At 40.8% G+C, this 72,089-nt stretch overlaps 4 protein-coding genes across 12 annotated transcripts in view; 2 read left to right on the forward strand and 2 right to left on the reverse strand.

Annotated features, from left to right (window-relative positions):
- The first annotated feature begins 6,584 nt into the window (after positions 1-6,584).
- LOC106569856 (frizzled-1) lies at positions 6,585-10,198 on the forward strand. Its single transcript, XM_014141538.2, has one exon. The coding sequence runs from the start codon at positions 6,722-6,724 to the stop codon at positions 8,501-8,503; it is 1,782 nt and encodes a 593-aa protein (XP_013997013.1). The 5' UTR covers positions 6,585-6,721; the 3' UTR covers positions 8,504-10,198.
- Positions 10,199-16,294: 6,096 nt separating this feature from the next.
- On the reverse strand, positions 16,295-23,880 carry LOC123723668 (interferon-induced protein 44-like). 2 transcript variants are annotated; one of them, XM_045694731.1, is made up of 8 exons: positions 23,641-23,880; positions 22,153-22,666; positions 20,924-20,975; positions 20,548-20,743; positions 19,150-19,302; positions 18,870-19,041; positions 17,965-18,065; positions 16,295-17,812 (listed from the first exon to the last, which is right to left on the reverse strand). In XM_045694731.1, exons 2-8 carry the CDS (start codon positions 22,631-22,633, stop codon positions 17,627-17,629), a joined length of 1,341 nt encoding a protein of 446 aa, XP_045550687.1. In that variant the 5' UTR covers positions 22,634-22,666; positions 23,641-23,880; the 3' UTR covers positions 16,295-17,626. The 2 variants fall into 2 exon arrangements, with proteins under 2 accessions (XP_045550687.1, XP_045550688.1); XM_045694732.1 differs by lacking the exons at positions 22,153-22,666; positions 23,641-23,880 and adding an exon at positions 22,976-22,987.
- A 2,423-nt stretch (positions 23,881-26,303) lies between these two features.
- Positions 26,304-33,572, reverse strand: ifi44 (Interferon-induced protein 44). 2 transcript variants are annotated; one of them, NM_001140400.1, is given in 8 exon segments: positions 26,307-27,716; positions 27,869-27,969; positions 28,777-28,948; positions 29,057-29,209; positions 30,457-30,652; positions 30,819-30,870; positions 32,045-32,558; positions 33,532-33,572. In NM_001140400.1, coding segments are annotated over 7 exon segments (1,341 nt in total). In that variant the 5' UTR covers positions 32,526-32,558; positions 33,532-33,572; the 3' UTR covers positions 26,307-27,530.
- A 16,626-nt stretch (positions 33,573-50,198) lies between these two features.
- The window catches only part of LOC106569851 (A-kinase anchor protein 9), a 157,416-nt gene continuing 135,525 nt past the window's right edge, over positions 50,199-72,089 (forward strand). For all 7 annotated transcript variants that reach the window (XM_045694733.1, XM_045694734.1, XM_045694738.1 and 4 more), the window contains exons 1-2: positions 50,199-50,308; positions 50,395-50,459. In XM_045694733.1, coding sequence (XP_045550689.1) covers positions 50,266-50,308; positions 50,395-50,459 — 108 coding nt within the window. In that variant the 5' untranslated portion in view covers positions 50,199-50,265. The remainder of the gene's footprint in view (positions 50,309-50,394; positions 50,460-72,089) is intronic.

Here is a 72,089-nt window from a genome sequence, read left to right on the forward strand (position 1 = left end):
ACACAGGCTTCTAGCGAGGGCAATTTTGAGGCTTAACCATGTTTCATTGAAATGTACAGCTGTGTGTCATCCGCATAGCAGTGAAAGTTAACATTATGTTTTCGAATGACATCCCCAAGAGGTAAAATATATAGTGAAAACAATAGTGGTCCTAAAACGGAACCTTGGGGAACACCGAAATTTACAGTTGATTTGTCAGAGGACAAACCATTCACAGAGACAAACTGATATCTTTCCGACAGATAAGATCTAAACCAGGCCAGAACTTGTGCGTGTAGACCAATTTGGGTTTCCAATCTCTCCAAAAGAATGTGGTGATCGATGGTATCAAAAGCAGCACTAAGGTCTAGGAGCACGAGGACAAATGATTGATTCATGATGATTACTGCTAGCTAAGATTGTGAAAGTAAGATGTTGACATGATCAGTCCAATCAAAGCTACTGTACCAATGACCTTGAGCCTTCATGGAAGGGCACTTCTAATGTAACTCTATGGCAGCACCCAAAGGGCTGACATTCTTGATGTCTACCCTTACTAAAGGCAGGTGACATAGTGTCCTCATGAATGACAGAACACTGAGCCAATCATGGTGCAATGCTGAGCCTATCACAGAGCAATGCTCCTATTTTCTGCTGACCTGCCCCACCACCACAGAAAGCACTGAGCTAGGCTGAAACACCTGCATTTTGGAGCTGCCTGTTTGTACGGGGCTTTATTAACTCAATGATATATGTTTTTTTTTTACATTGTTTGCAAACTGATATGTGACACGTATTAATGCCAAAATAACATGCAAAACAGGCAAGCCTACCCCCCCCCCCAAAAAAAAATATACATACATGTTTTTTTTGGTATATATATTTTTTTGCGAAACATGTGGGGCTCAAAACAGGTGGGACCACACCTGCCCTGAATGACAGGTCGCCACTGGTCACTGCAACCTTGAAGGTCCTAAATGATGTCATCATTGCCCTTGATTCTAAGCAATGTTATGCAGATATGTTTAATGACTTGGCCAAATCTTTTGATACGGTAAATCATTCCATTCTTGTGGGCCGGCTAAGGATTATTGGTGCCTCAGCCACTGCATGTCACCAAGGGAGTACCCCAAGGCTTGATCCTAGGCCCCAGACTCTTCTCAATTTACATCAACAACATAGCTCAGGCAGTAGCAAGCTCTCTCATCCATTTATATGCAGATGATACAGCCTTATACTCAGCTGGCCCCTCCCCAGATTTTGTGTTAAACGCACTACAACAAAGCTTTCTTAGTGTCCAACAAGCTTTCTCCAAAACAAAGGTCATGTGGTTTGGTAAGAAGAATGCCCCTCTCCCCACCGGTGTGATTACTACCTTTGAGGGTTTAGAGCTTGAGGTAGTCACCTCATACAAGTACTTGGGAGTATGGTTAGATGGTACACTGTCCATCTCTCAGCACATATCAAAGCTGCAGGCTAAAGTTAAATTTAGACTTGGTTTCCTCTATCATAATCGCTCCTCTTTCACCCCAGCTGCCAAACTAACCCTGATTCAGAGGACCATCCTACCCATGCTAGATTACGGACACGTAATTTATAGATCGGCAGGTAAGGGTTCTCTCGAGAGGCTAGATGTTCTTTACCATTAGGCCATCAGATTTGCCACCATTGCTCTTTAAAGGACACATCCTCTGTAAACTCCTCTGTAAACTGGTCATCTCTGTATCGCAAGTCCCGCTAGTTGATGCTTATTTATAAAACCCTCTTAGGCCTCACTCCCCCCTACCTGTGATACCTACTTCAGCCCTTAACCTCCACATACAACACCTGTTCTGCCAGTCACATTCTGGTCCCCAAAGCACACACATCCCTGGGTCGCTCCTCTTTTCGGTTCACTGCAGCTAGCGACTGGAACAAGCTGCAACAAACACTCAAACTGGACAGTTTTATCTCAATCTCTTCATTCAAATACTCAATCATGGACACTCTTACTGACAGTTGTGGCTGCTTCGCATGATGTATTGTTGTTTTGACCTTCTTGCCCTTTGTTCTGTTGTCTGTGCCCAATAATGTTTGTACCATGTTTTGTGCTGCTACCATGTTTTGCTGCTGCCATGTTGTGTTGCTACCATGATGGGTAGTCATGTGTTGCTGCCATGCTATGTTGTTGTCTTAGGTCTCTCTTTATGTTGTGTTGTGGTGTCTCTCTTGTCATGATGTGTGTTTTGTCCTATATTTATTTAAAATTTAAAATTCCAGCCCCCGTCCTTGCAGGAGGCCATTTGCCTTCTGCTAGGCCGTCATTGTAAATAATAATTTGTTCTTAACTGACTTGCTTAGTTAAATTAAATGTAAAAAATATTTCAAAAAGCTTGAAACCTTGTTTGCAATACACTGATGAAAACTACTATGCTTTTCTTCACACTCATCAACTCATCAACTTTAGAACAGCAACCCCATGATTCTCCTGTACCGCAGCTCTCCTAAACCAGTGTACTCAGAGACCCCGAGGCGATTCAACCTGATACGCTGTGTTCTTTGGAGCTCTATTGTTTGTTGATAATATCTGCAGTGGGGGAGGAAAGGAGGAGGGAGGGGAGAGTTTTCATTCTTGTCTGTCAGCTTGTTGCTCCGAGGCATGAATGAGCTAAAACAACTTTCCCATGCAGCGGTATTGGAAGTGGTGCTCACTGGTGGAGTACACTCAGCACACAGACTGCAGACTACATTGTTGTATTCAGTAGGCAGCAAAGAGAAGAAAACCGAGTAAAATGGGGAATTACCTGGACTTGTCCAATGAAACATTCAAATCTTCGTATTGTGTTGTATGTGCGCTAATGAACACGCCCCTGAATTACCCCTGACCTTTAACCCCTACATATGGGCAATGACCCAACAGGTTCAATTGCATAGATGCTATAGAGTTGATTGCAATTGGGGGGGGGGTCAACGGAGGAATAGGGTGTTGTTTACTAATGGATGTTCTGTGTTCTCCTTTAAGACAGGGGCGGGCCTTATACAGGCGCTCACACACCTACACACCCCTTGCAGCAACTTAAAATTGTGCGGATGGGAACATGTCAACCCCATTCAGAGTAACTGTTATAATTTTACATTTAACTTGGTACCACCACCAGCGTAGCTATGACAATGTATTCAAACATTCCCTACAGGCACCCAAATAATGATTCTCAACATTTTACCATCTTTCATGTACCCTCTTATTTTGAAATAACATTCTCCCTGTATTTTAACTCAAATTGAATTAAGAACTAATCCTTTCACAGCAGAAAATGCTGGGAGCTTAACCTGTGTGAATTTCCTTTGTTTGTGGCTTTTGTTTTGCTTGGCGGGTCATGCCGAGAGCCGGGAAAAGCTGTGTTTGCACACTGGCACTGTCTGTGTAATTGGAACACACTGTAGCTTATTGTGGAGACCAAGTAAAATGTGTCCATTTCAGAGTGAGTTCAAGACACACAATATGCAAGTCTAGTTTTTACTCCTCTTTCACGAGGAGTGAGCCTTTCAATGGTCACCCATGAGGAACATTGTGGATAAACAATTTCCGTCAAAAGTGGTGTTAATAGGACATGAAGTAGGCTTACTGGGCATTGATTAATGTACTACAGTAGCAATGACGCAATCATAATTAAGACAGTTGTTTTCATAAACATTATGATACCCTGTGAATTCTTATTTGAGTAATATGCTAGTGGTAATAGTGAACAGTATGACATGATGGCACAATGAAGTTGTGAGGTTTGAAAATGGTTGATTAAAAGATAACCTTTAGCAATATTTTCTCCTATAGCTCCACTTTGAATAACCTGTAATAAGTAAGAACACATCGATCTCAAACACTATACAATTAACAATATTTTTTTAACCTGTTGTTCATGAAAATACTGTAAGTATCATTATCTGGGATGCAAAAAGCATCATTTGAAGTACTGCGTGTATATTATCAGACAGTTCTACAGTGCTGCCCATTACAAAACAAAATATGTTTTCTAATCTGTGATGCAGAAAAGGAGACATTCTTCCAAAAGTGCAGATTTCAGGCATTTTGAGACCCACATCTGCTGGGAAGTGCTGACTTCCAAGGACTGGGAGGGGGGATTGGGGAAGCATGCATAATTCAGTAGGGGGAGCCGCGAGGTCAGCCTATTAAGGCGAGATAATGTGGTCAGATCCGGACTGCTGCTGGGACTGTAGTGACAAACATAGAAGGATAGGGTTTTTGCTAATATTCATTAGTGGGCTCTTGATGTGTGTGTGTGTGTAGAAGGATAGAGTTTTTGCTAATATTCATTAGTGGGCTCTTGATGTGTGTGTCTGTGTGCCTGTGTGTGCGTACGTGTACATGTATGTGCACGTGTATGTGCACGTGTATGTGCACGTGTATGGGAATATGTGCTGCAAAACGTCGCTCTTGTGGTTGTCTCTGTATTCTCCTCCTCTGCCTGGCTGCCATAGCTACACCCCCCCCCCCCAGGCCACAGCAGCCTGCAGGGTCACTGGGGCCAGCTGTGAGTCTGTCACTCCACAATCGGCTTAAATTTCACACCTCCTCTCCATCAGGCGTTAATCCGACCAGGGACAGCAGACCCCTACAGGCCCAGCTGCGTGAGTAAGAGCTGGGCCTCTGGCTTGGACCACAGCAGCCTTCTCTCCCAGCCTCCAAGGAAGAGGGAGGGTGCAACTTTCAATACCCATATGATATGATATGGTGGTGGTAGAGTAGATAAGGTTTATATTAGTGGTCTGCCTAATAGAGACAATTAAGATGATTAGGGAAGTTGTTTGATTCCAAGGTGATTATGAAATTATAACGTAGGTGTGGCTATTATAAATGCATTGGTCGGCCCAAATCATTTGCAATGTCAAAATCGGTGTGAATTTTTGTCTGTCTTTTAATGGAAACTATATCAGTCAAAATGTATCAGATTAAGCAAGTTTTCTCTCGAAAATGTGATGAAAACACATACCAAGTCATTAATGTTTGTAAGGAAATAATACTAACAGCATATCAGTGGCGTGTATTCATGGATGCCAAGGGAAGTCAGGCTTCCCCAAAAAATGATCAAGAAATTATTACTTTAAAAAAAATCTTTCCTCTCTCTGTGTTTCATAAATGTCTTCCAGTTCACCAAAGGCTGAATGTATCTCACGGAGAAAGCATCCAAGCAAATGAAACAGTGCCCTCTGTATGTGTAGCCCATCTATCTGATGCTGTCTGGTCAAAAAGAGGATGACATTGTTGCCGCCAGTAGCATTGAATGCAAGGGAAGCCAGCGAGCATTTGGCCTCAATTGACAAAAAATATATAAAATAATAGCCAATCAGCATTGAGCTAAACTGAGTGAGCTCAGCTTCGAATGGTCCTGGCACACCAAAAAAAGTGTCAAGGGAAGCCAGTTTGGATTTGCCGTCACATCAATCAGATCACATTAGAATGAAAACGTAATTGACAGAAAACTTGAATTGTTGCATCTTCTTGTGTTGTTGCCCTGTCCTAAATTAGTCATGGATGGAGATAAGGATTTGGACTGGCGATTCTGATCCAACCATAAATGTATACATTGTGGCCCTGGCCTGAGAGGATGGAAGTTCAACATGTAGCTAGATGTAGTAACGTTAGGCAAATGTTAACTATCTGGCCTGGCGCATCGTTGCCCATGAAAGGAAGTTAGGCTAGTGAGCAAGCATTTTAGCCAGGTTGCCTAGGACAGCAAAAACTAAAAGCATGTATGACAGAGTCGTAGACCATTTAGGCAACATGAAAGAGAAGGATGGCATTGGCGTCTCTCTACAAGTAGGGTGAGTCAAAATGTTTTTTCTACTTGCATGAACACACAGACACACACACACACACACACACACACACACACACACACACACACACACACACACACACACACACACACACACACACACAGTCATAAATCAGTACCATGGACAGCTGCATCATATTTAGCTTACTTTGATTGGACTAAATAATTGTTGGTATCTTTTGTCACTGTAGACTAAGCAAAGGTGATTAGATGATTTTGAAATGATGCTGGAATAGTGGAGGCAGTGCCTGTTTCTTTGTGAATTGTGATAACTCTACATGGTTCTAGTTGTTCAGTAGTCTGAAGATGTCAGAAACATTAACTTGCTTGACCATGCTCTAAGTCATGTAACTGTTTGTTTGATATAATATGTTTTGTGGTTGCTGCTCTCCAGTTTTGTGATGAAACAAATGTGTGGTTTAATTTATTCTGCTGCTGTGTCTTCTTATTGTCTTGGCTTTAGGCATATATATCACAGTGTCAAGGCATATAAACGAACAGGTTCCCCGGTGATTTTTACCAAGCACCTCTACTGCAACATATACAAATTGGATACAGTTTTTATTACACATGTAGCAACTTTCAGTCAAAAATAGGAAGATTGCATGATGTTTTAAAATTCATGGTTTAGTAGGATAAAAAATAGAATAGACAAAAAATATATATCTAATTTTGGGGACCAAATATGAACAATCTTGCAAGATTGAGATGATCCCTAAAAAGTAACCTATCATCTGTTTCAAGGCTCCTCCCTCTGTGAATAGAGGGAGACTAGAAACCGAACAGTCACACAGACAGTTGGAGACAGATAATGGCTACACACTGACAACAGACGGATTTAAAATCTCTTGTGAGTAGCCGAGCTAAATTCTGGAAGCAACCACCTCTGCAAAGATATAAAGTAACGTATGTTGCCTGTCATAGGAAATAGTACAGTCGTGTATGCTTTTGTTTTATCCTGGAAAATAATCCAGTGGTCTCTAGTCTGCGTGTTTACTCGCGGTTGGAAAGTGGCGTGTTGGAATTTATTTGGAATGGGGAACGACAAAGTTTGTAGGATGTTTTCCCATTTGCTGGTTCTGAATATTTTTGCACTTTTACCGCAAGCAGATGGTCAGTATGGTGAGCGTGGAATGTCTGTTCCTGAACATGGCTTTTGCCAACCTATTTCCATTCCTCTCTGTACGGATATTGCCTATAACGAGACAATCATGCCAAATTTATTAGGGCACACCAACCAAGAGGACGCGGGGCTTGAAGTGCACCAGTTTTATCCGCTTGTGAAAGTTCAATGCTCTCCTGACCTGAAGTTTTTCCTCTGTTCCATGTATGCTCCCGTTTGTACGGTGCTGGAACAAGCACTGCCTCCGTGCCGCTCACTCTGCGAGAGAGCGAGGCAGGGCTGCGAGGCTCTGATGAATAAATTCGGCTTCCAATGGCCTGACAGCCTCGCCTGTGAATCTTTCCCTGTTCACGGAGCGGGTGAGTTGTGCGTCGGGCAAAACGTGTCTGATAGAAGTGCTCCTATTAATCCTACAGCGGATGAAACAGAATCACCTTATGGGCAGCATAGGACTGTAAAGGGACAGTTTAGATGCCCAGTTGCATTGAAAGTACCCCCCTATTTGAACTACCATTTTCTTGGGGAGGAGTATTGTGGTGCACCTTGTGAGCCCTCAAAACCCCATGGCATGATGTACTTCAATGAGGACGAGTTGAAATTCGCCAAGATATGGATTGGAATATGGTCTGTGTTATGCTGTGCGTCCACTCTGTTCACGGTTTTGACCTACTTGGTGGACATGCAGAGGTTCAGCTACCCAGAGCGACCCATAATTTTCCTATCAGGCTGCTACACTATGGTGTCAATAGTCTACATCGCTGGCTTCTTGTTGGGGGACAAGGTGGTATGCAACGACCGCTTTGACAGCGACGTCAAAACTGTCGTACAAGGCACCAAAAAGGAGGGCTGCACCATTTTGTTCATGATACTTTACTTTTTCAGCATGGCCAGCTCCATCTGGTGGGTTATCCTAGCCTTGACGTGGTTCTTGTCAGCCGGGATGAAGTGGGGTCACGAGGCCATCGAAGCCAACTCGCAGTACTTCCACCTGGCGGCATGGGCGGTACCTGCCATCAAGACCATCACCATCCTGGCGGTGGGGCAGGTGGACGGCGACGTTCTGAGTGGCGTGTGCTACGTGGGCATTAACAGCGTGGACGCTCTCAGAGGCTTCGTTCTGGCGCCGCTCTTCATCTACCTCTCCCTGGGCACCTCGTTCCTTCTGGCAGGCTTCGTGTCACTCTTCCGCATCCGGACCATCATGAAGCACGACGGCACCAAGACGGAGAAACTGGAGAAGCTCATGGTGCGCATTGGCATCTTCAGCGTGCTCTACACGGTGCCCGCCACCATTGTCATCGCATGCTACTTCTATGAGCAGGCGTTCAGGGAACAGTGGGAGAAGAGTTGGGTGAGTCGGACGTGTAAAAACTATGCCGTGCCATGCCCCGGGCACAATCACCTGCAGATGTCGCCAGACTTTACCGTCTTCATGATCAAGTACCTGATGACATTGATCGTGGGCATCACCTCTGGCTTTTGGATTTGGTCGAGTAAGACGCTGAATTCGTGGAGGAGATTTTATACAAGACTGGCGAGCAATAAACAGGGTGAGACGACAGTGTGAGACCTTATACTGTTTGTTATCCCCTGAACATATTATCACAGATACATGAATTGAAGAAAAGGCTACTGTGACACACTCAAACGAAAATAATGTAAATACACTTTTCTGGAAATTTTTGTACGTATATTTGTATTTAAAATAGACCACACATTTGATTCTCATCAATCACACTTTGATCTAAAAGGAAGAAAAGCTCTTATCTAGTTCAATGAGGAGAATTGGACTGTATGAACATTTTCCTTCATTCTATTGGTGCTCCATTGAACTTTTTCATGTCATCCCTTTAGTAGTGTTTCATGTGAACTATGGGAATATCTCAATTGCATAGTCCTTGTGTCCTCTCATCTTCTCGAAACCCATTGGATGAGAAAGCCAGTGGTCCCTCCCCCCTCCCCTATGCAATTGAGATCTTCCCTATATTTGAGAAAAAGTCAACAAGGTTCTGTTGGACTTTTACTGTATTTTATGGGTCATAATGACCTTGTTCAAAATCAGTCCGTAGTCTGTCTGCTATTTCAAACCTGGAAATTGGCCACTTTATAGTTTATTCTCAATTCTATTGACATCTTTGTTTTACCATGTGTTTTCAGGGGGTGTTTGAGCGTTCATTTGTCTTTCCCCATGTGTATTTTGTGTTTTGCTGATATTTTACCATTACAGTGAATGCAGACTGCTCCAAAGAAATATTGGATTAGGGGTTGAGATCTGTCGCTATTGAACTATTTTGAACATAGCACTCATTCAAAAGCCTTTTACTTATGGGGAAAGCTCCAAAATGATTACTTTCTCTATTCACAAGCTACACAACTGGAATAGACTTTGACAATAATGGAATGCTCAGTCCCGTGCCTTTGTTTTAATGAAGAGTGTATGGGTGGAGTTATTGTGATTGAAGTCCAATAATCCAGCTGTCCACACAATTATCCAACAGCTGTTGCTTTCTAGTCACCAAGGGATTGTTCTCTGGTGGCTTCAAGTACATTATTCTGCTTAAATGGGTGAAAATGTACTAATGCCTCACCCCACATGGCATCCTTGAATAAAACATTCTCAACTTTAATGAGTCCTCCTCCTTAGAAAGCGGTCACATGCATGCATGCATGTTGCGCATATGTCATATTCGTTATTTTATAATGCAAAGCTCGTATCCAATTGTAAGTCACAGCTCTGTAATGGATGGTGTTTAGACAAGGGTCATTTTATAGATCCTTTCTCAAAGGTAATTCATTGAGCTCTTGCTTCCCTAACGCACAGAGGGTCGTGTTCATTAGGTACCAAGCAGTAGAAAACAGACACAGGGAGGGAATATATGGACTTGTCCAATAAGTTTTCCATTGCAAAATATTTTCTGTTGCATGCCCTAATGAACACAGCCATGTTGTTCGCTTGTTCTCAATGATTCTTCATCTCCAGTGACTTGTTTTAGTCAAAGGCATCAACGCTGATATTGATTTTTCTGTTTTAGCGCTGTGGTATATTTTCTTACCCAGGTATTACATTTTCTTCATCAAAGCCATTCTTATGGCGCTACGTTTGTAGGTCAATCTTGTTTGTATGCTGACCAATGTTTATAAATTGCATATAATGTTCTACTAGCAGCCTTTTTCATTCTACCCATGTGTATATTGAACAGATAATCCTAGCATACCATCATTTTATATGAAAATAAAAGTTCCCTCCATTTTTATACACTAATCCTGGTTTGGAATTCATCTTTCTTTGTGGTGAAAGTTTTGAATTGCAAGAGTTTCAGCTAAAATCTTGCCAATTGGGAAGTGTATACTGCCCTACCAAGCAAAAAGGCAGTAACTGCTCATAGTGTGGAATTGAGAAGAATGGCTTTTATTTACCTTGGTTTCACAGTAAGTTTATGCAGTTATTGCTAACATGACCCCCATGACCCACACAATACAATAGAGGCAGGATTCTTGTCCGCATGATTAAGCATATATTTAATGTATCAAAAATAACTAACTCATTTTTGACCAAATGAACAGTTACTCCCTTTTTGCTTGGTAGGGCAGTATAGTGCGTTCTGCTTCCCTGTAGCTCCTGGTTGTCTTTATGTACAGTAGATAGTGTTACACTGTGTCAAAAATGTAGGCCAACAAAGGTAACTTGAAGCTTTTAGACGAAGAGCTTTGTGACACTATTTGAAACCGCTGACAGTCGAGTTGATTTACTACTGGGCAGTGTACGTTAGACACCAAATGGGGGAAAAAAACAGGGAAGCACTACCAAGACTTCATTTTCTGATACATAACATTAAATCATTTCCCCAATTGTTTTCTCTAATAAACACAACCCTGGTGTTACTGAACAGAAAAGTATACTTTGAAAGAAGGTAATAAAGTATAGTGCCTATACCAGTGGTTCCCAAACTTGGGGTGAAATTGAAATGGTGTCCCCTGAGAAATAACTTTCTTCTCTTCAAATGGATATAAAATACAACTATGTAGTGTCAACCTAAGAGGCCTTTTACACTATTAGATGTTTTCATGTCATTATGTGTTGGGACAGCCTGCTGGACCTAACACTGAATAGATATGAAACACCCAGCATTAACTAGTGTCAATTTCAGAACAGCCTCAATTTGTCGGGGCATGGACTCTACAAGGTGTCCAAAGTGTTCCACAGGGATGCTGGCCCATGTGACTACAGTGTTTTCCACAGTTGTGTCAAGTTGGCTGGATGTCCTTTGGGTGGTGGACCATTTTTGATACACACAGGAAACTGTTGAGAGAGAAACCCAGCAGCTTTGCAGTTCTTGACACAAACCGCTGTGCCTGGAACTTACTACCATTCAAAGGCACTGAAATCTTTTGTCTTGGCCATTCACCCTCTGAATAGCACACATATACACGATCCTGTGTCCTCCCCTTCATCTACACTGATTTGAAGTGGATTTAACAAGTGACATCAATACGGGATCATTGCTTTCACCTGGATTCACCTGGTCAGTCTGTCATGGAAAGAGCAGGTGTTCTAAATGTTTTGTATACTTAGTGTATATCATCAGTACTTTGACCTTCCAATGGCAGACATTTTTAAGAAATGTTAACTTTACACATATTTTGATACTTTTCGGTCAGAGAATGAACTTGCTAATGGTGTTGCAAATAATGTAGGTTTTAGTCATTCATTTCTTTCACATAGTAGAATCAAGTCGGCTAATATTAGCAAATCAGACAAAAAGCTCTGACATTACTCTATATTTCATAGTTCACAAAGACGAAGTTGAATGGAGCTCGATTTTTATTCTATATTCATCATTATTCAGGACCTAGAAACTCATGTTTATCAAAGTTGTCTGGCTAGCCCACTTGTCTTACATCATGAAATTCCATTGGGTCTTGTACTGCAGAAATGCTGCTTAAGGCACTGTGATATTTACAGCTGTGGTTACATTTCTCCATCCCTCAGCTTTATGGCAAAAAAGTGGCTGCAGTTTTGCTGAAAAATGAATTAATGATTGTGGCATTAATGTTCTCACACATAAAGCGCACTTGTGCGATCACATCCATGATGAACATATATTTCCTGATAGCACTCTGAAATGGAGTCAGTCAGTCAGACAGCCATGTTGGCAAGGCCGCCAAGGACAAGTGAGTCACTGGAAGGCTATGAAAAGAAGCCAGATACGTGAAATTCCATGGAACACACGGCACTGCCAAACATCTGTTTCCAGAAAAGATGTTGGTTTGGAAACAATATGATAAATCAAGCAGAGATAGGAACCGATGGCACACGACACACACTGAATGAAACAGTGGACAATCACCACATAGTACACCGCATAACTACATAGAATTGATTGTGTTTGGTTTATATGACAAGGTCTTTCTTAAAGTTTAGCCCCATCATTCTCCCCAAGCATTGACAAGGGAGACCTACAACTTCTCATCTATTTTTTTTAAAGAAATTCAACATTTTAAATGTTGACGTGAGGCGGCGGGTGGGTTCAGCCTCAATGCTTCCCCCAAACGAGCACCAGCCCTCATTAGTGTTCTCCCGAGTCCCTGAGCCACTGCTTACAGATGCAGGCTACCCAGCTTCCTACTCCCTGCAATTCATAGACAGCCCAACTATTGCTTCTGGTTGGAAGCTGAGGGGAATTGAGCCAAATGGCAGTGGACCAAGGCCTCCTCAGCAGACTAAACTCAGTCTTTGTGGGGGGGAAAACTTGATTAAAAATAGTTCATGCGCTACTTCCAACCCTATAGATGCTATTACACTGAGCAAACATATAAACGCAACATGTAAAGGGTTGGTCATGGAGACCCGGGCGCCTTTTACGTTTTGTTGTTTTAATGCATTGTAAATCCGATGCACAACCCTATACCCAGCACACCAATAACATTCCCAGGACATTCACTGACATTTCTGATTTGGTTTTGACTTAACATTAGGATTATAACGCCCCAAAAACAGCCATAGATCGTCTGTAAGCAGTCTATCAGTGGAGACAAGAAGCTGAGAAAAGGAAACTACTGTATTTCCTAGTACCTAATATCTTTCTGTAAAGGGGAGGGGGAAGCTGATGGGTTAAGATGAGATAAGATGGTCAGGCTGAGTGTTTTACAGGCAGGGGCAGACCAACGCCCTGGGGCAGGAAACAAGTAATGACTGGAGTCAGTCATGTGTTTGTTCAGTCTGTCTGCGGTACTAGCATGCTCTCTCATCTCTCTATTTTTCTATCTTCTCTCGCTCCTATCTCTCCACCTGTTTTTTTTCTCACAGATTATTTGTTCCACGCAAATATAACCCAAAGGATATCTGTTACAATTGTTCTAAATTAGTATTATTGCACTTTTATGTAACTTGAATATGTTGTCTCTATTTAAAACTACCCCATTGACTAAACTAAGAGAGGAAATAGTTTGAAGAAATAGTTATCTTTTTTCAGAGAAACAAATCAGTGCAGAGCCATGAAATGCGTATTCAGGTTTTGTTTATTGCATGTTAGGAAACTCTGAAAGTAAAAAATTCAAAAGGCACTCGCACATCTGCGCTATCTTTGTTGCAAGTGCATGGTAACAATTGAATAACATTTAGAATAAAGAAGAAACCCGCACACCGCTCTTGCTAGTATCACTGCTCTTTATTAAGCTTTACGTATTGGCCTCAAGGCCTTCGTCAGAGCCTTCGTCAGAAACTCTGAAAGTTGAAAGCATTTTTGTTAACTCTTTAGTGGGGCCCATGTGTTCTGAACAAGTAAATATATCAGTTTATGTTTCATATAGATTATAATTGTTTTAACATGTTGGGGGAGGGGAATTGTGGAAAATTGGGCTTGGATCCCAGAGTTCCACCTACATGTTCATACTTAGAAATGTTAAAGGTTGCTTCATATAGGCCACAGGTGTTAAACTAATTCCATGGAGTGCCGAGTGTCTGCGGGTTTTCGCTCCTCCCTTGTACTTGATTGACGAATTAAGGTCACTAATTTGTAAGGAACTCCTCATACCTGGTTGTCTAGGACTTAATTGAAGGGGAAAAAACAAAAACCTACAGACACTAGGCCCTCCATGGAATGAATTTGACACCCCTGCTATAGGCCTACTACTACACACCAAGCCTCTGCATATTAGCCACAACTGTTATTGTAACCATGACCTGAGGAGAACCAGGAAACAGATAGTTCCTGATCAGATGTGACCTTTTTTGACAGCAGAGCAAAACATACATTTTACATGACATGCTGTGAGTAGGCTAAGGTTGTTACAGTACTGTAGCTTATGGATTTCATTGTGTGTGTGTGTGTACAATTCCGTAGAGGTTGTTTCCCATTCACTTACTACTGTGCTATTGATGAATTAGTGGAGCGTGTTAGGGGTGTTTGTGTTGCTATGGTGGGCCATAACTCTATAGTTTAACTTCAAACCTGGTATTTTCCCTGCCACCATACATGTAACACTGTAACACCAATCGGCTCTGTTTGTTTTTGTAACATACCACATGGCATCAATCATCCCAGTTCATGTCGCCTTATGACATGTGACTTAGTATAATTACTTTTTGTCTGAAGATAATAATGTGCATTTTTGCAAAAACTGTTTTGTACTTTCTTCTGTCAAATTCAGTTATCGGTTTTAATAGCATAGGGAAAATGAGATAAACAGCACCGCGAATGATAACGCTGAATCATTTATTCACCATGAATACCGAACAATCTCCTTTTTTCCCTTAACTCAAATGAGCCATGGCCTTCTTCAGCGTCATATCTGAGGCATTCTCTCTCTTTCTCTAGACTAGACTAGTGTCACGTCCTGACCATAGAAAGCTGTTATTTTCTATGGTAGAGTAGGTCAGGGCGTGACGGGGGGTTTCTAGTTTAGTTTTTCTATGTTGTCATGTTCTAGTTTTGTATTTCTATGTTGGGTTTTGTTTGGGATGATCTCCAATTAGAGGGAGCTGGTCATCGTTGTCTCTAACTGGAGATCATACTTAAGTAGGTGTTTTTCCCACCTGGGTTTGTGGGAGATTGTTTTTGAGTTTGTGTATGTTTCAACTCTGCGTCACGGTTTGTTGTTTTCATGCTTTAGTTTATTTATGTATTGCATAGTTTCACAGTGAAAATAAAATGTGGAACGACACACACGCTGCACTTTGGTCCGCTCCGTCCTACGACAACCGTGACAACTAGACAGCTACACACTGCTGTCTTGGACCAAAATTGGGATTTAGAACTTTGGCTATGGTAAATTCCCATGTCTTCATTGTCTGTCAACTCCATCTTTGTCTGTTAACATTTGAATTGATGAAATTACAAGGTATTATTACTTTTTCGAGGGTAATACAGGTTTGGCTGTACACAGGAATGCTATGTCATGAGTCATTATGAGAAAGTATTTTTGAAATGGGCAAAAAATATGTGTGCCTGGAATCTGCACAAAAACTGGATGTAACACACTCTAGGAGCTTATGCTGTTTTGGGGGCAACTTTAATGAACTTAAGTTTGCAAAGGGAGGGTATATAACTGGAAACTTTCAAAGTTTACAAGTAAACTACCAGAATTTTGCTAACTCTCTGTGTGGCCTTATCACATGAAATATCCAAAATAATTCAATAAGATTATTTAAAAATAGAAAATTAGAATGACAAAGCTGTTAAACATTATCCTAAATATAAACCATCAACTTAGTGGATACCATTGGTGTTAAATATGAGGGTTTCAGCATGAAATATCCTTTATATACATTTTTTACACACTTGTATTTATTTTAGTATGTCAATATGTATTTGTTGTCAGTGTTTTGGAGTCAAACTGGTGGCAAATGTGAAGAAAGTCATTAGTTGAAATTGAAAATTATGCCATTGTTGATATTAGATGCTTTTTCATTAATTGGGCTATTTTCTCTGGAACCACATGGTCTATCGACTAGAAACTCATGGAAACTGATATAAAAAATAAATACTATATGTGAATATATCCTTTCAACGTTATTAAAGTATAAATTACCAAAGTAACCATAGATTGCCATAGATTTTCTGTTAATTACCAAAATTACAGAAGATTACGGTAAATTTGGTGATTTACCGGTAGCTCTGAAAGCCTAAATCAAGTACTCCAGCTCATATGGGCCTATTGCTCACTTGAGACCCATATGAGAAACGTTCAAGTAACAAACATATCCTGCTGATATAAATGTATGATGTACGTGAAAGACTTGCACAGTTAGGATTAGATACAAAGAGTGGTCCAAAGAGAGCCTCTCATAATTCCAATCAGTGAACGTGGATTGCAATCTATAGCTCGACTGCCATGGTGCCAGATGTTTGCCTTTAAGTCACTTCAAAAGTGTTTATTAGACAACAAAAGGTAATGAACTCTCATTAACACAGTTAATGCCCAGTGGGTAAGGGTATGGGGCATGAGAAGTTGGATAGTTGCTGTAAGCTAACAGATGTTGACATTTCCTAAGATACATTTACAGTTCACTTTGGTGGGAATGCTGTTGTGGATGTGTGTGCATGTTTTTATGTGTACGTGGGCATACGCAAAGTGTTACATTAACACCTGTTGTTCTCTTTTGTGGATGTATCTCTACAAATAACATTGTCTCCCAGATCTTCAAATTAAATCAACAAATGCCCATTCAAAGATGGCCGCTCCTATATGACTCATTTCTGGTCTAGAAAAGCTCAACTGCTTTGTGATAAATGGCTTTGAGACAAATGGGTTTTTCACAGGCAGGTAACTGCATGATACCAGACCCTCTGTCATCTAATAGCCGGTGAGTTATGTCCGCTTTGCTTAAACGTAGTGGCAGTGTCTGGTTTACCTTTCACTTAACCTTCAGAGTGACAGTCAATAGGTTCAATGTACCAACCAGCTTTGGTCACAAGATAAAGGAGGGTCTGTGTCTGCCTCCTCATGCATGAATCCTTATAATTTCTAAAGTCTGCTGGTATGTGGGATTTGGTGCATAAAAGAATCCCTGGCTTATAATGTTGCATTCTTGTCTGGAATTTCAAAGACATTGGAAATATATGCTTATTTCCAAATTCATGAAATGTACTAATTTTGCATTCTTAGTAATTTTGCATTCTTAGCTTTCAAATTACAGTGATGCAACTTTACTGTGCTCTGGGGCACTTGCATACAATAGACATTTGCTTATAGAGACAGTAAATTGATTATTTTCCCACGCTTCGAACAGTCCACAGGTAGAGTTGCTTTGTCAGAAGATTATTCACTAGGCCCCACCCTTTAACCCTTTACTCAATTGGGGAACAGTCCGTTTGCATTGGTACATGCATGCATTGTTTAGGTACGTTACTACTGATTGAAAGAAGGCAAATGCGACCTTGAGTTTGCTTTGCACTGTCACATCAAAGCTCTATCACAAACTGAATTAAGATGTTAAAGGAACATTAGGGCTAGGTGTTTTTCATGTTACGTGAAAAGGTCACAAACATTTTTTGTCTAAGTAAAGGCAGCAGTAAGAAAGAGCTATGTGTTATAATATCCACAAAAAAAGTATGATAATGTCCACTTGCATGATAACATGTACCAAAACAATATGGATATCTTACACAGTTACAAAATAATATGGGATGGCAAGAAAACATTTTTGTCATCAGAGTATTGACACTTGACTGTGGGACTGTGAAGAGGGTTAGAGCTCTTCCTTTTCCTCTTCAGGCTGGTTTTCGAAGAAGCTGTCAGCATAGTTCAACATCTGATCCAGAGCACTGAGTAGCAGGAGATCAGTGTTCTGATTCAGCTCCAGCTCGTGGCTGTAGTTCTTCACTGGCAGAATACCGGACACAGGAATGCCCAGGGATGCACTCAACTCCTGGATCTGAAACACGGACACACACACCAAATGCAGTGTGGTTGACCACTTACTTTTATATACATAAATAACAATCTGCTCAAGACGTAAGAGACATTAAGGAGGGTAGGATTTAAGATTGGCAATGACAATTAAATAAAATGAGTCAAACGGCTCACCTTCCTTTGTATGTAATGGCTCATATAAACATTCTGCAGCTCTTCTGACACTAGGGGGCAGGCCTCGTCCACTTTGGTCATTATCACCAGTTGGGGAATACCTAGGACAAACATGCAGAACAAGAAAATGAATATGTCAGGATGTTTAAATAGGAGAGTATTCAATACAGAGTTACCCACTGAAATAGGATACACACTTGAAGCACCTTCTAATGAAGTGTTTTGAAAGATTAGTAGAATCTGTGTGGGTCGCTGGACAGGTAGGATGACTGACAGTGAGGGTGAACAGGTGGTCACGGGTCAGGTGACAGAGGAATGGATGAGACTGAGGCAGGAATACCTTTAACCATAAAGTGGTATATTTACTGAGTAGTCTGTGGTGGATTCCTGGACGCACAGAACTTCTGGATTAGACGGAGTTAAGGAAGAGAAAGCAGCGCGATCAGGCGATGGCGATTTCCTGCTTTTATGGAGTTGAGATCTGTCGGACATTTCCACCTGACCTAATTAAAGCGCCCCTGGCCCAGCTGAGTAAGTGGAAATGAATTAAAGGATTATTCCACCAACTCCATGGGCCTTTTCTACATGTTTCTTCCTAAGAAGGTGTTCCATATTTCTTTAGGAACAGGAGTTGAAAGCACCTCATATTCATAGAGCATTATGAAACTGTAGAAAAAAGCAATAAATCACACAATGCCCCTTATAATCACAATATACAACATTCATGCAAATGATCACATCCTCTTGTGCGTTTTTATTTTATTGTACAGTTTCATAATGCTCTATGACACGCTTTATAAGTATATACAATATAACAGTATGTACAAATATGTCAATTATAAGAAGGTTCATTGATTTGACACTGACTGTCCCTTTTCAAAACATATTGTCCACCATTCACTCACCTATCTGATTGGTCTTCTTGCGAATGGCGGCAAACTTCTCCACAATTTTGGCAGACAACAGAGAGACTCTGCAGGCGTCCACCACGTACACTACACAGTGGATCTGATCCTTCAGACTGACATGCTTACGATACCCAGGTACATCTTCACTCAAGGGCGTCATGGGATTAAACTATAAATGACAAACATGGAGGATGGTTTTTTGGTTGGTTAGATTTGATCAATGGTGTATTCTCTCCTACTGCTAGTTTGCGTTGTTCCTCCAGACAAGTCTGCATACCTGGTAACGGTCCTGAACATGGCCTTTGTAAATGCTGACTAAGTCCTCCATGTCCAAGCCAGCTCCTGACGCCTCCTCCAGTCCCATGGTGTCACACAGGATCAGGGGTATAGGCTCACCATGCTTCCCCGACTTGATGGTGAAGGTACGGAACTAGGGAAAGATAAGACAGTCAGCACGCACCTGGGTGGTTGGCAATAGTGGCACGTGGGTAAAATCCCTGGGGAAGCCAAGCCAGGGGAAAAAAGCCATATTACAACCTATGTATTGTGATAATTGCGTTGTTTGCTCTATAACCTGTTAGTTCATGTGCCTTGACACCGTGATATATAGGTCTAAGGTTGAGACAATAAGAAGACACAGTGGCAGAATAAATTCAACCACACCTTCGTTTCATCACAAAACCGGAGAGCAACCTCTGTCTGGTGAAGTCCACATAGCATATTGTATATAACAAACAGTTACAAGACCTACAGCATAGTCGAGTAAGTTAATGTTTCTGACATTTTCAGACTACTAAACATCTCTTGATTTAGAACCGTGGAGAGTTACCGCAAGTCACAAAGAAAACAGGCACTGCCTCCACTATTCCAACACCATTTCAACTTCAACATTTTAACAATCTAATCACCTATGTTTAGTCTAACACAGCGACAACTAAAAGATAACAAAAAACGATTTAGTCCAATCAACATAAGCTAAATATGATGTGGATGTCCATCGTAGCCTAGTGATTTGTGTGTGTGTACGTGCAAGTAGAAAAAACACGTTGACTTACCCTACTTGTAGAGAAACTCCAATACCATCCTCCTCTTTCATGTTGCCTAAACGGTCTATGACTCTATCATACAGTACACACTTAGTTTTTGTTGCCCTAGGCTACCTGGCTAAAATGCTTGCTACCTAGCCTAACTTCCTTTCATGGGCAACGATGTACCAGGCCAGATTGTTAACATCATTAGCCTACTACTACATTTAGGTACATATTGAACTTCCATCCTCTCAGGCCAGGGACACAATGTCTGGATTTATGGTTGGATCAGAATCACCGTTATAATCATTGGCCAGTACAGAGAATGATGTAAAACCACAAGTCCAAATCCCTATCTCCACCCATGGCTAATTTAGGAAAGGGACAATTTTAGCTATTTTGGCCTCTTGTGAAGTGAAGGAAATGTATTAAACACAGAAAGATGAAAGATACAGTATTTTGTTAATTTTTTTCCTTGGTCAATTTTTGGGAGAAGCCTGGCTAACCCTTGGCATCCATTAATACACGCCAATGGCACGGGACCAACACACACATACACAATCAACACACACATTAGATGTGGTACCTGGTCAAACTGACATAAGAAAGCACCCACCCATGCACACACACACACACACACATATTACCTGGGTGGTCAGGCTGGTGCCTGCGCTGCCACAGATGGCCTGACTGGTCATGTTTCCTCTGAAGATAGAGTTGACAGAGTTGAAGAAGCTGGACTTGCCAGCCCCAACAGGACCCACGAGGAGAACCCGGGCCTGACTCACTGACTTGACATCAGGCTTATATTTCTTGATTTTCTCCATCAACTGCCGTTTCCTCCTGGAAAGTCAGAAAGGTGCAGGGATAGTTAAGCACAATGTAATGTAATGTAGTGTGTGTGTGTGTGTGTGTGTGTGTGTGTGTGTGTGTGTGTGTGTGTGTGTGTGTGTGTGTGTGTGTGTGTGTGTGTGTGTGTGTGTGTGTGTGTTTATGGTTATGCTTAAAGTCAGCATTACATACTCAGAGGTCCACTGCATGTTTCTCCAAGGCTTTGTCAAACAACCTCCCAAGTCTGAATGGGGAGAAATTAGTTTGAATTATCTTTTACAAAGGTAGGATTATTTAAACATTTTGGGCATAGTCAATTCAGAAAATGTCCAGAATATATCTGCAGTAATAGTGGAATGATAGTGTTTCACAAAGAAATTTGTTTTGAATGCAGCCTAGTGCTAGGTGAATTGCAACAGCACTAGGCTTCATTCAAAACAAATCTCCCCCTTCTCCGCATCCCATTTCCCGTAACATGGCGGAGACTCGCGCTTGAGCCTTTAATCTTCGGTTTTGGTTCACCAGCTTTAAACTTCTGTAAAAGCGACGCTTGTTGTTATTGAAAAGATATTTCAAAGTGATTTAGATGGTACAATTATTCCCTACACTATTCAGTGCTTGATTTCTATCTTAATAAAGTGAAATGGAGTGAACAGTGTAGAATTTTAGCAACCAGGAAATGTTAGAGCGATTTCCACTAGATAATACAGTCACAAAGTCAGAACGGCCTTCCCATTTTGACAACAGATGCCGCTCCGGTGGGAGAAATCAATAGGAGAATATCACAACACTGGTGGGTAAGTAATACTGTGAAGCACTATAATTCCACTATTACTATATTATGGATTTTCTTTTAAATAACAATGCAAAAATAAAAATAGAATGTGTAGCATCTTTAAAACATATGTTTGTTATTACAACAACCGTAGACATGTAGGTGTGACATTGTTTCAAAATGTAAAACAAGATTGTGCACTGAAATATCTTCTGCGGTTATGTCACAGGCGTCGATGAAAGGTGACCCAAAACGCAGCGGGTATAGTGCTCATCTTCGTAATTTATTAAAGAGAGTGAACACTTAAACGAAAATAACAAACCGACAATCAACAGTTCTGCAAGGTACACAGACTATACAGAAAGCAACCACCTACAAAAACACAGGAAAAACAGGCTGCCTAAGTATGGCTTCCAATCAGAGACAACGAAAGCCACCTGCCTCTGATTGGAATCCATACCTGGCCACACATAGATAAAGAAAACTAGAACATATCCCCTGAAACAAACAAACCCCAAAACACACAGAAACAACACCCCCTGCCACGCCCTGACCATATTACCATGACAAATTACCCTTTTACTGGTCAGGACGTGACAGGTTAGGAGCCGCCATACTCCTAAGTAGGTATGTAAATGTCACTCACCCTCCACTCTGTACACCTCACATTCAGTCAGCTGCAGGTCGTCGCCATGCATATGTGCTGCATCAAAGTTGTAGCTGTTCCCTGCGTTATATTGGACTGTAGCTGTGTCATTGAACAGAAACACCAAGGCACCAAAATTCGGGCCAGTGTTTTCATCTGTGAAACCATACTGGCCATTGGCACTAGACACACGCAGTGGATGTTTTCTTTCGTCATTGATGCTGTAGAGGAAGGCTTTGTCGTCATTAATAGGCTGTCCATTCTGAGTGTAGTCTTTGCTGGTGTAGGCTCCAAACAGGAAGCCAGCCTTGTTGTAGGCAGCGACTACAGTGGGTCCCTGGCTGTTGCAGCGTGCGTGAAAGGCAGCTGCCGTGTAGCCTTGGACACTGGCTTTGTAGAGCAGACTGAGTCTGACATGGCCGAACAGAGAAAGCAGCTTCTTCTCCTGATCACCTGATAGACTGGATGTTACCACACTCATGATGACACCCAGGAGGTTTGGTAGGAAAGACTCCTGATAGGAAAGACATAAATAAGTAATGTGCAAGGTTAAAAGAAAAACATCAAAATCCTAAGTCTGGTTCTGCTGATACCTTTCCTGGCCATGTGGCTTGACCATACAGGACAGCCTCTGCCCTGGTTATACAGCCAGGGCAGAGGCCTTCCTGTATGGTCAAGCCACATGGCCAAGAAAGGTGACAGCAGAACCAGACTTAAGATGTTGGTGTGACATTGTTTCAAAATGTTAAACAAATATATTTTTACACATTATGTGTGGTTTTGAGCCATCATACTCCTGAGTAGGTTGGCAAATGTCACTCACCCTCCACTCTGTACACCTATTTAATTAGCAAGGCCTCATGGCAAGCTTGAGGTTTGTTCCAGCTTTTACTTTCAGTTCCAGATTGTACTTTCCAAGATGTCTTATCTCAGAAAGTACAAGCTGGAAACGAAAGTATAACAGATTGTACTTGAAAGTACTAGATGGACCTGAAAGTAAAAGCTGGAACCAACTTCAAGCTTGCCATGTGGCCTTGCTATTTAAATCAAAGCTACTAAATGGTCAAAGGTGTATTTTTATATTATTTAAAGCTGTTCAATGGACAGTTAAACATACCCACTTATTCTAAAATCATATAACTTAGAAATGCCTCATGAGCTCAGTACAGCTGTCTTAATCCATCATAACCCATAAAGTTGTTTCAATGTTTGCAAACAATATCTTTGTAAACAAACAATGTATAGTTTGAAAGCACTATTTTAATATAACTTTTATCTCATGGTCTACCCTCCATAGCTTTATCTAAGAATGTACATTCTCCAGCCCCGTCCTTCAGCTTTATAGCAAAAAAAAAGGCGGGCCACCATTTGACTGAAAAACGAATCAAGGATTGTGCTTTTAATGTCAGCTAGCTATATGTTTAACAGTACAACAGGCACACTGCGCAATTAACACACAGAAGGGAATCAGGTCCTTGACCAACTTACCTGCAAATTAACCAGATGGACTGTATGTCTCTCCGTTTAGGCAAACAACCAGAGTAAAAATGAAACATTCTATCCTTGACTTATGAAAAGGAGGCTGTCTACATTTCAGGGACTTTCCAAAAGAGGAAGAAACGGTGCAGGAATTCCCACATGCATAAACGCTCCAAATTGCGGGCTGCAGTTGCACACGATTGGGAGTCCTCTGAGTTCTTTAGTTTCACTTTCACTTTTATAAGTTTAACTTCTAAAGCTAAAACACCCTGAAAAACTGACAGTAGCCAAGCAGCGCCTGCTGTCCCAGCAGTGTGTTCAGGGACCACCTTGAGTGGTGGCCTTTTCCAATTCAACATGTTGATTGTTGTCCCCTCCAGTCCCTACCTACCCAGTCCCCAGAGTGTGTGGCGGGCCGGTGAAAAATATTGAGGGGTTGCTGTTATGGAAGTTGCACAGACCCATGACCGTCAGAAAGCCTCTATACCATCCCCATCCAAGATGCTAATGAGCTTTAACAAGGCCTGATTCGAGGCATGTGCGTGTCCCTGAAAATCTGTGGGCAGATAGTCGGCAATGGGACAGACAACGTGCAGAAGAAAAACACAGCTAGCTCTTTTGGTTTTGTCGGATTGGATTTGCAATTTGTAGAAAGCAGTTTACAGATGCCCGTGTTTGTTTGGTCTTCATCCCCGTGTCTTTACACGGCACACCATAATTTGGGGCTGAATAAAAACCATATTACGCATTCCTGCGCCTGTCTCCCGAATCTTTGTTACCAACGTGACACAGTGTCTGTTGAAAAGCAGACTGAACCAGATGTTCCTCTTTGATTTAGCCTGTGCTTAGCTCTATTCTGTTTTTTTGTCCTAAAAAAAAACCTCCCTAGTCCTTGCCAATGACAAGCATACCCATAACATGATGCAGCCACCATCATGCTTGAAAATATGAAGAGTGGTACTCATTGATGTGTTATGGGGAGTTTTGCCCCAAACATAGTGCTTTGTGTACAGGACATAAAGTTAATTTCTTTGTCACATTTTTTGCAGTTTTACTTTAGTGCCTTATTGCAAACAGGATGCATGTTTTGGAATATTTGTATTCTGTACAAGCTTTCTTCTTTTCACTCTGTCATTTAGGTTAGTATTGTGGAGTAACTACAATGTTGTTGATCCATCCTTCACCAATCACAGCGATGAAACTCTATAACGTTTAAAAGTCACTATTGGCCTCATGGTGAAAACCCTGAGCAGTTTTCTTCCTCTTCGGTAGTAACTGGGTGTATTGATACACCATCCAAAGTGTAAATAATAACTTCACCATGCTCAAAGGGATATTCAATGTTTGCTTTTTAAATTTTTACCCATCTACCAATAGGTGCCCTTCTTTGCGAGGCATTGTAAAACCTCCCTCGTCTTTGTGGTTGACTCTGTGTTTGAAGTTCACTGCTCGACTGAGGGACCTTATAATTGTATGTGTGGTGTACAGAGGTAGTCATTTCAAAAATCATGTTAAACACTAGTATTATTGCACACAGAGTGAGTCCATGCAACTTATTATGTGAATTGTTAAGGCTTGCCATAACAAAGGGGTGAATATTTACTGACACAAGAAAGCTTTTCATATTTCATTAATTTGTCAAAATGTCAACAACAACAAAAAGGGGGGTATTGTGTGTAGGCCAGTGACACAAAATCTCAATGTAATACATTTTAAATTAAGGCTATAACATAACAAAATGTGGAAAAAGTCAAGGAGTGTGAATACTTTCTGGCTCTGTATATTAGGATGAGCTGTGTCTAAAATACAGTACATACTGTACATATTTAGTTAGAAACAATATGTAAACAGTATATGAAGTGACCAGTGAATGTGAATGTAGTTTTGTGAATGTAGTTGTACGCTATATGGCTATATTAACAACCCATACAATGTCAAACAGGAAAAGCTGAAGCTGGACCTAAAGTTTCTGCAGGACAAGCGTAAGATATTATGGAGTGAGAGGAAATATAAGCATATTATTCAACACACAAAGGTAAGTGTATTGTAAATTGAAGACCAAAAATAAAATACAAATATAGTCCTTTATCTGAAATAAATTGAACATACTTCTTTGCTTTGCGCTTTTAAAATGTGTGTTTTCTATTAATTGTTCTAAAATGTTCAATGTATTCTTCTAGTTTTCTACCTTTCTACCAAAATCATGATATTTCCAGCCCCAACCATGTATTTTCGTTAATTAAGATGCTTCATTGTCATAGACACAATTGGTGGACACTGAGAGGCAGATAAAGTTGGAGTTTGAGAAGCTCCACCAGTTTCTGAGAGATGAAGAGGCCAGACTAGGTGAACTGAGGAAGGAAGAGGAGCAGAAGAAAGATACTATGACCACAGAAATTAAGATCATTCACGACCAAATCTCACCTCTTACAAAGAGTATCACTACTTTGGAACAAGAGCTAAAGCAGGATTTGCGCTTTCTGAAGGTATGTACACAGTAATCCCAAAACTAGATTACAAACATTGCATGTGGCATCTGTTAGTTAGGAAAACAGACATGCAATGCTTGCAGTTCAGTTTGAGGGTAAGGATTAGATAATCTAATAATAAGATCAGTCTGTCCAAAATTAGCATCAAATGTAATTTGTTCTCATTTGACCAAGCTCAGAGGAAACTTTTGTTTGTCATCTTTATTATTCGTACTGCATGTAACATCTCAAGAATGCACAGCAGGAAATGGGATTGGATCAATGTATTGAACAATATAGGAAACATTATATATGAAACAAATAACCACAAACGTGAAACTACCTGTGTGTGTGTATATGTGTGCACATGCATCTGTGAGAGATGATTTTAGTGGTTTAGGAATGTGTGAAATATCATAATTACATACCATGCCGAGACACCATCTTGAAAACACCTGTCAAATAAGTCCTTTCAGTACAGTGTTTTTGTTTACTTTCCAATTTACAGTAGTAACTCCAAGGACTCCAAACTATTGCAGTATAGTAACCACGGCCCTTTTCGCAATGCCACCAGGTGGCTTCAAAACGCACCTCTTTATCGCACTATTTATCTCATGTTTTATGTTTATTGTTTTTGAATGCACACACTGTGGCACTATGAATTGGTCATGTTGAGTCTTATCCTAGTTCAGTGAATATGGTGACAGGAGCCATAGAAAGGCAATATATCGTCCTCTGGACAACAACTCAATTTGTCAATCAACCAACAATGCAGTGCATTGTGTCATCACCCATGCCTAAAGCGTTACCAAGAATAGAATTAATAACATACGATATTACGGTAAAACTCTCTACATAAACAATGCTTTCAAATTACAGTGATGCAACTTTACTGTGCTCTGGGGCACTTGCATACAATAGACATTTGCTTATAGAGACAGTAAATTGATTATTTTCCCACGCTTCGAACAGTCCACAGGTAGAGTTGCTTTGTCAGAAGATTATTCACTAGGCCCCACCCTTTAACCCTTTACTCAATTGGGGAACAGTCCGTTTGCATTGGTACATGCATGCATTGTTTAGGTACGTTACTACTGATTGAAAGAAGGCAAATGCGACCTTGAGTTTGCTTTGCACTGTCACATCAAAGCTCTATCACAAACTGAATTAAGATGTTAAAGGAACATTAGGGCTAGGTGTTTTTCATGTTACGTGAAAAGGTCACAAACATTTTTTGTCTAAGTAAAGGCAGCAGTAAGAAAGAGCAATGTGTTATAATATCCACAAAAAAAGTATGATAATGTCCACTTGCATGATAACATGTACCAAAACAATATGGATATCTTACACAGTTACAAAATAATATGGGATGGCAAGAAAACATTTTTGTCATCAGAGTATTGACACTTGACTGTGGGACTGTGAAGAGGGTTAGAGCTCTTCCTTTTCCTCTTCAGGCTGGTTTTCGAAGAAGCTGTCAGCATAGTTCAACATCTGATCCAGAGCACTGAGTAGCAGGAGATCAGTGTTCTGATTCAGCTCCAGCTCGTGGCTGTAGTTCTTCACTGGCAGAATACCGGACACAGGAATGCCCAGGGATGCACTCAACTCCTGGATCTGAAACACGGACACACACACCAAATGCAGTGTGGTTGACCACTTACTTTTATATACATAAATAACAATCTGCGCAAGACGTAAGAGACATTAAGGAGGGTAGGATTTAAGATTGGCAATGACAATTAAATAAAATGAGTCAAAAGGCTCACCTTCCTTTGTATGTAATGGCTCATATAAACATTCTGCAGCTCTTCTGACACTAGGGGGCAGGCCTCGTCCACTTTGGTCATTATCACCAGTTGGGGAATACCTAGGACAAACATGCAGAACAAGAAAATGAATATGTCAGGATGTTTAAATAGGAGAGTATTCAATACAGAGTTACCCACTGAAATAGGATACACACTTGAAGCACCTTCTAATGAAGTGTTTTGAAAGATTAGTGGAATCTGTGTGGGTAGCTGGACAGGTAGGATGACTGACAGTGAGGGTGAACAGGTGGTCACGGGTCAGGTGACAGAGGAATGGATGAGACTGAGGCAGGAATACCTTTAACCATAAAGTGGTATATTTACTGAGTAGTCTGTGGTGGATTCCTGGACGCACAGAACTTCTGGATTAGACGGAGTTAAGGAAGAGAAAGCAGCGCGATCAGGCGATGGCGATTTCCTCCTTTTATGGAGTTGAGATCTGTCGGACATTTCCACCTGACCTAATTAAAGCGCCCCTGGCCCAGCTGAGTAAGTGGCAATGAATTAAAGGATTATTCCACCAACTCCATGGGCCTTTTCTACATGTTTCTTCCTAAGAAGGTGTTCCATATTTCTTTAGGAACAGGAGTTGAAAGCACCTCATATTCATAGAGCATTATGAAACTGTAGAAAAAAGCAATAAATCACACAATGCCCCTTATAATCACAATATACAACATTCATGCAAATGATATCCACATCCTCTTGTGCGTTTTTATTTTATTGTACAGTTTCATAATGCTCTATGACACGCTTTATAAGTATATACAATATAACAGTATGTACAAATATGTCAATTATAAGAAGGTTCATTGATTTGACACTGACTGCCCCTTTTCAAAACATATTGTCCACCATTCACTCACCTATCTGATTGGTCTTCTTGCGAATGGCGGCAAACTTCTCCACAATTTTGGCAGACAACAGAGAGACTCTGCAGGCGTCCACCACGTACACTACACAGTGGATCTGATCCTTCAGACTGACATGCTTACGATACCCAGGTACATCTTCACTCAAGGGCGTCATGGGATTAAACTATAAATGACAAACATGGAGGATGGTTTTTTGGTTGGTTAGATTTGATCAATGGTGTATTCTCTCCTACTGCTAGTTTGCGTTGTTCCTCCAGACAAGTCTGCATACCTGGTAACGGTCCTGAACGTGGCCTTTGTAAATGCTGACTAAGTCCTCCATGTCCAAGCCAGCTCCTGACGCCTCCTCCAGTCCCATGGTGTCACACAGGATCAGGGGTATAGGCTCACCATGCTTCCCCGACTTGATGGTGAAGGTACGGAACTAGGGAAAGATAAGACAGTCAGCACGCACCTGGGTGGTTGGCAATAGTGGCACGTGGGTAAAATCCCTGGGGAAGCCAAGCCAGGGGAAAAAAAGCCATATTACAACCTATGTATTGTGATAATTGCGTTGTTTGCTCTATAACCTGTTAGTTCATGTGCCTTGACACCGTGATATATAGGTCTAAGGTCGAGACAATAAGAAGACACAGTGGCAGAATAAATTCAACCACACCTTCGTTTCATCACAAAACCGGAGAGCAACCTCTGTCTGGTGAAGTCCACATAGCATATTGTATATAACAAACAGTTACAAGACCTACAGCATAGTCGAGTAAGTTAATGTTTCTGACATTTTCAGACTACTAAACATCTCTTGATTTAGAACCGTGGAGAGTTACCGCAAGTCACAAAGAAAACAGGCACTGCCTCCACTATTCCAACACCATTTCAACTTCAACATTTTAACAATCTAATCACCTATGTTTAGTCTAACACAGCGACAACTAAAAGATAACAAAAAACGATTTAGTCCAATCAACATAAGCTAAATATGATGTGGATGTCCATCGTAGCCTAGTGATTTGTGTGTGTGTACGTGCAAGTAGAAAAAACACGTTGACTTACCCTACTTGTAGAGAAACTCCAATACCATCCTCCTCTTTCATGTTGCCTAAACGGTCTATGACTCTATCATACAGTACACACTTAGTTTTTTGTTGCCCTAGGCTACCTGGCTAAAATGCTTGCTACCTAGCCTAACTTCCTTTCATGGGCAACGATGTACCAGGCCAGATTGTTAACATCATTAGCCTGCTACTACATTTAGGTACATATTGAACTTCCATCCTCTCAGGCCAGGGACACAATGTCTGTATTCATGGTTGGATCAGAATCACCGTTATAATCATTGGCCAGTACAGAGAATGATGTAAAACCACAAGTCCAAATCCCTATCTCCACCCATGGCTAATTTAGGAAAGGGACAATTTTAGTTATTTTGGCCTCTTGCGAAGTGAAGGAAATGTATTAAACACAGAAAGATGAAAGATACAGTATTTTGTTAATTTTTTTCCTTGGTCAATTTTTGGGAGAAGCCTGGCTAACCCTTGGCATCCATTAATACACGCCAATGGCACGGGACCAACACACACATACACAATCAACACACACATTAGATGTGGTACCTGGTCAAACTGACATAAGAAAGCACCCACCCATGCACACACACACACACACACATATTACCTGGGTGGTCAGGCTGGTGCCTGCGCTGCCACAGATGGCCTGACTGGTCATGTTTCCTCTGAAGATAGAGTTGACAGAGTTGAAGAAGCTGGACTTGCCAGCCCCAACAGGACCCACGAGGAGAACCCGGGCCTGACTCACTGACTTGACATCAGGCTTATATTTCTTGATTTTCTCCATCAACTGCCGTTTCCTCCTGGAAAGTCAGAAAGGTGCAGGGATAGTTAAGCACAATGTAATGTAATGTAGTGTGTGTGTGTGTGTGTGTGTGTGTGTGTGTGTGTGTGTGTGTGTGTGTGTGTGTGTGTGTGTGTGTGTGTGTGTGTGTGTTTATGGTTATGCTTAAAGTCAGCATTACATACTCAGAGGTCCACTGCATGTTTCTCCAAGGCTTTGTCAAACAACCTCCCAAGTCTGAATGGGGAGAAATTAGTTTGAATTATCTTTTACAAAGGTAGGATTATTTAAACATTTTGGGCATAGTCAATTCAGAAAATGTCCAGAATATATCTGCAGTAATAGTGGAATGATAGTGTTTCACAAAGAAATTTGTTTTGAATGCAGCCTAGTGCTAGGTGAATTGCAACAGCACTAGGCTTCATTCAAAACAAATCTCCCCTTCTCCGCATCCCATTTCCCGTAACATGGCGGAGACTCGCGCTTGAGCCTTTAATCTTCGGTTTTGGTTCACCAGCTTTAAACTTCTGTAAAAGCGACGCTTGTTGTTATTGAAAAGATATTTCAAAGTGATTTAGATGGTACAATTATTCCCTACACTATTCAGTGCTTGATTTCTATCATAAAGTGAAATGGAGTGAACAGTGTAGAATTTTAGCAACCAGGAAATGTTAGAGCGATTTCCACTAGATAATACAGTCACAAAGTCAGAACGGCCTTCCCATTTTGACAACAGATGCCGCTCCGGTGGGAGAAATCAATAGGAGAATATCACAACACTGGTGGGTAAGTAATACTGTGAAGCACTATAATTCCACTATTACTATATTATGGATTTTCTTTTAAATAACAATGCAAAAATAAAAATAGAATGTGTAGCATCTTTAAAACATATGTTTGTTATTACAACAACCGTAGACATGTAGGTGTGACATTGTTTCAAAATGTAAAACAAGATTGTGCACTGAAATATCTTCTGCGGTTATGTCACAGGCGTCGATGAAAGGTGACCCAAAACGCAGCGGGTATAGTGCTCATCTTCGTAATTTATTAAAGAGAGTGAACACTTAAACGAAAATAACAAACCGACAATCAACAGTTCTGCAAGGTACACAGACTATACAGAAAGCAACCACCTACAAAAACACAGGAAAAACAGGCTGCCTAAGTATGGCTTCCAATCAGAGACAACGAAAGCCACCTGCCTCTGATTGGAAGCCATACCTGGCCACACATAGATAAAGAAAACTAGAACATATCCCCTGGAAACAAACAAACCCCAAAACACACAGAAACAACACCCCCTGCCACGCCCTGACCATATTACCATGACAAATTACCCTTTTACTGGTCAGGACGTGACAGGTTAGGAGCCGCCATACTCCTAAGTAGGTATGTAAATGTCACTCACCCTCCACTCTGTACACCTCACATTCAGTCAGCTGCAGGTCGTCGCCATGCATATGTGCTGCATCAAAGTTGTAGCTGTTCCCTGCGTTATATTGGACTGTAGCTGTGTCATTGAACAGAAACACCAAGGCACCAAAATTCGGGCCAGTGTTTTCATCTGTGAAACCATACTGGCCATTGGCACTAGACACACGCAGTGGATGTTTTCTTTCGTCATTGATGCTGTAGAGGAAGGCTTTGTCGTCATTAATAGGCTGTCCGTTCTGAGTGTAGTCTTTGCTGGTGTATGCTCCAAACAGGAAGCCAGCCTTGTTGTAGGCAGCGACTACAGTGGGTCCCTGGCTGTTGCAGCGTGCGTGAAAGGCAGCTGCCGTGTAGCCTTGGACACTGGCTTTGTAGAGCAGACTGAGTCTGACATGGCCGAACAGAGAAAGCAGCTTCTTCTCCTGATCACCTGATAGACTGGATGTTACCACACTCATGATGACACCCAGGAGGTTTGGTAGGAAAGACTCCTGATAGGAAAGACATAAATAAGTAATGTGCAAGGTTAAAAGAAAAACATCAAAATCCTAAGTCTGGTTCTGCTGATACCTTTCCTGGCCATGTGGCTTGACCATACAGGACAGCCTCTGCCCTGGTTATACAGCCAGGGCAGAGGCCTTCCTGTATGGTCAAGCCACATGGCCAAGAAAGGTGACAGCAGAACCAGACTTAAGATGTTGGTGTGACATTGTTTCAAAATGTTAAACAAATATATTTTTACACATTATGTGTGGTTTTGAGCCATCATACTCCTGAGTAGGTTGGCAAATGTCACTCACCCTCCACTCTGTACACCTATTTAATTAGCAAGGCCTCATGGCAAGCTTGAGGTTTGTTCCAGCTTTTACTTTCAGTTCCAGATTGTACTTTCCAAGATGTCTTATCTCAGAAAGTACAAGCTGGAAACGAAAGTATAACAGATTGTACTTGAAAGTACTAGATGGACCTGAAAGTAAAAGCTGGAACCAACTTCAAGCTTGCCATGTGGCCTTGCTATTTAAATCAAAGCTACTAAATGGTCAAAGGTGTATTTTTATATTATTTAAAGCTGTTCAATGGACAGTTAAACATACCCACTTATTCTAAAATCATATAACTTAGAAATGCCTCATGAGCTCAGTACAGCTGTCTTAATCCATCATAACCCATAAAGTTGTTTCAATGTTTGCAAACAATATCTTTGTAAACAAACAATGTATAGTTTGAAAGCACTATTTTAATATAACTTTTATCTCATGGTCTACCCTCCATAGCTTTATCTAAGAATGTACATTCTCCAGCCCCGTCCTTCAGCTTTATAGCAAAAAAAAGGCGGGCCACCATTTGACTGAAAAACGAATCAAGGATTGTGCTTTTAATGTCAGCTAGCTATATGTTTAACAGTACAACAGGCACACTGCGCAATTAACACACAGAAGGGAATCAGGTCCTTGACCAACTTACCTGCAAATTAACCAGATGGACTGTATGTCTCTCCGTTTAGGCAAACAACCAGAGTAAAAATGAAACATTCTATCCTTGACTTATGAAAAGGAGGCTGTCTACATTTCAGGGACTTTCCAAAAGAGGAAGAAACGGTGCAGGAATTCCCACATGCATAAACGCTCCAAATTGCGGGCTGCAGTTGCACACGATTGGCAGTCCTCTGGGTTCTTTAGTTTCACTTTCACTTTTATAAGTTTAACTTCTAAAGCTAAAACACCCTGAAAAACTGCCAGTAGCCAAGCAGCGCCTGCTGTCCCAGCAGTGTGTTCAGGGACCACCTTGAGTGGTGGCCTTTTCCAATTCAACATGTTGATTGTTGTCCCCTCCAGTCCCTACCTACCCAGTCCCCAGAGTGTGTGGCGGGCCGGTGAAAAATATTGAGGGGTTGCTGTTATGGAAGTTGCACAGACCCATGACCGTCAGAAAGCCTCTATACCATCCCCATCCAAGATGCTAATGAGCTTTAACAAGGCCTGATTCGAGGCATGTGCGTGTCCCTGAAAATCTGTGGGCAGATAGTCGGCAATGGGACAGACAACGTGCAGAAGAAAAACACAGCTAGCTCTTTTGGTTTTGTCGGATTGGATTTGCAATTTGTAGAAAGCAGTTTACAGATGCCCGTGTTTGTTTGGTCTTCATCCCCGTGTCTTTACACGGCACACCATAATTTGGGGCTGAATAAAAACCATATTACGCATTCCTGCGCCTGTCTCCCGAATCTTTGTTACCAACGTGACACAGTGTCTGTTGAAAAGCAGACTGAACCAGATGTTCCTCTTTGATTTAGCCTGTGCTTAGCTCTATTCTGTTTTTTTGTCCTAAAAAAAACCTCCCTAGTCCTTGCCAATGACAAGCATACCCATAACATGATGCAGCCACCATCATGCTTGAAAATATGAAGAGTGGTACTCATTGATGTGTTATGGGGAGTTTTGCCCCAAACATAGTGCTTTGTGTACAGGACATAAAGTTAATTTCTTTGTCACATTTTTTGCAGTTTTACTTTAGTGCCTTATTGCAAACAGGATGCATGTTTTGGAATATTTGTTTTCTGTACAAGCTTTCTTCTTTTCACTCTGTCATTTAGGTTAGTATTGTGGAGTAACTACAATGTTGTTGATCCATCCTTCACCAATCACAGCGATGAAACTCTATAACGTTTAAAAGTCACTATTGGCCTCATGGTGAAAACCCTGAGCAGTTTTCTTCCTCTTCGGTAGTAACTGGGTGTATTGATACACCATCCAAAGTGTAAATAATAACTTCACCATGCTCAAAGGGATATTCAATGTTTGCTTTTTTAAATTTTTACCCATCTACCAATAGGTGCCCTTCTTTGCGAGGCATTGTAAAACCTCCCTCGTCTTTGTGGTTGACTCTGTGTTTGAAGTTCACTGCTCGACTGAGGGACCTTATAATTGTATGTGTGGTGTACAGAGGTAGTCATTTCAAAAATCATGTTAAACACTAGTATTATTGCACACAGAGTGAGTCCATGCAACTTATTATGTGAATTGTTAAGGCTTGCCATAACAAAGGGGTGAATATTTACTGACACAAGAAAGCTTTTCATATTTCATTAATTTGTCAAAATGTCAACAACAAAAAAAGGGGGGTATTGTGTGTAGGCCAGTGACACAAAATCTCAATGTAATACATTTTAAATTAAGGCTATAACATAACAAAATGTGGAAAAAGTCAAGGAGTGTGAATACTTTCTGGCTCTGTATATTAGGATGAGCTGTGTCTAAAATACAGTACATACTGTACATATTTAGTTAGAAACAATATGTAAACAGTATATGAAGTGACCAGTGAATGTGAATGTAGTTTTGTGAATGTAGTTGTACGCTATATGGCTATATTAACAACCCATACAATGTCAAACAGGAAAAGCTGAAGCTGGACCTAAAGTTTCTGCAGGACAAGCGTAAGATATTATGGAGTGAGAGGAAATATAAGCATATTATTCAACACACAAAGGTAAGTGTATTGTAAATTGAAGACCAAAAATAAAATACAAATATAGTCCTTTATCTGAAATAAATTGAACATACTTCTTTGCTTTGCGCTTTTAAAATGTGTGTTTTCTATTAATTGTTCTAAAATGTTCAATGTATTCTTCTAGTTTTCTACCTTTCTACCAAAATCATGATATTTCCAGCCCCAACCATGTATTTTCGTTAATTAAGATGCTTCATTGTCATAGACACAATTGGTGGACACTGAGAGGCAGATAAAGTTGGAGTTTGAGAAGCTCCACCAGTTTCTGAGAGATGAAGAGGCCAGACTAGGTGAACTGAGGAAGGAAGAGGAGCAGAAGAAAGATACTATGACCACAGAAATTAAGATCATTCACGACCAAATCTCACCTCTTACAAAGAGTATCACTACTTTGGAACAAGAGCTAAAGCAGGATTTGCGCTTTCTGAAGGTATGTACACAGTAATCCCAAAACTAGATTACAAACATTGCATGTGGCATCTGTTAGTTAGGAAAACAGACATGCAATGCTTGCAGTTCAGTTTGAGGGTAAGGATTAGATAATCTTATCACCACAACAATATGCAGTGCAATCAGTATGATTGTGGATAACCATTCCCCCAAAAGAGCTGGTGCTGATTAAAATAGAGGGACATTGCTGCAGCTGTTGAGATAGGATCCATTATGATGATGGCTTCAGATTTGTTTTCTTGTCTAAGGTATAATCAATCGGTTATCTCCATAGGATATTCCAATGTATTCTTGACTATATTCTAGCATAATATCATTAGAATTGTGGGTTTTTTCTTATCATTGCTAGAGCTACAAAAGCATCCAAATGAGGAAAGTCCAATGTCTTTTATTTCCCAAATATCATACAGAATCTGTTTGTTACTGATATAGAGAACTGACTCTTCTTACACATAAACGATATGGCCTAAAAATCCCATCTCAAAATGTTAATGGATGGTGTTCATGAATTGCTGGAAGAAGCTTGGTGCCAAGCTCAACTCGAGTACAATTGTACTGGAACACACCAATGTGCATCGTGAATGAATGCAATGATCGAGCAGAAATTCGAAATCAAGCGGCCATATTGGATTAGCAATAAATCAAAGCATACTCTTAATTGATAAGTGCTACTCCTAATTTGATCAAAAACCATATGGACAGTAAGTACAATTATAAACAAACCAAACTACCTGAAAGGATTGTGTAGCTCAATGACTTGGTTTGAAGTATCTCTGAGATGATTTGGGCATTGATTTAAAACATGTTGATATCGGGTTCATTGATTTCCATTGTTTTTTGGTTAAAATGCTAACATTACAGGTTAGGACACTTTCCTTGTCCAGTGACTCCTTACAATGTAAGTAAACACTCACCCATTATTATCCTTTATAGTTGTCGGGCCCAGCTGCAGTGCACACCACAGAATCCAAAGATTATATCGGGAGTGCTCATACATGTGGCCAAAAAAGTCCTGGGTAACCTCAAATTTAGACTCTGGGAGAAGATGCTGGTGATTGTTAACCACAGTGAGTAACACTGAAAAGAGAATATGTTTGTGATTAATATGAATACCTGGGATAGGACAAAGTAATCCTTCTAACCCCCCCCCCCCTAAAAGATTTAGATGCACTATTGTAAAGTGGTTGTTCCACTGGATCTCATAAGGTGAATGCACCAATTTGTAAGTCGCTCTGGATAAGAGCGTCTGCTAAATGACTTAAATGTAAAATGTAAATGTATTGTCATTGATAGAGTAGGTTAAACATAACATTTTATTTGTGTCACAACTTGTCATTATAGTCAGTTTTCATGATGTAGCTATACCAAAGAAAGTTATACACTATATGGAACTGACAGCGTATTTCCTTATCTTTAATCTCCTGTGATTCTGGACCCCAATATTTCTCCCAGCTTTCTCACTTTGTCTGATGATCTGACCAGTGTGTGAAACACAGGCACGCAGCAGAAGCTGACAGATAATCCGGATCGATGCACGTTTAACGCAAACGTTTTGGATTCTGAAGGGTTCACCTCAGGAAAGCACAGCTGGGAGGTGGATGTGGGGAACCACCCAGTGTGGGTGTGGCTAAAGAGTCAATCAACAGAAAAGATAGGACATTCACAAAACCAAAATATGGAATCTGGGCTCTAGGTTTGGAAAATAGTGAGTATACAGATCCAGAGGCTAAGCTTCTTGCTCTGAAGAGCAGACCCCAAATGATTATGGTGCAACTAGAATACCGCATGGGGGGGGATGATTGTCCTTCTATGACCCCTGTGACATGTCCCAAATCTACACTCACAAAGACACATTCAATGAAAGACTCTTCCCATACTTCTCTATTGGAAAATGTAAAGACGCCAGTAAACCTGTATTTATCCAGATCTGCCCGTCAAAGGTGTCTCTAAAAGTGATGTCATTGTGAAGTTAACGTAGGTATTTTTCAAATATTAAGTATCTTAGAAAGCCTTTCTAGTGGGATACGGGATGTCATTCCTTGTAAAGATTCAATAAAAATTTGATGAAATGTAGTATTTAATATTTTGTAGAAATTCAACAAATTCATCATTTAAAGTAATTGAGGAATATCATTCGAACGTTTGAATAATTCAAATATGCAGAGTTGGTGTCATTTGAAAACTTACCAAGTGCTTCAAAAGAGTAGTATGCTAACTTAACGTTAATGACAATCTATTCTAGTTTAATGACAATCAAAAGGCATGTTTTAAAACCCTGTGGGTCATGAATGAAGAGTTTGGTTTCTCCTCTACCACACTGCATGCCATTTCCCAATTTCCAACGAACGAGAAGTTTTCAGGTAGTTTGTTTACATTCAATTCACTTCAGCGCTCTATCACTGTGGGTGGACGTGCAGTTTGTAATGCCATGCAATATATAGCAATATGCTAGATGGCGCCATTCACTTTCTATAAGAGGTTTATTGGTATAAACTGAGAATATTTGTGTTATTCCTGCCTCCTTGGCGGTATTTATACACATTTCTGTAATTCACCCTGCATTTTCAGTCAGATTTATAGGCTATAGTTGGCTTTCTTTACCATATGACAGAGTTGTATAAGCGTAAAGTTATGCTGCTGTATGTTTAAAGGCCCAGTGCAGTCACAATTGTGATTTACCTGTGTTTTATACACTGCTCAAAAAAATAAAGGGAACACTTAAACAACACAATGTAACTCCAAGTCAATCACACTTCTGTGAAATCAAACTGTCCCCTTAGGAAGCAACACTGATTGAAAAGAAATTAGGCAATTAGCAAGACACCCCCAATAAAGGAGTGGTTCTGCAGGTGGTGACCAGAGACCACTTCTCAGTTCCTTACTGGCTGATGTTTTGGTCACTTTTGAATGCTGGCGGTGCTTTCACTCTGGTGTTACCATGAGACGGAGTCTACAACCCACACAAGTGGCTCAGGTAGTGCAGCTCATCCAGGATGGCACATCAATGCGAGCTGTGGCAAGGTTTGCTGCGTCTGTCAGTGTAGTGTCCAGAGCATGGAGGTGCTACCAGGAGACAGGCCAGTACATCAGGAGACGCGGAGGAGGCCGTAGGAGGGCAACAACCCAGCAGTAGGACCGCTACCTCCGCCTTTGTGCAAGGAGGAGCAGGAGGAGCACTGCCAGAGCCCTGCGAAATGACCTCCAGCAGGCCACAAATGTGCATGTGTCTGCTCAAACGGTCAGAAACAGACTCCATGAGGGTGGTATGAGGGCCCGACGTCCACAGGTGGGGGTTGTGCTTACAGCCCAACACCGTGCAGGACGTTTGGCATTTGCCAGAGAACACCAAGATTGGCAAATTCGCCACTGGCACCCTGTGCTCTTCACAGATGAAAGCAGGTTCACACTGAGCACATGTGACAGACATGACAGAGTCTGGAGACGCCGTGGTGAACGTTCTGCTGCCTGCAACATCCTCCAGCATGACCGGTTTGGCAGTGGGTCAGTCATGGTGTGGGGTGGCATTTCTTTGGGGGGCCGCACAGCCCTCCATGTGCTCGCCAGAGGTAGCCTGACTGCCATTAGGTACCGAGATGAGATCCTCAGACCCCTTGTGAGACCATATGCTGGTGCGCTTGGCCCTGGGTTCCTCCTAATGCAAGACAATGCTAGACCTCATGTGGCTGGAGTGTGTCAGCAGTTCCTGCAAGAGGATGGCATTGATGCTATAGACTGGCCCGCCCGTTCCCCAGACCTGAATCCAATTGAGCACATCTGGGACATCATGTCTCGCTCCATCCACCAACGCCACGTTGCACCACAGACTGTCCAGGAGTTGGCGGATGCTTTAGTCCAGGTCTGGGAGGAGATCCCTCAGGAGACCATCCACCACCTCATCAGGAGCATGCCCAGGCGTTGTAGGGAGGTCATACAGGCACGTGGAGGCCACACACACTACTGAGCCTCATTTTGACTTGTTTTAAGGACATTACATCAAAGTTGGATCAGCCTGTAGTGTGGTTTTCCACTTTAATTTTGAGTGTGACTCCAAATCCAGACCTCCATGGGTTGATGAATTGGATTTCCATTGATTATTTTTGTGTGATTTTGTTGTCAGCACATTCAACTATGTAAAGAAAAAAGTATTTAATAAGATTATTTCATTCATTCAGATCTAGGATGTGTTATTTTAGTGTTCCCTTTATTTTTTTGAGCAGTATATATATGTCCACATTATGAGGTTGGAATAACACTATGGAATTGTTAAAATTATGATAATTCCCTTTGAGTGTAAGCGCTGTTTGAAAAGACTGCCTGAAATTTAAGCCTGTTTTGGTGGGATGGAGTTTTGGCCTGCCTGGTGACGCCAATAAGAAAGAGTTCCAAACCTTTCCACCAATAACAGCTAGTTTTCAGATTTCCCCTCCCCACTCATCACTCCCAGACAGACCAATCAAAATTCTTGCTTGAGAAATTGTTCTAAGGCACCGCATCTCAGTGCAGAGGCGTCACTACAGACTCTGGTTTGATTCAAGACTGTATCACAACCGGCTGTGATTGGGAGTCTCATCGGGCGGTGCACAATTGGCCCAGTGTCGTTAGGGTTTGGCTCGGGTAGGCCGTCATTGTAAATAAGAATTTGTTCTTAACTGACTTGCCAAGTTAAATAAAGAAACAATTCTTATAATTTTTCATGCCAACTTTCCAAGTTTCTATTGTCATGTGCACAAGTACAGTGAAATGCCTTTCTTTTCCATTACTGCAGCACGCCGCTGTCAGCTGTCCAATTCAGTTTCAATCGATGAAGCTCAAGGGTGCAACAGCAGGAAGAAGTATCAGCCTCTATCTCTTTACCTAATTTATTTTGGGATTTCAACCAGATACTTTTTGGTTACTGGCCCAATGCTTTTTACCACTAGGCTGCCTTCCAGCCCAGTGAAAAAGGTTGCAATTCAGTTCATAGAGAGCATAGAGAGTTTATTTCTGTTTACTTGATGTATGGCTTCTGTATTGGTGATCCAGAAAGGCACCACACCAATACATTTGGTTCCAAGATGGCGTAGCAGTTGGACGTGTGTTTTGTCATGTCCCGTCCCATGTAAATATTGTTTTTTCGTATGTATTTTAATCTCACTTTCCATCTATGGACTGAATATACTCTCCTGCAACCCACCTCACCCAATGTGGTATTTATCTGCTATTTTTATACTTTAGAACCGGAACCCCCATCAGAAGCTAGCCAGCTAACTAGCTAGTAGCTAGTAGTCAGTTAGCCACTGTCAGCGGTCTTCACCGTTAACTCGGACACCAGCAAGCCTTAGCTCGGTAAATACCTGCCAGTCTGCACAGCACGATATCAACCCAGAGCATATGGACTGCTTTTTTGCTACCACATCTCCGGATTCCTACTGCAAGCTCTGAACCTTTACACCGGATCATCGCAGCTACAGTGGTTCCTCCTTTAAAAGTTGTGTCATACTGCGGCACACCTTGCATGCTGCTGCAGCATAATGTGGCACGTCTCAGCCATTTCTTTTGTTACTGCAAGTTATTGCTAGTTTGACCACCAGGGGGCATCTTTGAGAAGCATTTGATAGAAATCCGTATTGGCATTACCAGAGAATTTAAAACCTTTTTTGTAATAACATAGTATATGGGATTGATTTTAAGAAATTTGGCTTAATGAATTTGATTAATATTATGGTGTTTCCATTCAGAGAAAAATTGTCAGTTTGTCAATTCAGACCGTTTCTCTCTCGGAGCGCACACTGGACGTTCGGGCCGAGGAGTAGGGTTGATTTGAGCGTTCTGGCCTTACAACGGCAGTCAAGCACCCAAGCTAACGTTGGCTAGCTACTTCCAGACACAAATGAGACCACTCTGACCATTTTACTTGCCCTAGTAGAGCTGGTAAGGCAGTTTTCATGTTAACCAGAGTGTTGGTGACTGTAAATGTGCTGCTGGAAACAATTTAATTACGCTTTTTTCCCGACGTTTACTGACACCGGCCATATCCAACGGTGTTGAGCACTTGTAAAGTAATTATTCTGCGCTCTGGTACACTCAGACGAGAGTGCTCTGAAATCCGTGTAGATAGTAGGCTGGACACATGACATTTTTATCAATGTTCTTTTCTGATACAAAACTAGTTAATTGCATCCGCCGTGGAGCCCAGTTTCATAATATGACCATATTTCCCAGCTGCTTGCCGTTGTTTTGAAGTAATCGCGAAAAAACAGGCCTTATTGTTGTGCATTTTTCACCCTGCCAGCTCCTATTAGTTCTATTGAGCACCGTGGCACTAACTCGCCTTCCGAAAGTTCTATTCCCAGCTTATTGTTCAACGTCACAATGCCTGCTTCGCTATTGTTGGCAATGAGACCTGCTCACGTTGTTTCATAGTTAAAATGTAAACAAACAAAAATAATATTGGAACTCTGCGGCCTTCCCATTGTTTCCTATGGGGGAAATATAGGCATGTCTGTCTATTTCGTCAAATATCTCGCAATGTGTATATTTTGATTTTTTCGAGTCGGGTGTAACTGGTGTGGAATGGCTAGCTAGTTAGCGACACAAAGGAAGTCAAAGCGGACACCTACGAAGATGGCATCTCAGGTAAGCAGCACTGGGCTGTATTGACGTATCCTAAAAATCTGCTGCTTTAGATGGAACGGTCATATCTCAGTTATTGTTTCATATCTATAAAAAATAAGCTGTTTTCTTTACTTTCAGAGAGTGAGCTGATAAAGGGGTCGAAAATGTAGATATTGCCAGATGTTCACTGTCCAAGGAACAGGCCGTGGAAGCTTTATTGCTGGCAAAAGTGTCCATATCCAGAGGTAATTAAACTGTTCTGTGTTCTTTTTCTCCATCTCGGCCTGTCTTGTTGTACCTGTCTTACATGCATTAATTTTAAAAAACCTTAAGATGTCAGCTGCTAATTTTCAGATTTACACCACGTGAACACAGCCATTTTCACTGGACTATCTGTTGCTGCCAAGTCATGATTTCCCTGGGGGTTAGCCTTGCAATAACCAAGTGGTGAGACACAGCCCTCTATATTTAAATGTTACAGGTAAGTGTCTCCATCACATACAGTATCTTCTATTGACATTATCTTCTATTGTTTGTCCTCATGTGTCTGTTTTTCAGCATAAAGTACTCTGTAGCCACTTAGTGCGGACACCAGGTGAGACCACACACACACACACAATAACAGTCTCTCTTCTTCACTTCATCCCTCTCCCCCTTCTCCCTAAATCCTCGAGGTTATATCAGCTGTTTTGGTGAAGCCCTCCTGCATCTGAACTGGCTGACACAGAGGGCACAGCATGATCATAAGTAAGATGCCACTTGGTCAGGTCAACAGAAATTATTATTAAAGAGATGCTTTACAATGAAATAAGAATAAATTAGAATAAAAAAAACAACTCTTAATCATGCTCTCTCTATCCATCTGTCACTCGTCTTCAGGTATGTTTTGATGTGAGGGAGGAAGCCAGTCCCGTCATCGCCACCTCACCCACTCTTAAGATAACCTTCGGGCCAACTGGGGCCCCAAGGCTGGTTAGGAGACAACGCAATTGTGATGAACTGAGAGAATATTAGGGTAGCACTGTAATTCATGAATCAAATGCGGTCTTCCACTGTTCTTAGCTCTTTCCCTTTCTGTCTTCTACACCTCTCTCCCCACCTCTCCTTTCTTCCTTTATAATGCACACCATACAAGTACAGATTGAACTTGTATTTATAATATTACAATTATCATAATTATAATGCATTTATGTATTTATACACCTGGATAATGAACTTCTTTCAATAAAGCATTTCACATTTTCCACTGGTTGAAATTAAGTATCTCATTGAAATACTATCCTGTGTCCTCAGATAAATGCAGATGAAGGGAGTTAGATATGCATCGTTTTTTTTCTGTATATATGAATTACAACTCAATCATGTTTCTAGTACATAGTTACAATGTGTAATCATTGATGTCCCAGGAGCAGGAGTGGCAAACACTGTTGAAGTGTATAATTGTAATACATACATGCAGACACAGCATCATTCAAATAATGGAGTTTGATATGAATGAAAAAGAATGTCTCAGAGGTTCATACCTGAACCGCACCTTTAGTTGCCAAGGTAGAGTACATGATCAGTTAATATATTTAATGTACAGGCTACAATGTGGGAATCTCATGCATTGTAATAACTAAAGTACACATGTATATAGGACTTGCATCCTTGGCACAATAAAGTTATTATATTATACTCTATCCATAGGCTTCATTAATGCCATTCAGACTTGAAGTTGATACAACAACTATGATAGCTTAGGTTCATAGATTGGTATGAATATTAGTTCAGAACCTAACGTTTTAGGGTCCATAAACAGATCGGCTAAATACCGTAGCAAGCTACATATCCATAGGCATACAGTTATTTTTATCCTCCACTACACAATAAGCAAGTAAATAGTTAGCTAGCTATGTTACTTCAGCTGCATTGCAAGGCAAGCTTACACAATTGTACATTCAATTTGCAGTAAATGCTTTCGCTAGTTAGATTCTTTACATCCACTGTTTCACAAGACAACAGCCTGGTTTGCTGGTTTTCTCAGGAGTCCCTAAAACATTAAACAACACGAATTACAAATTAATTCTCATAACACTAGTTAGCTGACTAATATTAGCTAGTCAGATAACTTGCTAAATAGCGATTTTCGTAAATTAACTTTATGACAAAATAATATGCACAAACATTTGTCTCTACATTAACTAACATATTCCTCTAAATTGTAAATTTTTTGTTTGACTCGTTATGATGTTATAACAACTTACATCTGGTTCCACCGTAATGTTTTGTCAGCCATCTTTGTTGAAGAACGCCACAACGCCGCAAGCTGTCCTACAATCTAAGCTAGATGCCCTCAATCTCACACAAATTATCAAGGAACCTACCAGGTACAACCCTAAATCCGTAACCATGGGCACCCTCATAGATATCATCCTAACCAACTTGCCCTCTAAATACACCTCTGCTGTTGTAACAGTGTAGGTTCCGTCCCTCTCTTCGCCCCAACCCGGGCTCGAACCGGGGACCCTTGCACACATCAACAACTGACACCCCACGAAGCATCGTTACCCATCGCGCCACAAAAGCCGCGGCCCTTGCAACGCAAGGGGAAACCCTACTTCAAGTCTCAGAGCGAGTGACGTCACTGATTGAAATGCTATTAGCGCGCACCATCGCTAACTAACTAGCCATTTCACATCGGTTACACTGTCTTCAACCAGGATCTCAGCGATCACTGCCTCATTGCCTGCATCCGTAATGGGTCTGCGGTCAAACGACCACCCCTCATCACTGTCAAACGCTCCCTAAAACACTTCAGCGAGCAGGCCTTTCTAATCGACCTGGTCCAGGTATCCTGGAAGGATATTGACCTCATCCCATCAGTAGAGGATGCCTGGTTGCTCTTTAAAAGTGCTTTCCTCACCATCTTAAATAAGCATGCCCCATTCAAAAAATGTAGAACTAAGAACAGATATAGCCCTTGGCTCCCCCCAGACTTGACTGCCCTTGACCAGCACAAAAACATCCTGTGGTGTTCTGCATTAGCATCAAACAGCCCCCGCGATATGAAACTTTTCAGGGAAGTCAGGAACCAATATACACAGTCAGTTAGGAAAGCGAAGGCTAGCTTTTTCAAACAGAGATTTGCTTCCTGTAGCTGATGTTTTGAAATAGCGGCAAAATCTGGATCCCTACACATCAGCTGGGCTAGACAATCTGGACCCTCTCTTTCTAAAATGATCCGCCAAAATTGTTGCAAACCCTATTACCAGCCTGTTCAACCTCTCTTTCATATCGTCAGAGATCCCCAAAAATTACAAAGCTGCCGCGGTCATCCCCCTCTTTAAAGGGGAGACACTCTAGACCCAAACTGTTATAGACCTATATCCATCCTGCCATGCCTTTGTGGTGGCTAATTTCTGCATTACCAAATGAGGAGAGTTACAAACACACCAGTCTGAGTTAAACTACATCTTTAATACTTAAGATACTTTTGCAAAAGCACTTGACCTTCAATGATGCACTTTCTCGAATGAACCAGGAAGGTTTTAACACAATGGCTACTGAGATATTTTATACCCAAATATCCACCCCCTTTTGACATGACAAACCACAGATAGTTAGGAACGGTTCACAAAGAAAGACTGTTTACTTTAGAGAGGAGTATCTACAGCCAGATAGCATTCGCTATAAATTATCGTTCAGTTTGATCCCTAATGACGAGGTTCTAATCTCGTCCCTGGTACTTCATAGAACAAAAACACAATTTCATCCAATGGCATATATCAATTGTCAACTCTAGATACTCCCATCTCAAGCAAACCCCCTCTTGACCCCACTCCTGGACAAGCTCACTGAGGGGAGTGAACCTCTAGGCCATATACTATCACAGGATAAGTGCGAGATCTAAGAGAGGACATACAATGGTCCCAGACACTACCATAAACCTCCCCACAATAAAGAAAAGGAGGGAGTGACTTGCTCACAGACATTGTGGAGACAAGTCATTGGTTCCCCATTAATCACGCCATCCCTTCACATGGTTTAAGAATAGGTAAAGAGACATTCAGATATGAAGACAGTATCATTCTGTCCTCCTCTCTTGCTAATATTCTGCATAGTAACAGAGACATGTAAGAAACAAGTCTGACCTCTCCCCCTCTCTGGGCCCCAAGTGACTGAGCCCCAGCTAAGGGAAACGTGCAACTGAAAGACACCAGAGTCCAAAGGACACTTTCTAATGACAAGTATCTCACATAAGCATATTATACTAATAAAACATCTTAATTATCTATGTTACCCAACTAATTCTGATTCATCCACCACACCTTTCTAAAATCTTCGAAAGCCAAGTTAACAAACAGATCACCATTCTTTGGACACTGCGTTAACAAACTTCCAAACAAGCTTCAACGCCATACAACACTCCTTCCGTGGCCTCCAACTGCTTTTAAATGCAAGTAAAACTAAATGCATGCTCTTCAACCAATTGCTGCCCGCACCCCTGCCTGCCTGACTAGCATCACTTCTCTGGATGGTTCTGACTTAGAATATGTGGACAACTACAAATACCTAGGTGTCTGGTTAGACTGTAAACTCTCCTTCCAGACTCACATTAAGCATCTCCAATCCAAAATTAAATCTAGAATCGGTTTCCTATTTCACAACAAAGCCTCCTTCACTCATGCTGCCAAACATACCCTCGTAAAACTGACTATCCTACCGATCCTAGACTTCGGCGATGTCATTTTCAAAATAGCCTCCAACACTCTACTCAGTAAACTGGATGTAGTCTATCACAGTGCCATCCGTTTTGTCACCAAAGCCCCATACACTACCCACCACTGCGACCTGTATGCTCTCGTTGGCTGGCCCTCGCTACATATTCTTCGCCAAACCCACTGGCTCCAGGTCATCTATAAGTCTTTGCTAGGGAAAGCCCCGCCTTATCTCAGCTCACTGGTCGCCATAGCAACACCCACCCGGTAGCACATGCTCCAGCAGGTATATTTCACTGGTCATCCCCAAAGCCAACACTTCCTTTGGTCTCCTTTCCTTCCAGTTCTCTGCTGCCAATGACTGGAACGATTTGCAAAAATCACTGAAGCTGGAGACTTATATCTCCCTCTCTAACTTAAAGCATCAGCTTTCAGAGCAGTTTACAGATCACTGTACCTGTACACAGCCAATCTGAAAATAGCACACCCAACTACCTCATCCCCATATTGTTATTTATCTTTTTGCTCTTTTGCACCACAGTATCTCTACTTAAACATCATTATCTGCACATCTATCACTCCAGTGTTAATGCTAAATTGTAATTATTTTGCCTCTATGGCCTATTTATTGCCTTACCTCCCTACTCTTCTACATTTGCACACACTGTACATAGGTTTGTTCTATTGTGTTATTGACTGTACTTTTGTTTATGTATAACTCTGCGTTGTTGTTTTTGTCGTACTGCTTTGCTTTATCCTGGCCAGTTCGCAGTTGTAAATGAGAACTTGTTCTCAACTGGCCTACCTGGTTAGATAAAGGTGAAATTAAAAAAATTAAAAAATAGTTTAATATTGTAAGCAATGGTCAAATGCCTTTGTTAGGGAATTCTGTTGAGATCTCAGGGCAGCAGTGGTCATCTGATATGACTATGCATTGTTGTCATTCATCAGCTTGGCTTTTAGCAGGCTTGGGATCCTCAAGACTAAATCAATAGGGAAATAGATCTGAGTGACCAACACTAATGTTCCAAAGCCTATTATCAGCCTCTTCTCAGCCTCTTATTCTTTCTTCCAAGACCAGTTCAACTGGAAACAAACAATCAACCAAAACAACCCAACCACTATAGTTTTACCATCAAAATGCTTTTGTCTTTGTGGACTCAATGTGTTACAGTTTCCTGATCTATTTGTTGATGCCCTGCAATTGTGGTGGTGCTTGGGTTACTGTGCCACTGACATAGTACTCCTCAGAGCCATCCATTATTAAAGGCCTAAAACTTTCTGATGGGCAGCAGGTCTTGCTGAAGGTACTGCACAGACAACAAAAGCTCGCAGGTGGGAGCTGAACACCTTTATTTGGGATTCAAAGTGGGTAGCTAAAGATGTCAAAGAGAAGATGGGTGGAATTCAAGATCTGCCAGACCATAAGCTGCACAGCTCCCATCACCCGAAGACACAGACCACCTTCTCCTGCTGCTGCCGGTATGTAGGTGTCACTGTCTGTGTAGAAGCTTCAAAGGTTTGGTTTTTATTTTCTGTGAGCTTTTTTGACCTAAATCACATTTACAATGCTGAATATCAGGGGTTGCCATCATGGCTTCCCAGCTCAATGGAGAATCCAGACAATTTCCCTAAATGCTATAAAGTGGTATAACTTGTGATTGGGTTGGAAGCAATGAGTGTAAATGTCAAATAGACATGTTCTATGACTGATCCAAATCAAATTTTATTGGTCACATACATGTGTTTAGCAGATGTTATTGTGTGTGTAGTGAAATGCTAGTGTTTCTTGCTCCAACAGTGCAGTAGTATCTAACAAGTAATATCTAACAATTTCACAACAATACACACAAATCTAAGGAATGGAATTAAGAATATATACGTAAATATATGGATGAGCAAAGTCAGAGCGGCATAGACTAAGATACAGTTGAATAGAATATAATACAGTATAGACATATGAGATGAGTAATGCAAAATATTATTATTTTTTAAACATTTTTAGTCATTTAGCAGACGCTCTTATCCAGAGCGACTTACAGTAGTGAATGCATACATTTCATTTCATGCATTTTTTTTGTTTGTTTTGTTATGTTAACATTATTAAAGTGCCTAGTGTTCCATTTATTAAAGTGGCCAGTGATTTCAAGTCTATGTATATAGGCAGCAGCCTCTAATGTGCTAGTGATGGCTATTTAACAATCTGATGGCCTTGAGAAAGAAGCTGTTTTCAATCTCTCTGTCCCAGCTTTGATGCACCTGTGACCTCGCCTTCAGGATAATAGCCGAGTGAACAGGCAGTGGCTCGGGTGGTTGTTGTCCTTGATTATATTTTTGGCCTTCCTGTGACATCGGGTGCTGTAGGTGTCCTGGAGGGCAGGTAGTTTGCCTCCGGTGATGCGTTGGGCAGACCACACCACCCTCTGGAGAGCCCTGCGATTGCTGTACCAGGCAGAGATACAGGATGCCCTCAGTTGTGCATCTGTAAGAGTTTGTGAGGGTTTTAGGTGTGCAAAGTGTGCTCTCATTTTGTATTTGTTTTAATACCACAATTTCAGAAATAATCATATGGAGAGACCATATTTAATTTAATTTAAAATAGATCTGGTCATTTTAACTGGGGCAATGTGAAATTAATCGTGATGAGCGATTGCGCAACCCAGTAATCTTGTTTGCACCTCCACAGAAAAGAGAATATGTATTTACTCACGCAAATGATTTCAATCTATAATCAATATATATTTTACTTGTATACACACAATATGTTTCCCTCTGTAAAAATAAGAATAAAATAAACATTTTGAACTGTGAGTGACATTCCGACGTTCCCAAAGGGGCGTAGCTGCGGAAAACAGCCACCTACGTGACGTCATCACAATCAGTCTCGTGTTTACGTGGAGAACATGGCGGCGGAGATGTGGCTGTAGCAAGGAGTCTGCTCCTAATGCGAGTTCGTCGCAGTGATTTGACACCATTACCAAACAAATGTAATGTCAACAGACAGACACTTTCCCCACAGACTCTGGGCGTATTCGCTGACACTTCGCATGAAGCCCCTTTCCTCTTCTCTCAGCCACAGGGACAACGGTAATGGAAGACGAGGAGAGGCAAAAGAAGCTCGAGGCCGGCAAAGCAAAGGTATGTATGATAGCACTAACTAGCTAGCCGTGGTCAATTCTTTCTCTGTGTTTCAAACGTTTCTACTAGTTAACCTTGGGAACAACATGTCTTATATAGTTTCATTTAGTAGCTGTTTTGGGAGCCCCTTCCTTGTTCCCCTCCTTGTCAGCTGTCACTACTAGAAAACATGTCCCCCAATGTGGATGACAGACCGGGAACTTGGGTGTCTGGGTTAGCAAGCTAGCCGGACTTCCTTTGTTGCGACCCAGCCATTGGCATCTCATAGAAACGTGCTGTTTCCTCCTAAAATCTACCAGTTTTGAAGAAAAGTATGAATGTTAGCCAGCTAACCAGTAGAGCCTTTCAGGTCAACGTCAGGTTTTATTAGTCACGTGATTTAAAAGGTTGAGATTATTGTGTGACAGGTTTTTCAGGACATGCCCCAAGTTAGCTTGAGCAAACTCAGATGGCCTCATATTTTTTTTTATAGCATACTAACGTTACACTGTAACAACCAGTGTTACAAATAAGTTTAACTGAATAATGTAAAATAACTTCTCATGTCATGCAGAAGGGATGGATGTCACAGAAACTCTACATACTGTTTCAATGTATGTATTATTTCAACCATCATTTTCAACCATCATTTCCAATACAATTTAGAAGTATCCAGTGAACTGGTACAGTATTTTAGGTATTTTATTAGGATCCCTATTAGCTGCTGCAAAATCAGCAGCTACTCTTCCTGGGGTCCACAGTAGCCTACTTGTAAGATGATACGATAACACACTGTCATAGTCAACTGAGAAGGATGATGAAAATCACTTCCCTGCTGGAGTCTAAAAATATAAAAGGGTACTTGGAGGCAGATGGAAGGAAAGTAGACTGGACTCTTACGGCAGGTCCTTTCAGAATTTGAGGTTACTGACCTTTGCAGTATCATTCCTCTGCCTTAATCCCTTGACGAGTTTAGGCCCTAATGGACAATACCATGACTTGACACCACTCCACCACCCATATCTATGACGCTAGAGGTTTATTTTGAGTCAGTAGTATTTATGGAGTATTTGAAGAGAAGGCTAGATGCTATTGAAAGGGGAAACACTTTTTGTCACCACACCTGAAACTATTTTGGAAGGTGCTAATCAAAACTAGCCTATAAATTGACTAGACTATATTTAAATGCTCAGTAACGTTAGCAGTAAGGATTTTGAATGAGACACGTCTTTCTGTAGCCGACCTGTGATGATTCAACTCCGACTACCGTAGTAAGCATAGGAAGGCCATATGGCTCTTTACCATAGTCATACAGAGTTTGGTAACAAACATTCAATAACAATCTAGCTAGGCTAATTTGCATTCTTTATTTTTTTATTTTTATTTCACCTTTATTTAACCATGTAGGCAAGTTGAGAACAAGTTCTCATTTACAATTGCGACCTGGCCAAGATAAAGCAAAGCAGTTCGACAACATACAAAAACACAGAGTTACACATGGAGTAAAACAACATACAATCAATGATACAGTAGAAAAAAAATAAGACTATATACAATGTGAGCAAATGATGTGAGATAAGGGAGGTAAAGGCAAAAAAGGCCATGGTGGCAAAGTAAATAAAGTATAGCAATTAAAACACTGGAATGGTAGATTTGTAATTTGAAGAAAGTTCAAAGTTCAAATATAAATAATATGGTGCAAAGGAGCAAAATAATAAATAAAATAAATAAATACAGTAGGGGAAGAGGTAGTAGTTTGGGCTAAATTATAGATGGGCTATGTACAGGTGCAGTGATCTGGGAGCTGCTCTGATAGCTGGTGCTTAAAGCTAGTGATGTAATTGTCTTGCAATGATATGTGTCTATATGACCAAACTGTGTTTGTACAACCCTGTGACACTATGACTGACCTGGTCACCCACATGTAAGTTGGTTTTACTCCCTACTGTCATCGCTTCTCCACCTGTCTTTGATTTGCCATTGACTTAACCTTACCCTTGATCATTGATAATCATTGGCATGAACATTGAACAAAAATGTCAGATTTATAGGCTTTCTCCAGCCAGGTGAACTGTGTGGAAATGGCAATAGTCCTATTGGTTTAAATGTGTTCAGTTGTTTGTGATGGGTCTTGGCATACGAAGTCTGATTATTTTGTAAGTCAGAAATTTAAAGTTGACCTCTTGTCTATCAAATCCGAACACCAATTTTTACTTGACTGGCATTAGAAATTCTTCAGGGGGTGGTTGCAAAAGTACAGGCCTAGGCCATCTAAGATTCAAAGAAATGTAATGATTCTCAATTGGGAAAAAGTCTGTCCTCCTCTCCTCCGTGACCCAGAAACCGATAAGTGGTCAAATGGTTGAGGAGTGTGTTAATTCGTTAGTAGGCTAACGGAGTATTCTCCCCTCCTCGATTACCTACTTCGGTAGAGGTTACACGAGTATCATCCCGGCGGCTAGTGAGGAAGAGTTTTAAAATCCGCCACACCCTCTTTGAATCAGCTGTTGTTTTCTCGAAGGAGAAAAACATGTACACATTAAAAAACAATACACTACTTATCCTTTTATCTTTAAAATGTATTGCACAACAAGCTAAATTCGTTTTTATCACATTACATATTTATTTTAAAGATATGATAAATGTAATTTGCCTGATGACGCACGAATAGAGAAGGATTCTCATTTCATACGAGCGCATTTCCTCGCCTCCGCTCCTCGACTATCTTTTTCAAAAGGAGGCGAGGAGAGGACGGACCAGAGGAAACGAGGAGTCGAGCAAAACCAATTGAGAATCTTTCTATAAACCATGGATGGGCCACTATAGTCCTCTGGGGCCTGATTGGTGTCACACTTTTGCCCCAGCTAACACACCTGACTCCAATAATCAACTAATTATCATCTTCAGTTTAGAATGCGGTTAGTTTAATCAATTGTGTTTGCTAGGGATGAGGATAAAATTACACCACTCCGGCCCCTGAGGACTGGAGTTGCCCATCCCTGCTATAAACCAACATGCATGGCATTTAGACTTCCATTCATTGAGAATGTCCATTCAAAAGTGCGTCTCGACAGAAATATATAGATTTGTATTGCATTTTTTTAAACATATTTTTGAATAAATGCTAAATGAATAGAGGAAACACTGGACTCCCACTGGACTTTCAAAGATACTACCCTATTTGAGACCGTAGTAGACCCAGACCTAGTCCATACTTTTACTGTTTCTCATTCACCCAGTCAGCTTTATCAAACCTCATGGGTTTTACAGAGCATATAGCTTAGCCTTGTAGTGAATTCCACATCATCTTTCTGCACCTTCAACAATGACAGCCAGGTCGATAATGCATTTCATATAAAGTGTGACCTTTACACTAATAAAACAACATGAACATTCTACAGTCAAGTCAACCCCTCTGCTCCATGGTGTGGTAATTGTGCCTCAACAGTTGCTCCTTTCACAATTTTCTTGCGTGTCATAACATTATACTAAATATTTAAAGGACTGGAGCCATCATGTACTAAGTTTGTGCCTGGGGAGAATCATTAAACCTATCATTTCAGATATTCTTTGGAGCCCAGAGGCCCAAAAGGCTCTTGCTCAAAAATAATTCAGAAGAGCCCTCTCCATGATCTGTATTGGAGAACTGTTGTAAACATTAAAGACGTTTATTTTATTTCAGTTGCAATGCTGGCCTTTACAGATCATTGTTATGTGTTATTTTTTGCCCCATGAGACTTCACTGCATGAAGCTTAAGCTTTTTTTGTATGGTGTCGGAATCACTAGAGTCTTCAAAAAGTATTAATACCCCTTGACTTATTCCACATCTATAGAAAATAGGAAATCACTATTAAATAATACATTATTTCAGTTGTGTATATTACTTAGTTTTTAATTTGATTTATTTGATTATTTTTCATTACTTAAAGTCATCTTTGGCAGAAGCAGTCTGCCAGCCAAACCAAACGTTATCTATAGGGATGCACGATATATCGGTGAGCAAATCGGAATCGGCCTGATATTAGCTAAAAATGCCGGCATCGGCCCGATGTCTAGTTTAATGCCGATGTTCAAAACCGATGTCAAAGCTGGTACGTGCATACCTAATGTAACGTGAAAAGATGACGTAATGACACCTCGAAAAATACCGCACAACACAACAAAAGCAGAAAAATACTAAGAGTACACTTCCAACAACAAAACAAGTTCAAGTCGAGCAGTCATTTGAAAGAGGAAGAAGATTTCAGCGAGACATCGCAAAGGCAAAATCCATTAACCTGTTGGGGCTAGGGGGCAGTATTTTCACGGCTGGATAAAAGAACGTACCCGATTTAATCTGGTTACTAATCCTACCCAGTAACTAGAATATGCATATACTTATTATATATGGATAGAAAACACCCTAAAGTTTCTAAAACTGTTTGAATGGTGTCTGTGAGTATAACAGAACTCATTTGGCAGGCAAAACCCTGAGACATTTTCTGACAGGAAGTGGATACCTGATGTGTTGAATTACCTTTAAGCCTATGCCATTGAAACACACAGGGGTTGATTAATGTTTTGGCACTTCCTATTGCTTCCACTAGATGTCACCAGCCTTTACAAAGTGTTTTGAGTCTTTTACTGTGAGATCTGACTGAACAAGAGCCATGGAACGGTGATGGCCGATTAGACTCTGGCGCGAGTTCATGTTGGGTACCCTCGTTCCAATACGTTATAAAAGAGAATGCATTCGTCCACCTTGAATATTATTCATGTTCTGGTTAAAAAAGGCACTAATGATTTATGCTATACAACGTTTGACATGTTTGAACGAACGTAAATATATTTTTTCCCCTCGTTCATGACGAGAAGTCCGGCTGGCTTAGATCATGTGCTAACAACACGGAGCTTTTTGGATATAAATGATGAGCTTTTTTGAACAAAACTACATTCGTTATGGACCTGGGATTCCTGGAAGTGACATCTGATGAAGAGAATCAAAGGTAATGGATTATTTACATAGTATTTTCGATTTTAGATCTCTCCAACATGGCCGTTTGTCTGTATAGCAAAGCATATTTTTCTGTGCGCAGTGCTCAGATTATTGCAAAGTGTGATTTCCCAGTAAGGTTATTTTTAAATCTGGCAAGTTGATTGCGTTCAAGAGATGTAAATCTATAATTCTTTAAATGACAATATAATATTTTACCAATGTTTTCTAATTTTAATTATTTAATTTGTGGTGCTGACTTGACTGCCGGTTATTGGAGGGAAACGATTTCCTCAACATCAACGCCATAGTAAAACGCTGTTTTTGGATATAAATATGAACTTGATAGAACTAAAAATGCATGCATTGTCTAACATAATGTCCTAGGAGTGTCATCTGATGGAGATTGTAAAAGGTTAGTGCATCATTTTAGCTGGTTTTATGGTTTTGGTGACCCTGTCTTTGAATTGACAAAACATTACACACAGCTATTGTCAATGTACTCTCCTAACATAATCTAACTTTATGCTTTCGCCGTAAAACCTTTTTGAAATCGTAAAACGTGGTTAGATTAAGGAGATGTTTATCTTTCAAAGGGTGTAAGATAGTTGTATGTTTGAAAAATTTGAATTTTGACATTTATTTGGTTTCAAATTTGCCGCTCTTGAAATGCACCTGCTGTTGATAGGGTGCACCACGGGTGGCACGCTAGCGTCCCACATAGCCCCAAGAAGTTAATGCCAAGATAATGGAATTCATTGCCCTTGACAATCCTCTGTCGTGGAAGATGTTGGCTTTCGCCTGCAGATCGCGCCCCAGTACACGCAATTTTTCAGATGTTGCCCTACCGGAGTTACACAGTATTATTGAGACTCACATTCATGAGCGTCACTGCTATTAGCTTCACGACTGACATTTGGACCAGCAATGTCAGCCCCATGAGCATTATGAGTCTGACAGCACAGTGGGTCGACGAGGTTTTCGTCCTGAGGAAAGCTGTATTGCATGCACAAGAATGTGCTCGTTTTTATACCGCTACTGCCATTTTCAATGGCATTTTAGAACATGTTTGAAACTTGGAAACAGGAACACTCCTAGCTCCATTCGGACAACTGACTTGAGAAATAAGCTCAACTGCGTCTGCAGCAGACGTGATAGCCCCTTTCATGGCATTGAAATGCCTGCTCAACAAAACTGCCGACACAGATCGTGGGGTTAAAACTTATAAAAGTACTTGAGGCTGTGAACAAGCGATTCGGTGGCATTGTCTCTGAGCCTCTTTACTGTGTCGCCACCATGCTCGATGCAAGGTACTAGGACCGCTTCTCCGATGCAGACAAGAAACAGGGTATACATGAAACGTTACATACACAGCAGGACAAGATGGAAACGGACACAGTGATAGTGCGCACCGAGGAAGAGCGTTCACGGACAGACAGCTGAAACTTCACTGCTTGACATGCATGATGAAATCCTGGTTGAGAATGAAATGACTGAACAAATGAACAACGAAACAGCACTACAAGTAAGTGAAAGAAATAGGTTTTGAGGATGTTTTACTGCTAATGGGGACATACGTAAATGCCAACAAAATTACTTTTTGGTCAGTGTGGTGTGTGTGTAACCTTTCATTTAACCTGTTAGGGCTAGGGGGCAGTATTGACACGGCTGGATAAAAAACATACCGATTTAATCTGGTTACCACTCCTACCCAGTAACTAGAATATGCATATACTTATTACATATGGATAGAAAACACCCTAAATTTTCTAAAACTGTTTGAATGGTGTCTGTGAGTATAACAGAACTCAAATGGCAGGTCAAAACCTGAGAGATTCCTTTACAGGAAGTGGCCTGTCTGACCATTTCTTGAACTTGTTTTCCATCTCTATCATTTACTAAGGATCTCTGCTCTAACGTGACACTTCCCACGTCGTCCATAGGCGCTCAGAGCCCGGGAAAAAACAGAATGTCGTCATTCCAGCCCCAGGCTGAAACACATTATCGCCTTTCTCAAGTGGCCGATCAAGGGACACTGGCTTATGCGCGTGACCCCGACCGCCCCCGCCTTTGGGATTTTTTCCTCTGTTTGCCTAAAAAGGAGATTCCCTGTCGGAATATTATCGCTTTTCTACGAGAAAAATGTCGTAAAAATTGATTTTAAACAGCGGTTGACATGCTTCGAAGTACGGTAATGGAATACTTAGAATTTTATTGTCACGAATTGCGCCATGCGCGCGACACTTCTTTACTATTTCGGATAGTGTCTGGAACGCACGAACAAAACGCCGCTATTTGGATATAACGATGGATTATTTTGGACCAAACCAACATTTGTTATTGAAGTAGCAGTCCTGGGAGTGCATTCTGACGAAGACAACTAAGGTAATCAAACTTTTGTAATAGTAAATCTGACTTTGGTCAGGGCTAAACTTGGTGGGTGTCTAAATGGCTAGCCGTGATGGCTGGGCTATCTACTGAGAATATTGCAAAATGTGCTTTCACCGAAAAGCTATTTTAAAATCGGACACCTCGATTGCACAAAGGAGTTCTGTATCTATAATTCTTAAAATAATTGTTTTTTGTGAACGTTTATCGTGAGTAATTTAGTAAATTGTTAGTAAATTCCCCGGAAGTTTGCGGGGGGTATGCTAGTTCTGAACGTCACATGCTAATGTAAAAAGCTGGTTTTTGATATAAATATGAACTTGATTGAACAAAACATGCATGTATTGTATAACATAATGTCCTAGGTGTGTCATCTGATGAAGATCATCAAAGGTTAGTGCTGCATTTAGCTGTGGTTTGGGTTTATGTGACATTATATGCTAGCTTGAAAAATGGGTGTCTGATTATTTCTGGCTGGGTACTCTGCTGACATAATCTAATGTTTTGCTTTCGTTGTAAAGCCTTTTTGAAATCGGACAGTGTGGTTAGATTAACGAGAGTCTTGTCTTTAAAATGCTGTAAAATAGTCATATGTTTGAGAAATTGAAGTAATAGCATTTCTAAGGTATTTGAAAATCGCGCCACGGGATTCAGCTGGCTGTTGCGTAGGTGGGACGAATTCGTCCCGCCTAGCCCAGAGAGGTTAGACCGCTGCGTCCGTGTGTGTGTTAACTATTTAACTGTAGTAGAATGCTTAAAGGCCGCATGCATTTTAAATATTGGTTTAAATATGTTAAATATGTTCTTTTTTTTGTCAAGGAAAATATCGGTATGGGCCAGATATGTCATATCGGTGCATCCCTAGTTATCTCTGTGCTTCCCATACTGTACTGTCTTTAGTCATCCTATTTAGCTAGCCTACCTTAGTAGCCTATACTGCAGAGCTGTCTGACAAAATCATTTTACTAATTCTTAGATAAGGCATACTTTAACAAACTGTCTCTGTCCCTCTGGTCGTTGTGTACATTCCTCTCTCATGTGGTCGGTGTGTATCTAACTTAACGTAGCAGACGTAAAAGTGTATTCGTCCAGAGATCTATATTTAATGACGAGATGCTCATGTCTCCCCCCTAACAATGGGAGTTGTTGTCCCAAAGGCGGAAGGCAGGCGACAAGCTTACAGTGAGGGAAAAAAGTATTTGGTCCCCTGCTGATTTTGTACGTTTGCCCACTGACAAAGAAATGATCAGTCTATAATTTTAATGGTAGGTTTATTTGAACAGTGAGAGACAGAATAACAACAAAAAAATACAGATAAACGCATGTCAAAAATGTTATAAAATGATTTGCATTTTAATGAGGGAAATAATTATTTGACCCCTCTGCAAAACATGACTTAGTACTTGGTGGCAAAACCCTTGTTGGCAATCACAGAGGTCAGACGTTTTTTGTAGTTGGCCACCAGATTTGCACACATCTCAGGAGGGATTTTGTCCCACTCGTCTTTGTAGATCTTCTCCAAGTCATTAAGGTTTCAAGGCTGACGTTTGGCAACTCGAACCTTCAGCTCCCTCCACAGATTTTCTATGGGATTAAGGTCTGGAGACTGGCTAGGCCACTCCAGGACCTTAATGTGCTTCTTCTTGAGCCACTCCTTTGTTGCCTTGGCCGTGTGTTTTGGGTCATTGTCATGCTGGAATACCCATCCACAACCCATTTTCAATGCCCTGGCTGAGGGAAGGAGGTTCTCACCCAAGATTTGACGGTACATGGCCCCGTCCATCGTCCCTTTGATGCGGTGAAGTTGTCCTGTCCCCTTAGCAGAAAAACACCCCCAAAGCATAATGTTTCCACCTCCATGTTTGATGGTGGAGATGGTGTTCTTGGGGTCATAGGCAGCATTCCTCCTTTTCCAAACACGGCGATTTGAGTTGATGCCAAAGAGCTCCATTTTGGTGTCATCTGACCACAACACTTTCACCCAGTTGTCCTCTGAATCATTGATGTTCATTGGCAAACTTCAGACGGGCATGTATATGTGCTTTCTTGAGCAGGGGGACCTTGCGGGCGCTGCCCAGTGCTTCACGGCGTAGTGTGTTACCAATTGTTTTCTTGGTGACTATGGTCCCAGCTGCCTTGAGATTATTGACTAGATCCTCCTGTGTAGTTCTGGGCTGATTCCTCACCATTCTCATGATCATTGCAACTCCACGAGGTGAGATCTTGCATGGCCGAGGGAGATTGACAGTTCTTTTGTGTTTCTTCCATTTGCGAATAATCGCACCAACTGTTGTCACCTTCTCACCAAGCTGCTTGGCGATGGTCTTGTAGCCCATTCCAGCCTTGTGTAGGTCTACAATCTTGTCCCTGACATCCTTGGAGAGTTCTTTGGTTTTAGCCATGGAGAGTTTGGTATCTGACTGATTGATTGCTTCTGTGGACAGGTGTCTTTTATACAGGTAACAAGCTGCGGTTAGGAGCACTCCCTTTAAGAGTGTGCTCCTAATCTCAGCTCGTTACCTGTATAAAAGACACCTGAGAGACAGAAATCTTTCTGATTGAGAGGGGTCAAATACTTATTTCCCTCATTGAAATGCAAATCAATTTATAACATTTTTGACATGGGTTATTCTGGATTTTAATGTAATTCTGTCTCTCACTGTTCAAATAAACCTACCATTAAAATTATAGACTGATCATTTCTTTGTCAGTGAGCAAACGTACAAAATCAGCACGGGATCAAATACTTTTTTCCCCTCACTGTAGGTCCAAAATAAGCCCATAGAAGCACATTGGGCTTATTTTGAACAGTTTCAGGCAAGAGTGAAACCTCTCGCTTCACCTCTTCCTCTCTGATCCATCTTCGTCGAAGCCAAAAAAAAATGGTTCAGTGGATTATGGGATTATAGTTAATTGCCACGATACTGAGCTGAACTAGTTTGAACATTTGCGTAATGAAAACTCCAACTCCCTTCAGCCCATCATCCCACATAGTTCTTGATTTGTGTCGTGAAATATTTGAATTCTCTCTAGGGAAATGGCTCGTTGGGCTCAAAAAAAGGAACGAAATGGAATACAAGTAATAGAACCAATGTCGGTCAGTAAGTTGTTTAATAACCGAACACCCTCAACACTTTTTTTGTTTTTTTTGTTAATTGCTCAGCACTACCATAATCACAAAGTGAAAACATGATTTTAGAAATTCTGGCAAACTTATTGATAATGAAATACAGACTATCTATATAAGTATTAACACCCCTGAGTCAATAGACGTTCGAATCACCGTTGGCAGCGATTACAGCTGTGGGCAATGTTCCCTCAATTATTTTTTGGGGCACTGAGCAAATTTCAGATCTTCTGAGCGCAAACTTGAACGTTGTGAAAATTGTGTCAAGCGTACCCGCTTTAAGGTACAGTTTTAACAGTGCCCATGTAGGCTACTGTGGCTATTTGATCATAATGTAGGCCTATCAAAGTGGCCTACCATAAAGAAACAATGGAGAAAATGCATCCCATAACATTTTAACATTGTACTAGCTGTTCTATCATTCAGTCTACAGTAGCAGCCAATGTGTGGTGTTCAATGTAGGTCTACATTCCATGAGACTTTTGGAAGAAAAAAAACATGCAGGGCTTGACATTAACCTGTTTAGCCACTTGACCTTCAGACAAGGAGGTGACTGAAAATGTTGTTTGATGCAAGAAACTACTTTACAAAAATACAAATGATTCTGCCTGTTGGCTACTTAGGCTTGAATAATCTATCTCAAAGTACAACACTGTCCCTTTAAAACAAAAATAAGATAGAAATGTATCCATGTTGTGCTCTTGTAGGAAGCAATCACTCCCCTATTGCTGACTACAAATGACCTATAACTGGACTAATCGCTCACTAACTAGCAAAGGATATGAAACAAATTTTCACATGTGGCTACATGCAGCTCTTGCTTTGATCTCAAAACAAATGCATCTACTAATAACCACTCATGCTCTAAACACTAGAGGACGACCGATTATGATTTTTCAACGCCAATACCGATATATTGGAGGACCCAAAAAAGCCGATACTGATTAATCGCCCTATTTATTTATTTATTTATATATATATATATATATATATATATATATTTTTTTTAAATTAATTTATTTATTTGTAATAATGACAATTACAACAATACTGAATGAACACTTATTTTAACTTAATATTATAATAATACATCAATAAAATCTATTTAGCTTCAAATAAATAATGAAACATGTTCAATTTGGTTTAAATAATGCAAAAACAGTGTTGGAGAAGAAAGTAAAAGTGCAATATGTGCCATGTAAAAAAACCTAACGTTTAAGTTCCTTTTTTATTTATTTATTTATTTATTTCACCTTTATTTAACCAGGTAGGTAAGTTGAGAACAAGTTCTCATTTACAATTGCGACCTGGCCAAGATAAAGCAAAGCAGTTAGACAACATACAAAAACACAGTTACACATGGAGTAAAACAACATACAATCAATGATACAGTAGAAAAAAAATAAGACTATATACAATGTGAGCAAATGATGTGAGATAAGGGACGTAAAGGCAAAAAAGTCCATGGTGGCAAAGTAAAGTATAGCAAGTTAAACACTGGAATGGTAGATTTGTAATTTGAAGAAAGTTCAAAGTTAAAATATTAATAATATGGTGCAAAGGAGCAAAATAAATAAAATAAATAAATACAGTAGGGGAAGAGGTAGTAGTTTGGGCTAAATTATAGATGGGCTATGTGCAGTGATCTGGGAGCTGCTCTGATAGCTGGTGCTTAAAGCTAGTGAGGGAGATAAGTGTTTCCAGTTTCAGAGATTTTTGTAGTTCGTTCCAGTCATTGGCAGCAGAGAACTGGAAGGAGAGACGTCCAAAGGAGGAGTTGGCTTTAGGGGTGACCAGAGATATACCTGCTGGAGCGCGTGCTACAGGTGGGTGCTGCTATGGTGACCAGTGAGCGGAGATAAGGGGGGACTTTACCTAGCAGGGTCTTGTAGATGACCTGGAGCCTGTGGGTTTGGCGACGAGTATGAAGCGAGGGCCAGCCAACGAGAGCGTACAGGTCGCAGTGGTGGGTAGTATATGGGGCTTTGGTGACAAAACGGATGGCACTGTGATAGACTGCATCCAGCTTGTTGAGTAGGGTATTGGAAGCTATTTTGTAAATGACATCGCCGAAGTCGAGGATTGGTAGGATGGTCAGTTTTACGATGGTATGTTTGGCAGCATGAGTGAAGGATGCTTTGTTGCGAAATAGGAAGCCAATTCTAGATTTAATTTTGGATTGGAGATCATTGATGTGAGTCTAGAAGGAGAGTTTACAGTCTAACCAGACACCTAGGTATTTGTAGTTGTCCACAAATTCACAAGTCAGAACCGTCCAGAGAAGTGATGCTGGACAGGCGGGCAGGTGCAGGCAGCGATCGGTTGAAGACCATGCATTTAGTTTTACTTGTATTTAGGAGCAGTTGGAGACCACGGAAGGAGAGTTGTATGGCATTGAAGCTCGTCTGGAGGGTTGTTAACACAGTGTCCAAAGAAGGGCCAGAAGTATACAGAATGGTGTCGTCTGCGTAGAGGTGGATCAGAGATTAACCAGCAGCAAGAGCGACATCATTGATGTATACAGAGAAAAGAGTTGGCCCAAGAATTGAACCCTGTGGTACCCCCATAGAGACTGCCAGAGGTCCGGACAGCAGGCCCTCCGATTTGACACACTGACCTCTATCGAAGAAGTAGTTGGTGAACCAGGCGACACAATCGTTTGAGAAACCAAGGCTACTGAGTCTGCCGATGAGGATGTGGTGATTAACAGAGACAAAAGCTTTGGCCAGGTCAATGAATACGGTAGCACAGTATTGTTTATTATCGATGGCGGTTACGATGTCGTTTAGGACCTTGAGCGTGGCTGAGGTGCACCCATTACCAGCTCTGAAACCAGATTGCATAGCGGAGAGGGTGCGGTGGGATTCGAAATGGTCGGTAAACTGTTTGTTGACTTGGCTTTCGAAGACCTTAGAAAGGCAGGGTAGGATGGATATAGGTCTGTAGCAATTTGGGTCAAGAGTGTCACCTCCTTTGAAGAGAGGGATGACAGCAGCTGCTTTCCAATATATGGGAATCTCAGACGACACGAGAGGTTGAACAGGCTAGTAATAGGGGTTGCAATAATTTCGGCAGATAATTTTAGAAAGAAAGGGTCCAGATTGTCAAGCCCAGCTGATTTGTAGGGGTCCAGATTTTGCAGCTCTTTCAGAACATCAGCTGAATGGATTTGGGAGAAGGAGAAATGGGGGAGGCTTGGGCGAGTAGCTGTGGGGGGGGCAGTGCTGTTGAATGCAGTAGGGGTAGTTAGGTGGAAAGCATGGCCAGCCGTAGAAAAATACTTATTGAGATTCTCAGTTATAGTGGATTTATCAGAGGTGACAGAGTTTCCTATCCTCAGTGCAGTGGGCAGTTGGGAGGAGGTGTTCTTATTCTCCATGGACTTTACAATGTCCCAGAACTTTTTAGAGTTTGAGTTGCAGGAAGCAAATTTCTGTTTGAAAAAACTAGCCTTGGCATTTCTAACTGCTTGTGTGTATTGGTTTCTAACTTCCCTGAAAAGTTGTATATCACGGGGGCTGTTCGATGCTTATGCAGAACACCACAGGATGTTTTTGTGTTGGTTAAGGGCAGTCAGGTCTGGAGAGAACCAAGGGCTATGTCAGTTCCTGGTTCTAAATTTCTTGAAAGGGGCATGCTTATTTAAGATGGTGAGGAAGGCATTTAAAAAAAATAACCAGGCATCCTGACGGGATGAGGTCAATATCCTTCCAGGATACCAGGGCCAGGTCGATTAGAAAGGCTTGCTCGGAACGCAAGCGTCCCACCCGTGGTGCACTCCATCAACAGCAGGTGCATTTCAAGAGCGGCAAATTTGAATCCAAATAAATGTCAAAATTCAAATTTTTCAAACATACAACTATTTTACACCCTTTGAAAGATAAACATCTCCTTAATCTAACCACGTTTTACGATTTCAAAAAGGTTTTGCGGCGAAAGCATAAATTTAGAGTATGTTAGGACAGTACATTTACAAGAGTTGTGTGTAATGTTGTGCCAATTCAAAGACAGGCGTCACCAAAACCATAAATCAGCTAAAATTATGCACTAACCTTTTACAATCTCCAACAGATGACACTCCTAGGTCATTGTGTTAGACAATGCATGCATTTTTAGTTCTATCAAGTTCATATTTATATCCAAAAACAGCGTTTTACTGTGGCGTTGATGTTCAGGAAATCGTTTCCCTCCAATAACCGGCATTCAAGTCAGCACCACAAATTAAATAATTAAAATTAGAAAACATTGGTAAAATATTATATTGTCATTTAAAGAATTATAGATTTACATCTCTTGAACGCAATCAACTTGCCAGATTTAAAAATAACCTTACTGGGAAATCACACTTTGCAATAATCTGAGCACTGCGCCCAGAAAAATACGCGTTGCGATACAGACTAGCCGCCATGTTGGGGAGATCTAAAATCGAAAATACTATGTAAATAATCCATTACCTTTGATTCTCTTCATCAGATGTCACTTCCAGGTATCACAGGTCCATAACGAATGTAGTTTTGTTCAAAAAAGCTCATCATTTATGTCCAAAAATCTCCGTCTTGTTAGCACATGATCTAAGCCCGCCGGACTTCACTTCATGAACGAGGGGAAAAAATATATTTACGTTCGTTCAAACATGTCAAACGTTGTATAGCATAAATCATTAGGGCCTTTTTTAACCAGAACATGAATAATATTCAAGGTGGACGAATGCATTCTCTTTTATAACGTATTGGAACGAGGGTACCCAACATGAACTCGCGCGCCAGGTGTCTAATGGGCCATCATCGTTCCATGGCTCTTGTTCGGTCAGATCTCCCTCCAGAAGACTCAAAACACTTTGTAAAGGCTGGTGACATCTAGTGGAAGCAATAGGAAGTGCCAAAATATTCCTCAGCCCCTGTGTTTTTCAATGGCATAGGTTTAAAGGTAATACAACACATCAGGTATCCACTTCCTGTCAGAAAATGTCTCAGGGTTTTGCCTGCCAAATGAGTTCTGTTATACTCACAGACACCATTCAAACAGTTTTTTAGAAACTTTAGGGTGTTTTCTATCCATATATAATAAGTATATGCATATTCTAGTTACTGGGTAGGATTAGTAACCAGATTAAATCGGGTAAATTTTTTTATCCAGCCGTGCAAATACTGCCCCCTAGCCCCAACAGGTTAACATGAGTCTTCAATATTCCCAGGTAAGACGTTTTAGGTTGTCGTTATTATAGGACTATTTCTCTCTATACCATTTGTATTTCATATACCTTTGACTATTGGATGTTCTTCTAGGCACTTTAGTATTGCCAGTGTAACAGTATAGCTTCCGTCCCTCTCCTCGCCCCTACCTGGGCTCGAACAAGGAACACATCGACAACAGCCACCCTCGAAGCATCGTTACCCATCGCTCCACAAAAGCCGCGGGCCTTGCAGAGCAAGGGGAACAACTACTTCAAGGTCTCAGAGCGAGTGACGTCACCGATTGAAACACTATTAGCGCGCACCCCGCTAACTAGCTAGCCATTTCACATCGGTTACTCCAGCCTAATCTCGGAAGTTGATAGGCTTGAAGTCATAAACAGCTCAATGCTTGAAGCACAGCGAAGAGCTGCTGGAAAATGCACGAAAGTGCTGTTTGAATGAATGCTTACGAGCCTGCTGCTGCCTAACACCACTCAGTCAGACTGCTCTATCAAATATGAAATCATAGACTTAATTATAACATAACACACAGAAATACGAGCCTTAGGTCATTAATATGGTCAAATCCAGAAACTATCATTTCGAAAACAAAACGTTTATTCTTTCAGTGAAATACAGAACCGTTCCGTATTTTATTTAACGGGTGGCATCCATAAGTCTAAATATTCCTGTTACAGTGCACAACCTTCAATGTTATGTCATAATTATGTAAAATTCAGGCAAATTAGTTCGCAACAAGCCAGGCGGCCCAAACTCTTGCATATACCCTGACTCTGCGTGCAATGAACGCAAGAGAAGTCACACAATTTCCCTAATTTAATATTGCCTGCTAACCTGGATTTCTTTTGACTAAATATGCAGGTTTAAAAACATATACTTCTGTGTATTGATTTTAAGAAAGGCATTGATGTTTATGGTTAGTTACATTCGTGCAACGATTGTGCTTTTTTCGCAAATGCACTTTTGTTAAATCATCCCCCGTTTGGCGAAGTTGGCTGTCTTTGTTAGGAATAAATAGTCTTCACAAAGTTCGCAACGAGCCAGGTGGCCCAAACTGCTTGCATATACCCTGACTCTGTTGCACAGAACGCAAGAGAAGTGACACCATTTCCCTAGTTAAAATAAATTTCTGTTAGCAGGCAATATTAACTAAATATGCAGGTTTAAAAATATATACTTGTGTATTGATTTTAACCTCTCTGGGCCAGTGGGACGCTTGCTGTGGTGTAAAATAGTCATATGTTTGAAAAATTGAAGTTTTTGCTTTTTTGAGGAAATTGAATAACGCGCCACAGGATTACACTGGCAAGCGTCCCACCTAGCCCATAGAGGTTAACTTCTCTAGGGCCAGTGGGACGATTTCGTCCCACCTACGTAACAGCCAGTGGAATCCCGTGGCGCGTTATTCAAATACCTTAGAAATGCTATTACTTCAATTTCTCAAACATATGACTATTTTACACCATTTTAAAGACAAGACTCTCGTTAATCTAACCACACTGTCCGATTTCAAAAAGGCTTTACAACGAAAGCAAAACATTAGATTATGTCAGCAGAGTACCCAGCCAGAAATAATCAGACACCCATTTTTCAAGCTAGCATATAATGTCACAAAAACCCAGAAGACAGCTAAATGCAGCACTAACCTTTGATGATCTTTATCAGATGACAACCCTAGGACATTATGTTATACAATACATGCATGTTTTGTTCAATCAAGTTCATATTTATATCAAAAAACAGCTTTTTACATTAGCATGTGACGTTCAGAACTAGCATACTTCCGGTGAATTTACTAAATTACTCACGATAAACGTTCACAAAAAACATAACAATTATTTTAAGTATTATAGATACAGAACTCCTCTATGCACTCGCTATGTCCGATTTTAAAATATGTTTTCGGTGAAAGCAATAATTAGCATTTTATTTTACTGGGCTGACGGTACCTGGATCTGATGGTCAGTCTCAGTGGAGGGAGGAGCGCAGCAGACAGGGTCTGCCTAAACATCCCTCCACTCTCCCATAATTTCTGCCTCATGCACAAATTCATGTTGTTACTCCTATGAACAGAGAAAGTGAACTGAACCAGGTTTTCCTCTAGAATTTTGCCTGTGCTTAGCTCTATTCCGTTTCTTTTTATCCTAAACTCCCTACTCCTTGCTGATGACAAGCATACCCATAACATGATACAGCCATGACCATGCTTGAAAATATGGAGAGTGGTACTCAGTGATGTGTTGGATTTGCCCCAAACATAATGCTTTGTATTCAGGACATAAAGCTAATTTCTTTCCCACATTCTTTTGCAGATTTACTTTAGTGCCTTATTGCAAACAGGATACATGTTTTGGAATATTTTATTCTGTACAGGCTTCCTTCTTTTCACTTTGCCATTTAGGTTAGTATTTTGGAGTAACTATAGTGTTGTTGATCCGTCCTCAGTTCTCTCCTATTACAGCCATTAAACTCTGTAACTGTTTTAAAGTCACCATTGGCCTCATGGTGAAATCCCTGAGAGGTTTCCTTCCTCTCTGGCAACTGAGTTGGGAAGGACGCCTGTATCTTTGTAGTGACTGGGTGTATTGATACACCATCTAAAGTGTAATAACTTCACAATGCTCAAAGGGATATTGTATGTCTGCTTTTTTTTTTACCCATCTACCAGTAGGTGCCCTTCTTTGCGAGGCATTTGTTAACCTCCCTGGTATTTGTGGTTGAATCTGTGTTTGAAATTCACAGCTTGACTGAAGAACCTTACAGATAATTGTATGTGTGGGGTACAGAGATGAGGTAGTCATTAAATAATCATGTTAAACACTATTGCACACAGTGAGTCCATGCAATTTGTGAATTGTCAAGGAATTTCTTGCTCCTGAACTTATTTAGTCTTGCCATATCAAAGCGGTTGAATACTTGACTCAAGACATTCAGGCTTTTCATATTTTATTAATTTGTAAAAAATTCTAAAAACCATAATTCCACTTTAACATGACTGAGTATTGTGTATAGGCCAGTGACACAAAATCAAAATTGAATACATTTTAAATTCAGGATGAAACACAAGACAATGTGGAAAAAGTCAAGGGGTGTGAATACTTTGAAGGCACTGTATGTTATGATGAGATATGTCTTAAATACTGTACATATTGAGTAAGAAACAGTATATGAAGTGTTGGCTCAAGTCTCTGTGTTGACATGCCAACTGTTGATCATCGCAGCAGCTGTCAAGATGGCTGTTTTCTAAGCTGTCCGGGCGTTGTGCCAGCAACAGCAAGTGGCTTACCTCGTCACAGGAACAACACTAATAGTGTTTTCAAGCTCTGACACAGCCTATTTGACTGTTCACGTAAATGGAGTTTAGACCTAGTTGATTTTAATATTATTCAGGGATTTTTCTTCCATTCAAATCCTTAGGCAGGCTGCCTAAGTGTTTCTTTGGGGGGGTTGCCGAAGTCTAAACAGTGCCATTTATATAAAATAAATAATGATTTTTAGGATGGCAAAACGCTTTGTTTAACTTTTTTGATAATATAATCTTTGTAAATTCTTAATCACCCATGTAGAAGCTAAACAGTCAGGGATAATTTCAAAGTAAAAAACAACACTGAATTTATCAGTATTGATTTTGTTATTATGTTTTTGCAAAAAAATGCAGCGTTAGCCATGGCAAAATGAATAGAATTGCAGGAAATTAAACTGCAAAAGGTTCTCTCAGCTCCATGGAGAAATTTGTATAATTATAGGAAATTGGCCTAAAAATTCCAATTTCTCTAAACTGCCAAGATGGGTGTCTCTAAAATGGTCTCGACAATTCAGCCACGCCGATGGGCTGACCATGCCCATTGCCACACCCCCTGCCACTCCCACCACTTTAGGCTCGTTTTAATCCAGAAAAAAATCCTGTTCATAAAAATGTCTACAATGTCTACAAGGATATCTTTACTTTATTACTTTGGGGGCTTATTGTGGGTGTATGGCATTTTGTTTATGCTCTTGGAGGTTGCACTTTGAGTCAATCCTGCAATCCCTATAGGAAAAAGGTCTGTGCTACTTCCGACTCACAAGCAATTACAACTTTTGTCCTGAATCAAGTTTTATTCTCCCGTACGGTGGTCCTACTCTGTTTAGTCCATATTAATTGTACGTTCAGAGCCTTTGGGTAATTAATCAGCCTCCACTCCGCTAATGATTTAATTTCGGTCTCAAGCTATCTTGTGTAATGGTATACAAGATCGGCCATTGTGATCACTGTAGACTCCAGAGCTGAGTGCCGTTAGTTCAACCACTGAACACAATCATGACCATTTGGAGGTACAAAACTGTTAGGCTACCTTGAAATTTTCCCAGTTTGTACATGTTCGTGTATTGTTCAGCCTTAGGCTATAGCATTAGATGCTCAGAGGTTAAGTCTTTCTTGTATTTGTTTTGGCAATGAAGGTGGGTGTTACAAATGTGATTAGGGTCCCACATATGTAGGCCTATAACTGCACTACTGCCAAATTGAATCTGGTTATTTATGTTGATTGTTGTTCATTGTCTTTTAATCCGTGCCTGTACATTGGGTTACAAAAATGTTTTAACAGTAGTTTGTTTTCTGTACCCACTAGGCTATCTAATGGGAATGCTCTCTGTTTAAATGAACAATCACTCACTTACAGCAAACATTACTCAATGTGCCATAATTGATCAAATAGAAAGCCCCCAAAAAACACTGAACTTAGCATGGTACAGTGTGCTGTTTCGCCATGAATTGTGTTAATCTATCGTTATTATCTGTGGGGATAAGCAGTGACACTGAGGAACAGATAATCACTCTCTTGTAATGGCGCCAGTGGCTGCATTAGCTAACCTTTGTGAAACAACTCAATGAGGTGGAATGCTTGATGCAGAAATCTCTAGAATTATCGTCCAACAAGCCAGTGTTTTGATTTGAAGTGCTTAGAGTGCTATATGAATAAGCAGCAACGATTTACGCTCGCTGACTGCCAAGTAGGCTACATGTTTGTCCCAGATAAAGAATGTTTGCAAAACATTGTCACTTACACCATCTTTGAGGCTGCAGATGGCATTATTCACCTACGTAGGCCGCAGTCCCATATGCTTATCCAACTCGATGGTCCTCTGCCAAATAGGGCAACACAGCATCATTAGCCTAAGTATTCCGAGGGTTTCAATTTACTGGGAGAAAATAAATTGAATTTGTTTCTGCTGTGCAAATCCCCACAGGTCTGGAGTTGCTCAATTAGCAACTATTATCCTACAGTACAAGTATAATACTAGCTGAAACTCTATTGACATACAGTAACTCCCCAGCCTCCCTATGTGTTAAAGTAAGCCTAGTTTTTGCATGTTGCAGTTTACACTTAGCCTAATGACACTGAGTGTGTATTTATGAAGATATAATCTGTATGAACCAAAAGTATAAAGAGTGTTAGGTCTAGAGATGAAACGGTAGGACAATTTCATATCACAATTTTAGTGACCAAAATGATCATGGTTATCAGTATTATCGCGGTATTGTTAAAATGTGCTGGAAATGTTCAAAAAGTACTGATACACACACTGAAATCATTTCACCAACAAACAAATACAATTATCAGCACTATGAACTTTTTGTGTGCATGAACATTAAAATAATAACATTAACATTAAAGATGACACCATGTGGCCATGAGAGGTAAATGTTTCCCTAGTGCAGGTTTAAATGAACACAACCTTAAGTAAGTAAAGCAATGTGCATGTAAGAACAATACAACCATATGTAAACAAATCCAATGTGTAGGTGTTTAATTAAAACACAATCAGTGCTGTTCATTTGATTGTATGTCTGTTCTCTCCTTCATAAAGAAATAAGGTTCTGCTGGCCTAACATCCTGTATGGGTGCAAATTTGTTCACTTAGATTGAAATGTAAAAATGTCAGCATATTTACTTTGTCCGGTTTAAGTGATCTGTGAGGGGAGACA

This window comes from Salmo salar, chromosome ssa14 (genome assembly GCF_905237065.1).
Source record: "Salmo salar chromosome ssa14, Ssal_v3.1, whole genome shotgun sequence".
NCBI classification, from domain to species: Eukaryota; Metazoa; Chordata; class Actinopteri; order Salmoniformes; family Salmonidae; genus Salmo; species Salmo salar.

Bases quoted from the DNA above. Each gene is read 5' to 3' on its own strand.
- LOC106569856 (XM_014141538.2), top strand. From the start codon at position 6,722: ATGTTGCCTGTCATAGGAAATAGTACAGTCGTGTATGCTTTTGTTTTA.
- ifi44 (XM_045693614.1), bottom strand. The intron at 28,949-29,056 runs GTATGCAGACTT...TGTCATTTATAG, and splicing joins ACGTTCAGGACCGTTACCAG to TTTAATCCCATGACGCCCTT. The intron at 27,717-27,868 runs GTGAGCCTTTTG...TCCGTGTTTCAG, and splicing joins GCCATTACATACAAAGGAAG to ATCCAGGAGTTGAGTGCATC.
- LOC123723668 (XM_045694731.1), bottom strand. From the start codon at position 22,633: ATGAGTGTGGTAACATCCAGTCTATCAGGTGATCAGGAGAAGAAGCTG. The intron at 19,303-20,547 runs GTAATATGTGTG...ATCTTTCCCTAG, and splicing joins GCACCAGCCTGACCACCCAG to TTCCGTACCTTCACCATCAA. The intron at 17,813-17,964 runs GTGAGCCGTTTG...TCCGTGTTTCAG, and splicing joins GCCATTACATACAAAGGAAG to ATCCAGGAGTTGAGTGCATC.